This window comes from Hydra viridissima, unplaced genomic scaffold (assembly GCF_058129835.1).
Source record: "Hydra viridissima isolate aposymbiotic clone 2 unplaced genomic scaffold, HvirCarnegie_v1 scaffold_11, whole genome shotgun sequence".
Lineage (NCBI taxonomy): Eukaryota > Metazoa > Cnidaria > Hydrozoa > Anthoathecata > Hydridae > Hydra > Hydra viridissima.
In genome coordinates this window covers 521,970-587,500 of record NW_028324310.1, presented here as the reverse complement: position 1 = coordinate 587,500, position 65,531 = coordinate 521,970, and the positions used below count along the sequence as shown (strand labels likewise).

At 29.3% G+C, this 65,531-nt stretch overlaps 4 protein-coding genes, 3 long non-coding RNA genes and 1 pseudogene across 15 annotated transcripts; 3 read left to right on the top strand and 5 right to left on the bottom strand.

Moving 5' to 3' along the window:
• Positions 1–8,414: 8,414 nt before the first annotated feature.
• On the bottom strand, positions 8,415–10,122 carry LOC149881554 (uncharacterized). Its single transcript, XR_016444733.1, has 2 exons — positions 9,405–10,122; positions 8,415–9,102 (listed from the first exon to the last, which is right to left on the bottom strand). It is a non-coding gene; the product is annotated as an uncharacterized LOC149881554 (long non-coding RNA).
• Positions 10,123–11,798: 1,676 nt separating this feature from the next.
• Positions 11,799–21,075, bottom strand: LOC149881552 (uncharacterized). The gene is made up of 4 exons (XM_090066538.1): positions 20,967–21,075; positions 20,545–20,851; positions 12,842–12,947; positions 11,799–12,206 (listed from the first exon to the last, which is right to left on the bottom strand). The coding sequence occupies exons 1-4, from the start codon at positions 20,984–20,986 to the stop codon at positions 11,815–11,817; spliced, it is 825 nt and encodes a 274-aa protein (XP_089922664.1). The 5' UTR covers positions 20,987–21,075; the 3' UTR covers positions 11,799–11,814.
• LOC149881553 (uncharacterized) lies at positions 16,118–19,141 on the top strand. 2 transcript variants are annotated; one of them, XR_016444915.1, is made up of 2 exons: positions 16,118–17,585; positions 18,179–19,141. It is a non-coding gene; the product is annotated as an uncharacterized LOC149881553 (long non-coding RNA). The 2 variants fall into 2 exon arrangements; XR_016444916.1 differs by having other exon boundaries at positions 17,683–19,141.
• A 1,107-nt stretch (positions 21,076–22,182) lies between the features above and the next one.
• Positions 22,183–38,594, top strand: LOC145191108 (uncharacterized). Of its 7 annotated transcripts, none has more exons than XM_090066534.1 (14): positions 22,184–22,323; positions 22,433–22,494; positions 22,946–23,013; positions 23,228–23,273; positions 23,388–23,503; positions 25,928–25,950; positions 34,042–34,148; positions 34,284–34,370; positions 34,604–34,678; positions 34,765–34,833; positions 34,951–34,995; positions 35,342–35,424; positions 38,208–38,284; positions 38,359–38,594. In XM_090066534.1, exons 1-14 carry the CDS (start codon positions 22,317–22,319, stop codon positions 38,436–38,438), a joined length of 945 nt encoding a protein of 314 aa, XP_089922660.1. In that variant the 5' UTR covers positions 22,184–22,316; the 3' UTR covers positions 38,439–38,594. The 7 variants fall into 7 exon arrangements, 3 of the variants coding, with proteins under 3 accessions (XP_089922660.1, XP_089922661.1, XP_089922662.1); XM_090066536.1 differs by having other exon boundaries at positions 22,250–22,323; positions 23,236–23,273; XM_090066535.1 differs by having other exon boundaries at positions 22,248–22,494; positions 23,236–23,273.
• Positions 28,527–30,010, bottom strand: LOC145191612 (beta-1,3-galactosyltransferase 1-like). Its single transcript, XM_080068743.2, has 2 exons — positions 28,986–30,010; positions 28,527–28,850 (listed from the first exon to the last, which is right to left on the bottom strand). The coding sequence occupies exons 1-2, from the start codon at positions 29,890–29,892 to the stop codon at positions 28,645–28,647; spliced, it is 1,113 nt and encodes a 370-aa protein (XP_079924869.2). The 5' UTR covers positions 29,893–30,010; the 3' UTR covers positions 28,527–28,644.
• On the bottom strand, positions 32,789–36,998 carry LOC149881551 (uncharacterized). Its single transcript, XR_016444914.1, has 2 exons — positions 35,292–36,998; positions 32,789–33,473 (listed from the first exon to the last, which is right to left on the bottom strand). It is a non-coding gene; the product is annotated as an uncharacterized LOC149881551 (long non-coding RNA).
• Positions 38,595–39,345: 751 nt separating the features above from the next.
• LOC149881550 (uncharacterized) lies at positions 39,346–41,279 on the bottom strand (annotated as a pseudogene). The gene is made up of 2 exons (XR_016444913.1): positions 40,698–41,279; positions 39,346–39,453 (listed from the first exon to the last, which is right to left on the bottom strand). The product of XR_016444913.1 is annotated as an uncharacterized LOC149881550 (transcript).
• A 6,370-nt stretch (positions 41,280–47,649) lies between these two features.
• Positions 47,650–55,478, top strand: LOC149881549 (glypican-6-like). The gene is made up of 6 exons (XM_090067303.1): positions 47,650–48,020; positions 51,135–51,293; positions 52,979–53,670; positions 53,919–54,091; positions 54,463–54,597; positions 54,710–55,478. Exons 1-6 carry the CDS (start codon positions 47,864–47,866, stop codon positions 55,218–55,220), a joined length of 1,827 nt encoding a protein of 608 aa, XP_089923429.1. The 5' UTR covers positions 47,650–47,863; the 3' UTR covers positions 55,221–55,478.
• Positions 55,479–65,531: the final 10,053 nt, after the last annotated feature.

Below are 65,531 nucleotides of genomic sequence, written 5' to 3'. Positions count from 1 at the left end.
CAAGGGGTAATTATTGATATTGCAATAGCTTCCATGTCTTCTTTGGGATTGCCTATGCGCACCTAGTTTCAAATATTTTGAGAAGGTCTGGATAAAAATGCTATATAGGATAGTTTATTCTCTCAACTAGTGATTTTCTGGTTGATCTAAATTAGGAAATTCTGGTGTGATTTCGTAGTCCTATTAAACTTTCCAAGAATTCTGAAAATGTTTTCTTTCAGATGCAAAACGTGTTAAAAACTGTAATATTTTCACCCCCTGCATCATATGTGAACTTCCAGCTTGGCTTCCCTTTAGGCGTCAACACTTTGCAACGACTTGGATCAGTAGAATCCTGATTTATCACATTCTTATGTGGCAGACCAAATACTTAACAGGATTGAGGACTGGTTTCCATATAGTGGATCACGTGCTATTGAGTATAAAACGGGTCATTTCCTTGACCCAAGATTTAAGAAATGCACTTGTTAGCAATTATGATATAACAAAGTCTGTTACAAAATGCTGGGGTTTTATTTTATGAGTTTAGCAATATTGCAGCTGAGCTGTAAGCATAGTTTATGTTGATCTATAAAAGATTGATCTACAAAGATGTGTAATCTCTTAACTCAAACCATTAAAGGGCTTTCGAAAATTCTTTACAGTTTTTCTTTACAATTTTTTAAATCTTTGAAGAAGAAAAAGTTTTGTTTTCTTAAAGAGAAAAATATTTTGCACTCGATAGGTAAATTTTTATTATTTTAGCTTTCTTTTTTTTCATTTTGTTTCACGTCTTTAATTGAACATAAATTGACAATAAAAAAAACAACACAAAAAGAACAACAACAATAACAACAACAACACTAATAATATGTAAACGCCTAGCTTCAATTGCATTAGAGACGAATTAATGACTATATTTACCTCTTTTTACTAAAATAGCAAAAAACGAATCTTAGAACGCAATTAAGAATATTTAGGCAAATCGAAGGAATTTCGATTTCTATCGAGAATAATTAAGGATTGATAAGGATTAATGATAGTTATAGAATTATAGATAATAGTTAAGGATTTGAATAATTAGCGACTGTTAAAGCCCAATATTATAGCTATCGCGAAACAATACATCACATTTGTGGACCAAAAAATTGTTCTTAGGATTCTTTTGAACATTTTACATCATCGTCGTCATCATTATCATCATCATCACCATCATCATCATCATCATAATCATCAGACGATTCTTAAGAAATCTTACTAGATTTTTTAAGAATTGTCTCTCTGGGTACTCTGGTAAACAATGAGAGTTCTTTTCGAAAGGCTTCTTTTAGTTCAAAAAAAAAAGCATTTCAAAAAATTGTTCACGATTATCATATCGCGAAAGAGATAAACACATTTTTAAATGCCATGCACGAACACTCTCTTTTTTTTTAACAAACTTTTTCTTTTTTTTTTTTTTGATAAAAAATGAAATTTGAATAGAAATTTGATGGTTCTTAGTTCTTTGGCCTCTTCGAGACAAAATGGCGCATCATTTATAGGGAAAGTAAATTATTTAATTTTCCCTATATTTATTTAAAATTTATTTCCAAATGGTTGACTTATGTAATTACATAATTAAGATTCCTTTTTTTATTATCATTTCTCTCCTAGCCAACAAACAAAAGCACAAATCTTTAAAAAAAAAAAATTTTAGTGATTTTGACCCTGGAGGGAGAAAATAGAGCGATTAAAAATTAAAAGTTCTAATAAGTAAAAGAATAATAAGGCACTCACTGAACCTCCTGAAAACTCACTGAATCTTTAAAAAAAGAATATTTTTTTGACGAACCTGTTATCCACCTGGCTTGTTGTGTTTCATGTTGCGATCCACTGTGCTTTAAGGAGAATGGGGAGCGAGGGGAGCTGATGTTAGACAAAGGGAATTACTTGCACATTTAAAATTTTCAATGATAGAAAGGTTTGATTGAAATTATAAAGTTATAATATTAAAATTATATGACTGTGCGTTATTTCTTACTTTCAGACACTCAAGATGGCCACGGTACTTAACTTGCGAGTTTTAAATCCTCTTTTCTTGTAATTCTGGTAAAACTGGCACACATCACTTTGTTCGTCCTTCACTTTGTTTATTGTTAACTTCGGATACTATATCGTTGACGGCTCTCCACTTTTAAGCAAGGTCATAATTTTTTGTCAACGGACTGTATTGTGTCATTTAAACATTTTATGCGGCATCGTTTGACGTTCTGTAGAACGTCAAACAATTTACAATGTTCTTTTGGTACAAACCATAGGTACAATGCGGCAACTATATTACACAATTCAATCATGGAAAGTTTCCATAATTCTTTCGGCATCGTTTATTTTCTGGAGAATCGTGATGGTAGAAGAGCGTAAAGTGGAATGAGATCTGCCTTTTTTTTTTCTTTTTTTTTTTAACGATTTCGCAAACAAAATTTTATTATATTTACAGAATAAAGATAAAAATGAAAAGTTTATTTTAACTTACAGAATTATCATTAAAATAATTATAACAGTTATAAGAATTATAACAACTGTTGGTGAAATGATGCTAGCACGATGCTAGCTAGATATTTGTATCAAATGCACTTTTGCCGTGTCTTTTTATGAGAATACTCGAACAATTAACAAAGCTTACTTACTCTACATAATAAACTCAATCTTCCAAAAAAATATTTTTTTATTTACTCAATAAAGTTGTTATTAACAAAGCAAATGTTGTGGAAATGTCAATTTTATCTGAAAAATTATTTTAAATGTATAATATTCGGGTTTTTTTCAGTTTTTACACCTTGCACTTCCAGGGGGTCTTTCAACCCTCTAATTTGATAAAATTACTTAATTTATAACCTTTTTAAAAATTGTTCATAGTTTTGATATTTTATTCGTTGATGATGCATTTTTTATGCCCAGATAACAATATCTCTAAAACTTAAACCATTATTGATGGTTTGAATTATTCTGAAGTACCGTAAACTACCGCTCTATGAGAATGTCTCTTTGGAAATGCCTGTCAAGGATGCAAAAGTTTCGTAGTCTTTGTCATTGTAGCTTGCTTGTACTAAGCAGCCACAAACTCTATAGGTGTGGCTGTAATCCGATATGTCCATGTAAACGGAGACCTTTCGTATTTGAATGATCTGCAACAGATCGAGTTTTATCCAATCATTGGAAATTGTATTACCCGTCCATGTATCGCAAACAGTAGAATAATCGGAGTCAATGAGGTATTTTGGATACATGTCAGCCCACGTACCAGAATTGGATGGGATGGCCATCTGGGATATTTTTATTGTATCTAAAGCAATGTTTTGAATAAAATTTTATTGAGACCCGGGCCAACATAGTTTGTTAGACCTCTGGAGCCCACGGATTGTTGCTTGTCGTTGATCTGAAATTTTTTTGATGGTTAATTGAATCGAAAATAAAAAAATTCAAAATCAAAAAACTAATAGGTTAATACTATATATCATCGTTTCAAAATATTTTTTGTTGCTGTTGCTCATTTTAATCGGATTTGAGTTCTATGCAATTGAGACTCAATAAAGTTAAACTGTTGAAAGATTCTTAAGAGTCCTCACCTAAATAGAAAACTTTTCTATCCATGAAAGGTCTGGAAAAATGATCAAAAACCATTTTTGCGTCAAAAGTTTAAAAACCAATTTTTACGTATAATATAACTAAATAAGCAGTGTAAATTGGTATGTAACGTAAGCAACGTCAAGTTACGTTAATTAACTTATATCTTAATAACGCTATATCCGTTAAGTACCGTTAAACACCGTTAGTTAACGTTAATTAACTTATATCTTAATAACGCTATATCCGTTAAGTACCGTTAAGCAGTGTCAAATAACGTTACTTAACGTAAGTGCGTAAATTACGTTATTTAACAAAAGAATATATTAATCAAATTTTCCTGCAAATGCAAAAGGTGTAGGGAACACATGATAAATCAGAAGGTGAAAGGTTTATGACAAGTAACCGAGGATTACAGCACTAATTTTCTTGGGTTCGGAAAACGTTTTCGATGCATTTCCGCAGCCTGAAAGACAAGCTATATCTACTCCTCACTCTTCCTTATCGAGATTTCAGGTGTTATTTTAAGTGAAGTATTTCTCTTTGCATATGTAATAGTGCCCAGAGTGATGTAGCAACAGTCTTTGCTCATACATCAGATTCTAAATTTTTGTAAAAACTAATGTCTACATCAAGGAAGTTTGGGTAGGGCGGGGCTAGTTGAGCAATTTTCACTAAATCAAACAGATCTCTTGAACGGTGTGTCGAATTTACATAATTTTTTCACTATTTGAAAGAAAATTTTATCTGCTAAAAATTCTTTAAGAAAAAAAACCTTTTTTAGATTTGTTTGAGAAAATATTGCCTAAAGTTTACCGAGTTGTTCAACCTACCCTAGCGGGGCAGGTTGAGCAGCTGTGTGGGGTAAGTTGAGCAATAAACAAGTTAATGCATTTCTGTAGCTACTATGAACTCTGTTATAAAACCAAAATATAACTTTGTTTTAAATTGAATATATACTTTAGATCTCAACAAACTATTTAAGTTATTTAAGTTATGAATATTTAAGATATATTTTAGATTTAATTATTTAAAACATGAGTATAAAAATTAATAGTTCTGAGGTAAAAGAAAACTAAAAGAAAAACAAAAAATTATTTTTCAATCTTAAAACTAAGCACAACTTCAAAATAACCTTTTTAACATTTGTGTGGAAACACAAACATTGGGGGCACTGTTTTTCCTGAGGTAGATTCAGCGGTTATCACTGTGACATTAGTGCCTCTTTCTCCATAGATCATAGCACCAACATTTTGCTTGCCCTATGAAACCACAATTTTACTAGGTCTTACCACTGTAGATACACAAGTTTTGTCAATGTTCCATAGTTGTGAAGCACTGAATTTACATATATCCATAATTTCATCAAATTTATCATAAAATTCATTTACATTTTCAGCTTTAAATGATATTGCTCTACAAAGGTTAGTTGCTTCAGGTTTCCTAATAAACAATTTAATATTTCTTTTTAAAAAAAGATAGTTATCCATTTTTTACTAGCCATCTCTTTACTAACCAGATTCTGGAATTTTGATTTTTTATTGAACAGCACACTCGCAGACAAGAGAACGTACATCTTTAGAAGTATAGGGTAGGACGGGACTAGTTGAGCACAGGGGCAAGTTGGGCAACTAAAAAATCTCAAAAACTACGCATCAAATGACAAAACATCTAATGGATGAAAGATTGGTATATATAATGGTTATACAATGCGCATCAAATGGTTGTTGGACAGTGGTCAAGTGAAATACATGGGCACTTTTCCAATTTTGGATCAAAAAAGAAGAAAAAATTTTTTTTGCTGTTTTTCTCTTAAATTCTTAAAAAAAACATTTATCTGGTATCACTTAAGTGTTGATATTTTACCCATTTATTTGACTTTCGGTTATACTTAGCCATTTTTCCCTTGGTATTATAGGTCTTTTCATAACCTAACTTTTGTGTCACCTAGTCTAGTTGGGGTAAGTTGAGCAGGTTAGAAAAAAGTTAATTAATAAAGTTAGTTAATAAAATTAATTAATAAAACGGCATTATCGGATGCGGAGAAACAAATTTCGCTCGGTAAACATTTTAAGATCCATAAACACTTTTAAATTAATCATTATTAAAAACAGATATTGTTTTAAATTGTTTAGAGGATTTATTAAATACTCTTAATTTAAAACAATATTTGAAATCCTTTTTTTTTTAAAAAAATATGTAAATGTGATTTAAAACTATAAAATTTTTGCTTCTTTTAAAAATATTTTCACTTAAATATTACTTAGTCAATAAAATATATAAGTCAAAAGTTCAGAAATAAAAATTTTAACTTACTAACTTTATGTTTAACTTACCCCACACAGCCTCTCATTTTTACTTATGTAAATCCGACACACCGTTCAATAGATCTATTAGATTTTGTAAATATTGCTCAACTAGCCCCCCCCCCTACCCTATCCATAAAATATAGATGCCATTTGCAATAGATAATTTTTTAAGAAGCTTTCTTGCTCTTGGGAAAGAGTTAACCTCGGTTTTGAATAACCCATGGATGAGTAATCACCAGAGTTTAGTTTTAAAATGTATCTTGTTTATGTCATTTTCTTGATATTGAATTCCTTAGCTCTTACATATTTTTTTTTCTCCAAAACAGACCTTCCGTTGATTTTCAGGTCTATGTTTTTATATTTTTCTGAATCAGCATAAAATTCGCTATAGTAATCAATCATGAAATAAAAATAAATAGATAAAAAAAAGGAGGGGGGGGGAGGAAAAATTGCACTAGCTCAACAGTTATATTCCAATAGTAAATGAAATAATATATAACTCTATATATAAATTATTTATAAATAGTACATATAATCAAAATATATATAAAATATACAATACCATTATAATAAACATAGCAAACAAATAACACGTAATTCAAGATTAAAATAAATTTACGTTTATGAACATATTGACTTATTAAATATTACATTATAAAATATATTTTATTGACTAAGTAATATTTAAATAGAATTATTTTTCATAGAAACAAAAATTAAAAACTATTTTCAATCATGTTAACATATTTCAAAATAAAAAAGAATTCAAGATATTATCTTTAATGGTTAAAGAGTATTTTAAAATGATTTAAAAGTGTGTATGGGCCTTAAAATGTTTTCCCAACGAAATTTGTTTCCCCGTATCCGATAATGCCATTTTATCAATTTTTTTCAAACCTGCTCAACTTACCATGACTAGACAAGGTGATACAGATGTTAGGTTATAAAAAGAACATTAAGACTAAAATGGCTAAGAATAATCGAAAGTTAAATAAATGGGTAAAATATCAACACTTTAGTGATGCCAGATAAATGTTTTTTTAAGAATCAAAGTGAAAAATAGCAAAAATATTTTTTTTTACTTTTTTGGTCTGAAAGTGAAAAAGTCCCCGTGCATCTCACTTGACCAACAACTATTTGATGTGCATCCTATTACCATTATATATACCTATATTTCGTCCAGTAGATGTTTTTCATTTGCAGTGTAGTTTTTGAGATATTTTAGTTGTCCAACTTGCCCCTATGTTCAACTAGCCACGCCCTACCCTTGTATTCAGATTTAAAATTTTCAAGAACAGAGCAGAAGATCATCAAACGTATCTTACACTTTCTTGTTTGTCAAAACAAGAAACTACAAGTTGAACATACATATTATAACATAGAAGACTTATTTTGATAAAGAGTTAACTGATTGCTGAAGCACCAAATTACTAAGTGAAATCAACTGTTCAACAAACTCACTCGTGTGAATTGTTTCAAAGAACCTGTAGTCTATTTTTAGCCCTATGAATAATTTCTAGCCCGAACGTTTCGTGTTTAAATTATTATTGGATAGCAAATCTAGAGGTACCTCATAGCAAAAAATATAATTGTGGAGGAAGTTTTTAAACCTTCTTTTTCAAAAGTTTTTCAACTGTAGTAAGAGTTTATTATATTTTACCCATGCTCCAGTAATTTCTATCAAAGTTTCAGTGGCATTTTTCAATGAGCTGTGGTTTCATTTGATCAAAAGTTTAATTATGATTTTTGGTCAGTATTTTTGGTCTGTATTTTTAGTCTGTATTTTTTCAGTATTTCCATGGAAATGATCATCATATTACGAAGTTGAAATTGGCTTTTAAACTTTAAACACACAGACACACAAACAGACGCACACATATAAAAAATGAAAAAACTAATTGTAGCATATATTAAAATACCATAGCAAGAGTAGTTGTGAAAGAACTCCCCTTCGTTAGTTGAACATACATCTCTACAATAATCCATTGAGCAAGGTGTGTTAGTTTCACATATTGGTCCAATTTAAGAAGAACTTTTTATGTATTTACGTGATGAACGCATAAGCTAATAAACAAAATACGCACGAACATCTGTTAAGTTTTCGGCACACTCTAATTAACAAATGAGTGCCGCAAAAATTTTTCTATGTTGCTTTTGGTTATTTAGAATATTTAGGATAAATCTAAACTGCTGAAACGTTAAGATAATAATATCATGAGGAGCGTCCTTTGCATGTAAGGCGTCTATTTTAATACCTCACCCTTTTTCAAAGAATTTACTAAAGGATTTTTCCTCGCTCCCAATCCAATCTCAGCCGCGGGACCAATGAGGAGTTTTTCGGTATTTTCTTTATTGAAGTGGACTTCGCGAGTCTTAGTTATCAACGCAGTAAAGACATTCCTCAGCTGATTTGAACATAAAATGCATCCTTTTAACATTTCAGAAGCTTAGTTTAAAAGATTCGTTCGACTATCTTCACTTGCCATTTTGTTTAGTAGCTTGAATTTTGTTTTGAAAAAAGGAAACAGTTTTTTAAAAAAAATTAAAATACAATTTACAATTTATTGATTACAATTAAGTTCTTCGTTTTTTTTTAAAGTCACTTTATTTGAACGGGTCATAATAATGACATCTGAACTCAGGTAAAAGAAATATTTAGTTTGTGTTTTCCTTCTAACTTTTCTAAATTCATAAAGTTCATTAAGTGAATTTGGTACTTAGTTTGGCATTCTTATCCATTAAGAACGGCTGTACGCAGTATCTCCTGAAGCCAACTTCGAAAAAAATTTTATATAAAGTTTCCCCGTTTTTGTTTGCGTTTGTTTATGATTGTTATTTTGCTAGTAAATCCATCCTATTCGCGTCATTCTTTGACATGTGGAAGCATTACTTTAAAGAACACCTTTAATGCAATAAATCAAATTTAATATGGCCTAACTTAATAAGCTTTAAAATAAATTTAGTTCCTCCGCCGTGCTTAACTGTTCGAAGATAACTTTAATTGCTTTCTGTATATATCCATTTTGTGGCTAAACCGTAAACTCCTGTTTCTCTCGTTAGTTTCCTTTGTGAAGCTTATGAAATAAATTTTAAATTTCTTAAAGTTATATCTGATAAGAAAATATTTAATGATCAGATCATTATGACGCATATAATTTATGACGCATACAATTTATGACGCATACAACTTCCGTTGAATTAAAAAAAGCACCTGTAATAAGAAAAAAAATTCTTGTTAGCAACCACCAGACATGAAACTTCTCTTTTCAAATTTCGAAACTACGTATAGAAAAGTCGAGCAAAACAATTTTGATTGTTATTTCTTAACATATATCAGTTTATTTATACAAAAAAAGTAAAAAAATTACGAATAAATTTTTTATTTGTTTAGTTATGATTCATACAACTTCGGTTAAAAAAAGACCTCTGTTTAAGAAATAAATGCATATATGTTAATTGTTTAATATATATGAACTAATTTATACACACGAGGTAAAAGCATTATGAACTCACGTTTACGTCACTTGTAACATCGGTTGTTAATAATTACCATTGTTGATCCTCCTTACTGACTGAGAGACTGGCATTTGATGACATCAACTGACAAGTCTTTTCATTACTATTGAAGTTAGCAAACACACAGGCTGGGCTTCTAACGCAATAGGTGCCGCAATCATTGATATTGGCTGCAAAATATGTTAAGTTAATGTTTCCACTGAGGTATTTGTTTGGTGTTATATAAAAACTAGCATAGGATATGCACGGCAATCTAGTTATGAATGCACGAACGCATACTAAAAATGTCATGCAAACACACAGCAATCTAAGCGAAAGAAAAGTGTGTGTGCGCATTTGTATGTAAATCTTTGTATGCGTGACTATATGTGTGAATGTATGCGTATGTGGGTGAAATGAATGTCGATTGATGAAAAGGTTTTTGATTTGCTTGATTTGGTTGATCCGTAGCTCAAGATACTTCAAGAGAATATATTAATCTAAAAGACTTCATCACAAATTCTTCCCTTTGATGATTAAGCAAATCCAAAAATTCTTTTACAAAAACGAGCATGAAAATTAAAGGAGTAAAAAAGCCATCATTGAAAACTGCATTATTTATTTCCATTCATGAAGAATGATTGGTTATCTTGTCTAATATTTAGAGGTGTATTTGCGTCATTTAATGTCTATTACGTTATAAAACTTTTTCTCTTTCACAATATTTCTACAACATATATATATATATATATATATATATATATATATATATATATATATATATATATATATATATATATATATATATATATATATATATATATATATATATAGTAGAAATTTCGTGTAAGAGTGGTCAATACAGCGTATTGTAAGTAGAGAGGATATATCTTTATTATTATAATACAAGTTAAATAATACCGATCTTTGGATGTTGTTAACCGTAAAATGCATAACGACAAACATTATCCGAAAAAGTGTAATCGCGTGCTAGCATTAAAGTTTTTTATTAAAAGTTTATTTACATGGCGACACGTTGAGGTTAGCTCGCTTCGTTTATTCAGTAATTTTAGCTTCGACGTGATGTGAATTTTCCGTCAAGCAAAAATCGCAACATTTACTACTAGGTATAAACGGTTCCGCTTGATCGAGAATATTCCACTTAAGAATAGGCTTAAAACCATTATTCTTACACTCCTATTCGAATTTTGAAAGTTAGGCCAACTCCACTGAACTTTCTAAAGTTCAGTGGAGTTAGGGTTAGGGTTAGGGTTAGCTCCACTGAACTTTAGAAAGTTCAGTGGAGTTGGCCTAACTTTCATTCAGAAAAGAATTTTTATGTTTGTAACGAAACGGAGAAAAGATAGGTATATATAATGGTAATACGATGCACATCAAATAGTTGTTGGACTGCGGTCAAGTGAGATGTACGGGGACATTTTCGCTTTCAGACCAAAAAGTAAAAAAAAATATTTATGTTTTTAAAGGTTTTCTTATTGACGAGTTTTTACATTTTAAGTATAAATAAGGTTTTTTCTGATACATTTTCCATTTAGTGCCATGAAGTGGTTTGTTGGCAATTGCTTGATTGACTATTACAGCTATTAGTATTAGATAGTATGCTTTTATTATGAGCAGTAACAATTTTCTTAATACCTTTACGCTGTTCCGGTTTAAAAATTAGTGATATTTATAGCCTTAACTGAAGCATTTATCAATTTAATCCAAAATACCAAGTCTTTGAAAAATTAAACTTTTTATTTCGTGGCTGATGATTACCGCATGTAACTTTAAGTCCCATACATAGCATAGCTATGTATGTATGTATGTATGTATGTATGTATGTATGTATGTATGTATGTATGTATGTATGTATGTATGTATGTATGTATGTATGTATGTATGTATGTATGTATGTATGTATGTATGTATGTATGTATGTATGTATGTATGTATGTATGTATGTATGTATGTATGTATGTATGTATGTATGTATGTATGTATGTATGTATGTATGTATGTATGTATATATGTATGTATGAAGAAGAGGACTTGGAAAGGAAGGTGGATTGGGATAAACACATTAAATGAATATATTTTATATATATATATATATATATATATATATATATATATATATATATATATATATATATATATATATATATATATATATATATATATATATATATATATATATATATATATATATATATATATATATATATATATATATATATATATATATATATATATATATATATATATATATATATATATATATGTTATATGTAGCTTAGTTTTACATAACTATGACAGGTTTGATTAGAGGAAAAATCATTTTATTTTTCCTTATTTTTTATTTTTTCCTTAAAGTTTCTTTCATTCCTCGTTGATTGTCCAACGATAATTCATAGTATGTAAATTATCATACCCAGATGGCTATTTCCGCGAAACTTATTCCGACTTTTTCGCTTTGAATTATTCTGAAATAGCGCAACGATCCTTTCCAAATAAAATACTCTCTTGAAAGTCCTGACAAAATTTTGTATGTTTGGTAACTTTGATCATCATAACTTCCTTGAACATGACAACCTTTTACTCGAGTTATATGGCTTTGCTGAGAATTATCGCCATAAACGATAACAGATCTGACCTCGAACACCTGCAACAAATCTAACTTAATCCAGTCAGGATTATTGCTTTCGCTCCAGGCGTCGCAAAAGGTTAAATAATCGGAATCGATGAGATTTTTTGGAACAAGCCCATTATTTGTACCGGAACTTGTTGGGATAGAGAAAGCGGATGCTTTTTGTGTGTCTGAAAAATTTTAATAAAATTCAAATGAATATTAAAAAAAAGATATTAAAAATTCCTTTAAAGTATTTTAATTAAACATGCAGAAGTTTTTAAGTCTTTCATTGCACTGTCTTTACACGAATTGTGCACGAACCATACTCGAGCCATACACGTACTTTACACGAATCCATCTACGAAAACCATGAACATGAACAATAAATGAACCAATAACGAGGTATGACTATTAATACTCACTGAAATTATACACATCTGTGAAATAAAATACACCCACGCGCAGGGTGTATTCAAATACAAAAAAATGAAGCCTTAACAAGAAAATTTAACGGAGACAACAATCAATCTTTAAATGATATGTGGATGATATCCGGATGACATCCGGATGGTATTAAATAGAGGAATTATTTTATGTTAAAAAAGATTTATGCAAAACCTTTTAACTGACCATAAAGAAATGTTTCACAAAATGCTTTTTCAATAAACATTCTGGAAAGTGTGACAGAAAAAAATGAGGGAAACTGTAATCGTTTTGGTTCGACAGAAAGATAGTTTTCTTCCAGATGTGTGGTTAAACATAGATAATCAACCTTTTGAAAATTTTTTTTTTTGCTTTTAATGAAGTAGCATGTAATGTTCACCTGAGCAATGATAATCGTGGATTAACTCCTCGTTAACTGTTAAACACACATCTCTACAATATGGATATCCACTGCAGGGTGAATTATATTCGCATAGTGGTCCAACCTAAAGAAAAATTTGTTAAAATTGTTATTATTATTATTATTTTTATTGTTTTAAATTTAATGCCATATTAGGTTAAAATGACGTCAAACTCGTAAAAGTGACCTGTACGTAATAGCATCGTGCATTGTTGGTGCATTGTTGGTGTAAACTACAGAAGCAATAAACAAAGTTAAGAAGATTAATTATTATTGCTGAGCTTAGCAACTTTTGGTTATAGGTTTTTAAAATGCTTTAAAAAGTGATTCGAGCGAGAAGATTTTTTTAAATATTTAGCAAATGACATCTGAAGTTTTATATCTTTCTTTTTTATACATTTTATCATTCGAATGTTTGTTGAATGCTAAGCAATTAAGGAATCGTCTTTTTATTATTAAACAAATTGACCACCTGTCAAAAAAAATTGACCACCTGTCAAAAAAATGTTGAACGTTATCTTCTTAACAGTTTTATCTTCTTATCAAATTGAATATTCTACGCTTGAGTAAACTTTGTTATTGAAATTTATGATTGTTAGCGATAAATATCGTTAAGAATTTCAATGAAAGTTTTAACTGATCTCGTTATATTATACCGAAATAAATTTTTATATATTTATAAATTTTTATTTTTAGCGTTTTAAATTTTTTATTGATTTATATTACTAATTGTTTTTTTTACACGCATGGTTTTTGTATACCTTTTTTATTTGCTAACCTGGATGAAACGAGGCAAGTGAGGGCCAATCATTAACATCTTTTCATAAAAGACTGGACGTGACTCTTCAATTAAAATAATATTCTTTGCTGGGCAAGAAAAATACAAACATTGTTCTGTGTAGCTGATTACGAAATTCAGTTATCGTTCGCCGAGCAGAAACACTTTCACTATTCATGTAGTTTCCTTTTATTTAAAGAGTCTGTTTTGCTAACAAGTTTGGTAGTCTTAATTGTGTTTTGTTTCTGAAATTTAAATGATCTCACTATAATTTTTCTAACGACAGTGTAAAACGTATGCTAAAAAAAAGGATTATTCTCGACCTTCTTCAAAAGTGTTGCAGCACTTAGAATTAATGGTTTTAATAGTATGCAAGCAGTGCTTCAAGAGGAGCCATGAAAACAGTGACGCTAATGGTGAAGTTGTTAAGAAATTACAAGTCTTTTCTAAAATTCCTATTTTTCGTCGGCTGATTTAAGTAAACAAAAAAAATGCTTTTAGAAAACAATTTTTAAAATAATTGTTAAATATGTTGTTTATCATTCTAAACAAGATTTAACTTCCTGTAACGATGGAAACAGCCATTATTTAAGATGTTCTACGAGAACGCTGTGCAACTTTGCAAAGTTTTTTTTCGATATCCCACGGTCATTAGCGAATTATAAAATTAAGCGAAACAGCGCTGTTATTATGCGCATGCTCCAGAAATAGAAATCGAAAGTGATGTAAACATAAAAAAATTTATGATTTATCAACAGTGGCAATCCTAACGTTTTCTCAAATAATTTTACAAATAGAAATCTTCTTAAAAAATTATAAATTGATTCTATTATATGCAAAGTGTACATATGTCTTTAAAAACCATGAAATTTAATTGCGCACAAATTGAAAAAGCAGCTTGTCGATAAAAACTGAGAATTTTAAAGTCAAAATAAAATAAAATCTGATCGTTGGCTGATTTTTTACATAACCTTGATTTTGTTGGCTGATTTTTTACATAACCTTGGGGTTATGTAAAAAATCAGCCAACACGTATTCTCATACATCTTGATCCACTATAAAGGTCTAAAGTTACCTTAGCAAAAATATAAATCTATAGGAAAAAATTAGTTTAGCAAATACAGCATTTGTAAATTTACAAATGACACATATATAACTTTATAGTATATATATTTTATTTATACCGATTTTCAAAGATTTTTACAAAATGGAGGCCTCAAGAAAGATGCAAAAAGTTTCAATGATGTTAAAACTAAGCCAATTTTGAAGGTATCTCTAGATCAGGTAAAAATATTTTTCTCATTTTACTCAACTTTAACTAGTGATAATTGATTTGCTGTACAACGTCACTAAAAGTTAATTTTTTTTTAAATTATAGCTCATACACATACATTTATATCTAGATTTCTTTACCAACTCTGCACATTGCTATTGGGATTTATCTTAAATATTTCAACATGTTTGAAGAAGTAGCCCATGACATTGGATATTTTAATGGCGTCAGAAGGAGTATTAAAAAATAATAGCAGCATTTGTTCTGAAAAATATCACGAATTTATGTCAAAGCTAAAACACATGTCAGACCTTCAAAGTTCAAATTTTAATATTGAGACAGTGGTACTGGCCTATAAATACTAAAGCTGTCAATCCTTTGATTTTCAGTGTAATATTTGTTAAAAACTATGTGCATTGAAAAAAAATTCAGCGTAAGTAAATAAAAAACTATTAATGTCTTCATAAACATCAGCAATTAGTATACAATTTTAATTGCATTTTTAACAATTATCCCAGCAAGCACACAACGTTGAAACAACGTTGAAATAACGTTGATCAACGTCGATCAACGTTATTTCAACGTTGTTTCAACGTTGTGTGCTTGCTGGGATTTCTTTTTAACTAGTCAGTTTGAGCCTAAAATTTTGCAAAAAAGTTTAAAATGTTGATAAAGGAATTTGATCGGAATCACCGTCATAGCATTTACAGATACAAAATGGTAGCATTTTCAATAATGGTTCATAATTTTATTTAATTAGTATTTAATTTTAATTTGCATTTTTAATGGTTCATAATTTTATTGTAAAATTTGTGCTGTCAATATCAGTATTTCAAGAGCAGCAAACTGTAAAAACCTTATTTTGGTCAAACCCCTTTCACAGTAACTTGATAACCAGTGTGCAAATATTTTAGGTATAATCTCCAAGTTGTTAAAAAGATATCCTTGTTCAAAGTCGAAAAACTCATTTACTCAGAAAACAAGAAAACAAAATAATTTTTCTCTCAAAAAAACATTTTCTTATGACTGACATTTTAGCTCAATTTTTTACTAAGAAACATGTAAACGTTATATCTTTTTGAAATCTACAATAGTTATACTATTCAAATTTATAAAGTAAAAAAATTGGAAAATTTGGATATTTTATAGGCTAGTACCACCTTAAGCACTTTATATGATATGGATTATTCCTGACCAATGTTTCCATGTGGAAAGCACGACTACTGTTTAACTAATCTTAATTTGAAAGCAACTATAATACTTCTATAGAACAAACAATACAATACTCTGGAGCTTGAATCTACATTGAAGTAAGTTGATGAACCATGCTGATAACAGCTTGAAGCTACATTACAAAAGCTGAAAGTTCAGCAACAAGCATACCATGGAAAAAGTTTAATTGGAAATCATGTGTATAAAATGCTTAAGGTTCCATTTCTTTTATAAATGAATTTATTCCAAATCTAAAACATTATTATTAATAACAATAATAAAAAGTAATATAAAATCATGCAATATATCTTTTAAAGAGACATTTTTCTTTTTTAGAAAAACTCTATGCTAAAGTTATGTAACTCTATTCCAAAGCTTGTTTATGATAAAGGATTCTTTAAGACAAGCCTGTACAAGAAAGCAGTTGAAATCATTACAAAATATAAACTCCTTTTTCATAAATTTTCTGCATGCTGTAACATACTCTACTCAAAAAAAAAACCATGACAACTGTGAGGAGGGAAAACTAAAATAAAAACGACGATCGATAGAAAAACATACACAAGATGATTCACCAACTCTTCACATAAATAAGTGATAAAGCGTTAGAAGAAAAGTTAAATACAACTGTGGAAAAACGTAAACACGAAGACGCGTAAATGATAAAGCGATAATAAGAAAAGCTAAAAACATCGATCAGAAAAGACACATACAAGACTCGTCCACTATTCACATAAATAAATGATAAAGCAAAAAGAATTAAGTTAAAAACAGCAACTGAGAAAAGACGTAAACGTGGAGACTCGTAAACGATAAAGCGACAATTAGAAAAGTTAAAAACAACGATCAGAAAAGACTTATACACGATGATTCACCGATCTATCACGTAAGTAGACGATAAAACGGAAAGAAGAAAAGTTAAAAACAACGGAGAAAAGACGTAAACACGAAGACTCATAAACCTGCCATATAAATAAATGAAAAGATATCGCAACAGGAAAACAAGCAAAAACTATAAAAGCTCAAAAAAAGAAAGAATCTGACAGTTAAGTGGGGACAGTTAACTGGAGTTAAGTGGAGGAAGAGATAAGAAGAGAAAGAGATTTTGAAGAAGAGATTTAAAAGAGAATTTTAAGAGAAAGAGTTTTTGAAGAAGAGATTTAATTGAGAATTTTAAGAGAAAGAGTTTTAAAAAGATTTAAAAGAAGATTTTTATGAGAAAAGAGTTATAAGAGATTTAAAGAGGATTTTAAAGAAGAAAAAGAATTTTGTGGTAAGAAGAGTATTTTGAGGAATAAGAAGTTTAATAAGCAGTTAAATAAAAGAAGAAAAGAAGATTTTAATATTGATTGTTGGAGAATAACCAGAAGATTTAATTAAAGAAGAGATATTTGTAATAAAAGAAGATATAAAAGAAAGAGGAGTAATTGAAATAAAAAGTATTGAACACTGCAAGAAGCGTAAGAGAATATTATTTGTATTATATAAAAGTTATAAGAGTAAGAGTGCTACCATTACACATTAATAGAACATTTGTTGATTTTTATTATATTAAAGAATATACTGAGGACGGCGATTATAAGTTTAGCCCTTTTAGATTAAACCTTGCCCATTCCTAACCAAACTATTCCCAAACCTCGCCCTAACCTAACCAAGTACTTCTCAGACCACTAACCTCGTTCCCAACCTCCATGTACCTAATCCAAACTATAACCTTAACCCAAACCTTCCCCTTCCCCTTTACTGCAAAACACAATAAACATTAAAATAATAACAAGAAAATAGATAAAAATCCACCGCCCTCACAACAACAGAAATATTAAATGATCTTAATATGTTTTATTTGATTTTTTTTCTTTTTCTTTCTGCTTTTAATGAGGCTCTCAAAGTGTTTTGGAATTTTATTGTGTGTATAATGATCGAGGTTAAAGAGTATGCTGAAACTAAAACAATACCTAGCAAGATAATTTTGATGATTTATGATGATTTAACTTATAAATTATTTGGGATTATTAGTACAACATAATTCATGTTGCTATCATTTTTACTTTAGAAAAAAATATTGATAAAATGCATTTTTATCGTACAACTTGGCGTAAGTTACACATGTTGGAAGATCACGCTACTCCACTTTTGAAAAATTGGGGCGCTGACTTTGGATTGTATGGCGAAAAAGGTGGAGAATCAATTTATCTTAAGTTCAACAATTAAAAGCGTATTTACCAATCTAATCAAATCTAATCCTAAAAGTAGGGTATTAATTCCAAAATCACGAAAAAGAAAGAGAAAAAAAAAAATTCTAATAGTTAAAAGCACTTTTAGCAACAGCATTTTACATTTCTAAATAATATATACCCAGCAAACATTGAGTCTAAAAAAGATGTCTTTTAGAGGTATAAAAAACGTCTAATACGCCTAAAAGACATATTTAAGACATTTTTTTTAGACTAAATGTTTGCTTGGACAGCTCCTACTTTTTTTTGCTTTTACTAAAGGCAAATAAAATGTCTTTTTTGTCCATCAAAAAAATTGAATGCTAAGAACAGCAATAATAAATGAATAGAAGAAGGTCTCCTAAAACTTTTTCAAGAAATTTGGTTACGTTTCTATGATTAAAAACCTAGAACGTACGGTCCAAAAAATGTAAACAAGTCACGTGTAGTTAAGCAGCCATCTTTCTCAACGACAACTCTTAACGAAGGTATAGATGTCCCTTCTGTTGTTTTAAATGCTTTAGTACACAAATGGGTCATCGTTAAACTAATTCAAATTAGAACGGCAACAAAAAAGTTGATTTGTGTTGAAAAATATGTAATGACTTGGTTTCCAGAGAAAAATTACGTTTGTTGCTAAGGGCCGTAACCATTTAAAAACCACTGATCTCAAAATATAACTGGATAGCGAATTCAATTGTCTTTTTCAAAAAAATTTCAAACCAAAATTGGCCTCCCGAGATGGCGGCGATTGGAGCTCTGAGTGGTGACCGATGTACATTTTGTAAAGCTTTTTACAGAAATATGAATGAAAATAAATAGAGTTTTCAAAGAAAAACTAGACTATGAAATAAAGTTTTAAAAACTTTAATTCATGCATAATTTATGTACCTTTTAGTTCTTAGTTACCCAATGCAGTGTGCTAGAAGGTTGGTAACACAATTGCATGGTAAACGGCAGTGGTGTCTACTTACAATTTTGACAAATTTTATATTTTCAATTTTTGTAGCAAGATACCAGATATGTACATGCTGCATGAACTACTAGCTGAGTGCTGTGAGTACACACAACTCTGGGGTTCCTTCTAGGATTATTTAATAGATAAATGTATATAATTGAATAGTATTTAATAAGAATGTTAAATACAAAATATTATTTTTTAATGTATATTATTTTACTTATATATTATTCTTTGTAATATTCCAGCTCTCAATGATCAAGTCAATTGTTTTTGACTTGATCATTCAAAACGACTTATTAAGGGAATTTTTTTGATTACATATATTTTGTATTTTATCAAACATTATCAACAGTATGTATCTTATCAAAAAATGTTTTTTTTGAATTCAAAGACAGGAGGTTTAATTAAACCAACCAAAAGTGTTGTTATCATATGCAAAGAAACTGAAAGATGTTTCCGAAGGTTGCTTGCCTCAATAAATGGCAACCTTCCAAATAAAAAAGGAATTCAAAATACCATTTCTAGTGCTGTTTTGAGATCAGTTGATTACTCAAAGATATTTAATGAACAAACTTCTCATATGTTTGACTCAGCTATAACTGATAACCATTTATTTGCACTGATTAAACTTATTTCAGAAAACTTTACAAAAATACGTCTTTATCACCTAAGCATTCCAATGTCTTCGTATGGGGCATTCCGATTTAGCAAATAATTGACGATTATGGTAACGATATTCAGAACTTTGCCGCTTTTGGGCGATATAAGGGCGAGAAAGGGAAAATTTAAGGGGGGGGGGGGAGGGTGGTTACCCTATGTTATTACACCGGGTTACACCAACCTTGGTGACGCCTCTGATCTATATTAAACCTAAAGTGATAGTCCCTCATTCCAATAGGCTGTACTGTCTCAATCTGCAAGTAATAGCTGAAATGTCCTATATTCATGATAATATCTAATAATACATGATAAACTTGAAATAAAATCTGTTGATCTTGTTTTTTTTATCGTTCTCATTTTATGACGATTCTTAATTCTGAATGAGGGACCAACTTGGGGTTTATGTTTCTAAAAGCTTTTGGAAAATCTTTTATTCATAGTGTGACCAGTGCTTAAATTTCATGATGCTACAATATATTTCTTTTCTTGATAATGCACCATTAAAAAAAAAAAACATAAAAAAAAATATGCAATCGGACTGATAAAAGCAAACCGGCAGATGAAAAAAGTAAATAACAAACATACTAAATAGCTTGTGTTACTGTTGGACACTAATGCCTGCCACTTTTTTTGAATTGTTTTATCCGAAAGATTTAGTTTAGATGACATTAACTGGCAAATGCTTTGGTCCGCATTAAAGTTTGCATACTCGCAGCTTGAGCTTCGAACACAATAACTGCCGCAATCATTGATACTGCTCGCAAATTTGGTTTCATTAATGTCTCCATTATAGTATATGCTTGTCGTTATTTGAAATTTTGCATGGTATATGCAAGGCAGCCTCGTTATAAATGAGCTAACAACTGCTAAATATGTGATGTAAAAACCAAATCTAAAAAGTTTGATTGTAATTTTTACACATAATGTGGAGCATGTTTTTAAATATGTATCATTTAAGCAATACAAATATTAATAGCATTTAAAGATTATTTAGGTTTGAAAGTTACCTAAGAAATGAAAGATACATGACAAACTTGTCAAAATATGGATTAAATCAAAAGGTACGTTTGACACTTCCCAGGCCACTTTTAAATCAAGTTTATTGCAAAGTTCATCATATTTTTGAATAGACTGATAAAAGAAAAACCACAATTCGCCAAAGAACTGAATGCCATTTTAAACTCAATATGAATATAAATGAAAAAAATATAAATTATATTACCGTTTTGATACAAGTAGAAACTTTTCTACTCATAAAAAATTACTTTAATTTGCCAAAGTTCAATATTAAACAATCAAAAATCTTTGTTGACGCCTTTTAACTGATTTACGAAATCGAGTTTTATATACAAATCCTCAAAAAGTTATTTGTGTTTTTTTTTTTTGTTTTTTTTTTTTGAATTTTACTCGTGGATGATTTAAGGATGAGACCTCGAAATCAAATTCTTTGGATTTGAAGATCTACCACTACTCGAGATCAAGGTTTCATTACGACTCAAGCGATCTTAGCCAAAAAAAAAAAAAAGAGTCGGTTTATCTCAAGTGGCTCGGACCAACTTAATTTTACCTACTGAGAAAATTATTAAGGTCTGGGCACCTGAATTGGGTAGCCTTCTTGAGCCTAGGGATAGCTTTTAAGACTTAGGAGTCACCAACCCTCTTAGAAATTTCCTTTATTTTTTGGTTTTTGCGTGTGGCAAAGAAAAAGTTTATAATATTTCGTTTTTGTATTTTTTTATATGTACCAAAAAAGGTCGGTCGAAAGTTCCCTCGAACGACTTTTTTTGGTACAAAAAAAAAAACTCCCTTGAGCTCAATATGCCTCGCGATTGGCGTTTATTTTAGTAAGAAGGATACCCTATCTGTTTTAAGACACCAAGATTATAAACAAGCGAAATTAAATAACATTCGTGCTTTTTGTATACATCCTTGAGGTCAATGTTATAAAACATACGCCTTCGAATTTCATGAAAACGTAAAAATTGTTCTGCTACAAAAATATCTTCGCGATTTAATAAAAACCACAAAAATCTTCGCGGTTATAAAGGATAACCATAAATTCTTAATTACGCACATCTTGGATTGTTAAACAACGACAAAATTGCATGAATTACTGGAAAAATAATTAAAATTTTAGCATTAACTTTGACTTGTTTTACGTGAATACGAGAAAGTTCGTGTAAATACAAATTCGTATCGCAAAAAAAAAAAAAAAATTGATTCGCTAACCAAACTCATTTTTGTTTGTTTTTTTTTAGTGAAAACTAACCTTAAAAAAAATAATTAAAACAAAAAAACTGGAATTGGATTTAAAATTGAGATACCCATACCTCTCTTTATTTTGCAAGTTTTAAAAAATGCAATGTATGTTAAAACACTTTAAATAAGGGGTAGTTTTGATAGGGATATATTAATATCCTGCCATGCAAATTCTCACCACTCCAGATTTTTAACATTTTGATTTGTGTTGTAGCTCCTATTGTTTTTGATGGAGGCTTTTCTTCAGAGTTAATAAAAACGTTCCCAGAAATTAACGTGAGTAGACACAATTAACTATAAAATGTGGTCTAAATTTGTATGAAAAAGTGTTGCTCTTTAAATAATCTCTATTAAATTGTGTATTTTATGTGATAATAATGACAACTCTTAGTCAACCTATCACCTATTCTGACAATAAATCTGATCGCATCGCAATCCTATTTTTTTTTTTTTTTTTTGTTTTGTCTTGTTTTTTTACTTACACCCTATAGTGAGTCTTGTTAAGAAAGAAAAATCTTTCTATCTTGATAATGAAATAGTAAAGCAGTGAACCATAATATATTTTTTTATTATCTGCCCCATTTTTTACAAATACTTGATGTGTTTATACTTGAATGTTAGAAACTTTTAGAATTTATTCTTAAAACTCAATTTAATTTAATTAAAAACTGTTGAAATAAAATGATTGTTTTTTCTACTTATTAAAAAATGTATTTTCAATAATCAGGGTAATCCATTATGGAGTGCAAGTATGATCTTACAAAACCATGAAACAATTTTACAAGTTCATAAAAGGTAGATATCAACTCTTATTTTAAAATATTATATGCATGTAAAATTCAAAATTTATTGACAATTTCAAAATAAAATGTTCCCTATGATAATATTCATAATATTGTTTTAAATAAAAACTTTGTTTGGAAATATGTGATATCAAGCAATAGATAATGGTTGTTATAAAAAAACTGATAATAAATAATGTTATTTAATTTGCTTCATACAACAACAGTTTTTTAGAAGCTGGTGCTGATGCAGTTTTGTCATCAACTTACCAGGTATGCTTACAAATATTTTAAGCGTGTTTAATCAAATTTATCTACACTTTTTAAAAATGATTATTCAGTTGTAAAAAAAAATATATTTTAGACATTTTTATGTAAATTTTTCAGGCAAGTGTTACTGGTTTTCAGAAATACTTGGGTTGTTCTATTGCAGAATCAGAATCCTTAATTTTCAAGGGTGGGGAACTGGTTCTGCAAGCAGTTGAAGAATTTTGGGAAAACTGGTAAAAATAGCTTTGTCATTTATCTCTTATACAGTTTGCTAGCATGTATTTATATATATATATATATATATATATATATATATATATATATATATATATATATATATATATATATATATATATATATATATATATATATATATATATATATATATATATATATATATATATATATAGAGAGAGAGAGAGAGAGAGAGAGAGAGCATATGTAAAATCCTAAAATGTTTTGAAACCACATAAAAACTCAGTATAAAGAACAGGCTGCAGAAAGTGAATGTTTAGCAAAATATAATTTTAAAGTTTGAAAACTGGCTGTGAAACAGAGATGAACAAAGAACTGATATTATTTTCCAACATATTATTCAAATGACATTATCCAGCTGTATGTCTGTTACAGAGCTTTTACTTATGTTTTTTATTGATTGATATAAATGAATTTTTACTCATTACCTTAAGGCTATTTCCTTTTTTTTTACTAGAAAATTAGCATATTGTTTTTCAGATACACTAAAGTAAACAAGAATTACACAAACACATAACAGTGATAAATATACAAAGTCCGAGAATCAAAGTAAAAAAGGAATGGAGGAGGATTAAGTTCCTATTTCATTCTGTAAAATTTTTGGGTGAAAAGCAACCTTATGTCTGTTGAATGATAATATATGGTTATGAAAGTAATTTTTTATTTTAGAAGTTTATTTGGATTCCAGCTTTTTTACATAAAAATTTTAGAATTCTTTCATGGCATTCTTTTTACAGTGCTTACTCTTGTAAAATGGCAAAGTCATTAGCATTGGATTAAGGTGAATGATTTTTGAGAGAAGCATTTAATGCCGTTGTCTTGGCTTATATTTAAGTGGTCAATAAGCAAAATAACCACACCAAAATATATAATATAGGTGCTCTTTATAAATTTATAGTATTCTTTTGAAATACAGAAATACAGTCTGCATATGTTCTTGAAGAAAAAAAAAAAAACGTAAAAAGAATCAAATAATTGATTACATAGTTTGGTAGCTAATGGTTTTGTTAGCCAGCCTATTGTGTTTTTCTCTTTAGCCTATAGGAATGAGTTTTATTCAAAATAAAAGTTTTCAAATTGATTGCTTTCGCCGCCTAGATTTCTTCTATCATAGATAAGGGGAATCCTCTTGTAAAAATTCAAGACTATAAAATACTGTTTACAGGTGGCATAACATCAAGCATGTTCAAAAAAAGTTACTATAACAAATCAGCAATTTGCTGCGTATTAATATGTTTTAAAGAAAATAGCTTAGCTTATGATATGCAATATATTTAGTACCCTTCAAATATTACTAAAATAAGTCATTGCAGAGTTTTTCAAAAATGATTAAATTCATGGGAACAGGAAACTCCAGACAGTAATTTTCCACAAACTGAATTAGGTAATGTTTTAATGCATATTGGTTTATGATAACAAAATTAAAGTACTGTATCAGTGGCATCCCATGTTCAGCAGCATAATTGATAACCTTTAAATCCTATACTCTCCGACAATTGATGTTGTACTTTGCCTTGCTGGACAAGTTCCTCTGATCCTGTAAGTAATCTACTTATTGGTCCTTTTTGAAAAAGTTCTTAAAGTGCTAACTAGCATACCATATAGTAGTTACTGTTAAAACTTAATTTATACTAAATACTTAAAAGTATCTATATTTCAAATGGCTTGAACTAACAACATCACTAAAAACAAAGAATATATATTAAGTGATTAAATTCTAGTACATAAATAGGTAAATATTCCAGTCCAAACACTGCAGTTAGGTTGTTGCTATTAAATCATTTTTCATATATGCAAGTTTAAGATGACTTATGATGTGTTGGACATTATTTAACATAAAAAGTGTAAGTAAAGTGTCCATTATATTTAGTATGGATATCCTACCAATTTATGTTCAAATAAAGGCCTAAAAGACTTAAAAATTTTTTCTTAAATTTAATCGAAGATATTGGGCGGGTTATAGCGACCCATACTCGTATTTAGAATTTTTCCATTAGTTTAACTTACTAAATATTTACAGATTATTGATGCTAAAAAGTTTTATAAAACTTCTCCAGTGACCGGCTTCTCAACTGCTCAGTAGCAGATATCGAAGTTCTGTGGGCTGTCCTTTGTTGTGTGTGACTACAAACCTGTTTGTCGGTTCTTAAAAGTTATATTTATATAAAAAGAGGCGAACAGTTGTATATGTAAAGTTATGTTTAAATAATTTCAATTAAAGCATAGAAATTTTTTAATGGTTTTTCCTTTCATAATTGAAATGATGCCTCGTTTTTATACGGTTTGAATGATGGTGATGATTACAATTTAAATAACACTGTGGGAGCAATAGCATCTAGTTAAAACTTTTTTTTTTTCTTTTTTTTTAAATTTTTTTCGATTCTCTTTCTTTAAATCTTTAGGAAAAAAAAAGATCAAGAATTTGGTAAAAACTTTTTCTTTTTTAATTTATTTATTATTTCATCTACTTAAATTGAGTTTTTAAAATAAAAACTCTTGAGGAATCAAATTTAGTGAGCAACCCATTACATAGATTTTCCATTTCGCTTTTACTTAAACAGAATCTAGATGACTGGACAGTATTCGCTTTTATTTTGCTAATTTTCAAATCATTGTAAATAGAATTAAGGTGTTTCTACATTGTGGCAGGATTTTGTTTTTGTATTATGTTTTTAAGTGCTGTACTGTCTTTTAAATGAATTGGTTTAAGGATAGTTTGGTTGGGTTTTGCTAAAGATGTTAGAATGTAAATTAAGGTGTGTCAAAAAAAAGGTCTTTGTTTTATTTTATTTTGAAGGAAGCCTGTTTTTGTTTCACTTGCTGTGATGTTGGTTTAGATGTTTTCGACCACACTATCAATTTCGGCTTTTAAATTAGCCGAAGTTATGCCGAAGCCAAACGATCTATTTATCAAAATATTTTTCTTTTCTCTTTGTTGAGTAAAAATAAAACAGAAAATCGCAAAATTATGTCCATTCGTTAACTTGCGATTCATGAAATTTTTAATAATAAGCTCAAAGATCTGTCTCATGTCTTTGATCGTGTTTCGTGTTTTTGATCGTGTTTCGTGTTTTTGAAGATAATGTGTTCTACGGAATAATTGTTATCCACGAATTTTTCACAAATGTTTTACGTATTTTTGTTTCAATGGTTTAATATGATTTTAAAAAAAGACGTTGGTTTATAAAAAATCTCTTTTGCCGATGTTTTGAACAAACAATTAGCACCAGATTTACTGCGGATAGGGTCAATCGCCACTCCAAAAAGGCTGATGAAAAAAAAAAAGAAAAGAAAAGAAAGGGGGGGATAATAAGGAGAAAGAAACAAACCATTATAAATATCAAATTATATTTTTTTTTTTTTTAAATATATATAATTAAAATAGATGATTTACTCTGAACATGTTTAAGAACTCTTATATATGGATATGAAGAAGAGTTTTCTCATCAAATCCTACACAAAAACAATCCCCCCCCCCCCTTCCCTTTCCCACATTGATCCTTAATTTATTGTGTTAAATGATGGCTGTATTTAATATGATTAAAGCAATAGCAAAACAAAACAAAAAAAATAAATAATCTTTAAGACGTTGACCAACCTCACATCAATCTCACACCAACCACAATTTGGTGATCGATCACCAGGAGAATCTACTGACCTTAATCATTTTCAATCCTGATTAATTAGGAAAAAGCAAGTTGTTATTTTAATTACACCATTTTTAGATAATTTTAAATCTTTTCTGAAGACAAAACATTCTAAGAGTGAATGAAGCCTACATAGGTACAATTCAAACATGAGATAATATGCAATGTGCAAAAGCTACTAAAGATATAAGGAATATCAACAAGTAGCTTTCACAAATAGTGGGCCTCTATAATGGTGTTGGAACATGCATTAGAGACTGCAGAAGAGCCTGGTTAACCAGCATAACATGTTAAGCTACCTGCTATTGCAATTGGGTCTCCAACTTCAATCAAAAGCTAACTTGTACTTCAAAGTATTAAAAATACAGGAGAGAAATTCAAGTTGACTTTTGATGAATGAACATCCAATTAAAAAATTATTTACCTGAATTTTAATTCCCAACATTGTATACAATTCTAAAATTTCAGACTAGCCAGACTTCATGAATTTCCTATAGGGAACTGTTTCAAACTTCATAAAGAGAGGCTTTGACTGTTTGATTTAAATCTACTTGAAGATTAGTTAAATTTTCTAACTTGAAAACAGCAACATTGTTTTGCCGATCCAATAAATCTCGCCTCTCAGGCGTTTGCACAACAAACCTCGATTTAGACAATTAAAATTACTGCAACTCAGATGATGGATCTACTGGACATGAAATTGTCAATTGGAATCTAACCGAGAAACTGAATACATAAGCACAAGAGTTTTTTTCTAAAAGTCGATACAAAAATTGCACCAAAGACAAACACTATGAAATGCTTTGTTGTAAAAAATATCTAATTTTGAAATGGAGGTACCATTTTGAAAGTTGTCAACGTGATTTAAATTCAAGACCTTTTTTAGTAGTATAAAAATCAAGACCTTTTTTAGTAGTATAAAAATCTACCACAAAAATCAGGTCATCTCTAAATGACGAAAGTTTAGAGATCTTTGTTCTTTTCCAAGATGACATTTTAAAGGGAAAAAAAATTAACCTTTTCAAGTATTTTATTTTTTACTCATGCGTTTTAAACCTCGTTTCACGTTTTTTTTTTTTTTTTTTTTTGAAGTTCGAATGTTTGTACTTCATAGTTTATATTTTTTGTTTTTGGTCTTTTTTGTTATTTTTTTGTTTTGTTTTGTTAAGTTTGTGAAAAGAACTCAGACGAATTAGATCCTGAATTTTTAAAATCTTAAGATAAAGTTCCTGTGGTGTTCTTAAGTGGATAGTAGATAGGGGCTATTTCTTCATATGGTCAGGCCGTATTGGTTTCTGGCACTGGTATACCGCTACTGGATTATGTTGCTGCAAATGGAAGCACTACAATACAATGAATTTTTGTAATTCTATTTGCTTAATGGTAAAAACTTAAAAAAGACTCCAAACGTTTTTAAAGTGTTAAACAAGTTGAATATAAAATAAAAATGAAATCTTTTTTATCATCCTTCTTTATGATAATAATGAAATATTTTTGTAGTATCTTTCACTCTCCAGTTCAGGATCTCGAGGTAGTTTTCCGTTGTCAATCATTGATCTTTTTAGCAGAAATTTTATGCAGTCAGGATCTTTAGATGGATGTGAAACTTTGACATCTTTTTTATACTCACACCATCTGTTCCACATATAAAATCCATCTGTCATTTTTGCAACTATTCCTAAAAAAGCAAACACACATGTATATACACATGCATATATATACATATACATTTATAATACATTTATATATATATAGACATATGCGTGTATATGTTAATATTATAATATTAATATAAAGTTATTATGTAAAATACCTGCTTTGAATGCCACTTCACCGATATGCGCATCATCGATTTTTAAAACCTTTTCTAAATCGAATATTGGAATAACTTTGTAAACACTTGAATTTGTAAAAATAAATCCTCCACCAGAGCAGTAAGGATCGTAGTGGTCTTTTTCATGTTCTTCTTTTGTTAATTTGTATCGACCATTTCGCTCCACCGGTTGTCCGGCCATGCTTTGTCCGAAATAGCCATCGGCTAATGTGTTTTTGTTTATAAAATCGATCACATTATCTATATTTACAAAGGTATCATCGTCACCTTTCAAAACCGCTTTAAATTTCATGTTATGCTTTGCCCAAATTAGTCCAATGATGACTTTTTTAGCGAGTAAATAGAAATCCTCTGGTATATCCAGAGAAATAATATCCTTTGATACTTTTGCCTCTTCCGCTATTTGGATCATGGATTTCGCTACTTTGACCTTCCCTGTCACAAAAACGATTTTGTATTTATCTGCTGTATTCCACATGCTAGAATTTCCCCATGACTCTCTTATTCTTTTCCTTCGGTCTCCATGATCTACAAATGATGAAATTAAGATAAGCACTGTGTATAATGCATTAGCGTCTTTCTCGATTGTGTCAAACGTTATATGAGAAAGAGCTTCGCTTTCCTTCATAGGATTTTCATGTGATGCCACATCTGTAAATTTATCGGAAGATTCTGTATTAAATGAAAATTCAGTCATCGACTGGGTCGTATTAGTTGCAAGACTTTTTATAGGCAGTAACTGCTCTGTGCTATAAATAATATAGTTCCCCTTTAAATGCTTTTCGTTCAATTCAATGGTAAGATATAGTACTCCGAATATTGCTAAAAGTGCGGTGATGCAGCTTATCTTTTTTGAGTAGAATCTTTTGCTCAGTATTCTCTTCATCGTGAATACTTTTTCCTCGAAACAAAATTGCTACATAAAAAAATATTGCTTGGAACTAATTGAACTCTTTCTAATTTTTTGTGATACTATACCTGTAAAATATGTGTTGATAAAGTTTATATTTATATATATATATATATATATATATATATATATATATATATATATATATATATATATATATATATATATATATATATATATATATATATATATATATATATATATATATATATATATATATATATATATATATATATATATATATATATATAGTTTACATGAAGATGTAAGTTTATATACACTTCATATTTTAAATTTTTATTTTATCTACAAGTTTCAAAAAGCTACATTCGCAAATAAACCTGTAAATATACAATCCCAAATATTATATGAAACATTTTTAAAACAACGTTAAACGTGTAAAATTTTCGCTTATCAGTTGTTTCAGAAAATTGTTTTTTTTTTTTTTGACGCGAGGAGATTATTTCTATTGTTTGTAATAAATTCATGAGTAACCCGCCTCATAATTAGTTTTTAACTATTATGGGGTTTACCCACAGCGAATGCTGAATGAGTAATTTTATTGATCGATTGTCAATAAATAAGGTATTAGGTAAAATGGTATTACGTTTAGATTATTTTCAAAATAACATTCAGTCTGGCCTTTTAGATTCCGCCATTATTGAAGATTGCTTTTTTATTGCAAGTGAACAATTTTATCCACATTAATCCAGATTCATTTTTAAAATGCGTTTAAAAGAAAATATAAACAGATGTGAACTCGAAATATATTGGCGCGCGGCCATTAATTTGCGGTTTTTAAGTATTTAAAAGACTTTTTTTTTTATTTGCTTCGAAAACGTCGAGAATAGAAAGCACGATCGAATTTAATTAAACATCGCTTTAATTAAATAATTCAATTGGTATTTTGTTCGAATTTTAATTCGAGCTATAGAATTGTTTTATTTATTGTCCAATCAAATCATAAATGCTGCTCATAGAATTGTTTGGCATTAAAGCAAAGTGTTTATTGGCTAAAAAAAAGTTCTTGGTTAAAGATTTATTTCTATAGTTTTAGGAAAGCTAGGTACTATTCAACATTCGCACCCGTATTTTATTGCAAATTATGAGAGATTGTCTTTCATAACGAAGAAAAAATATTAAAAAAATGTAAAAAAAAAAAAAAAAAAAAAAACATTTTGACTCTTACCGAAACGCTGATATTAGCGAATTTTTTCAAAAGGCTAAGAAATTTAAAAAAAGCAACATGACTATTTGAGTTAAAGGACTGGGTTTTTATGGCTTCGCTGTAAGCATGGAATTCTCGAAACTATTTTTGTTTCGATACGTTACGAAACGAGACTCGTAACGGAACTCTTCTCGAAATGTGTTTGAGTTACGAGAGTAAAGTATTTAAACTTTCGGGAAATTTATTTCGATCGGGTCCCGGTTGTTACGAGAATCATTACGAGAATGGTTTCGAGTTTCCCGAAACTCATTTTTCCCAAATTTTCATTGTCTCATTACGAGAATTATTTGTGTTTCGGGATATTTCGAGTTATTTCGAGTTCCAGAAATGATTTGCAAAAAATTTGATTAACCAGTAAATCAGTTGAAGTACACATTTTTAGGACATTTGACGAGCGCTACAGTTGATTTTTGTTTTCTTTTTTTAAAAAACACAATTAAAGGTTGAAAATATCAATTTAAAGTCTTTTATTATATTACTTATCAAGACTAAGGTTAGGACTATTGTAATTGTAATTGTAAAAATTAAATACAATTACACATTACAAAACAATAATTTTGTATTGTAATATTACAGAAACAATAACAAAATTTTACTTTGGTATTGTATTGTTGTGATGAAAAACAATTACAATAAGTATTGTATTGTTTTTCTTCTAACAATGCAATAAAATTCGAGAACTATTGCATTGTTTTAATGAAATAAAATTACAATAAAAATTGTATTGTTTTGATGAAAACAATTACAATAACTATTGTAGTGTATTAAATTACATTAAAGTAGAAAAGCTAACCTATTTTAACGTATTTATATTCATCTCTTAACGTATTTATATTCATCAGTTTTTTGTTAATTTTTTAAAAAGTAAATGTACTATGTATAATTTAAATAATGTAATTTTTTAAAATTTTATTACACTGTTTCAATGGTCGAGCGGTCTGAGGTATGTGCCCCGTTATTAGAAAGTCGTGAGTTCGATCCCGAACAATCTATGACGTTTCGCGATTTGACTATTTCTTTAACTTCATCGCTTCTTCAAACTACGTCACATTGCAAAAGCAAACCATCCTCAAAGCAAATTATGACCATTGAAACATTTTTTATTATTATTTTTTTTATTTTCTCGATATGTATCGAAATTCAGCTGTCGCGCTCGTCAAATGTCCTAAAAATGCGTACTTCACCTGATTAACTGGTTAATCAAATTTTTTGCAAATCATTTCTGGAACTCAAAATAACTCGAAATAACCCGAAATATCCCGAAACACAAATAATTCTCGTAATGAGACAATGAAAATTTGGGGAAAATAAGTTTCGGGAAACTCGAAACCATTCTCGTAATGATTCTCGTAACAACCGGGAATTTCCCGTAACGTAATGAAATGTTACGAGAAATTAGTTGATTTTTCGAAATCGCTCTCGTAACTGATCGAAACCTCTCGTATCGTAACGTAACAATTTTCTCGATTGATTTTTCCCGAAACGTTTCGAGAATCCCTAGCTTACTTCGCTGTTATATAATTTCGCATCAATTAACGAGTATTCAAAACTGGGAATCGTCATTATGTTATACATCACGTGCTGAGGTGAGGAAGAGGTTTCATGTTTTTGGGATGATTTGTAATGGGAAGAACACAAATTAAATTTATTAACGCAACAGTTTTTTTAATTATTTCATAAAACTATGGAGGCAAAAAAACGGTACAACAATTGTTGTAAAAATTGAAAATATTTATAAATAGTTGAAGAAAAACTAGAAATCATCTCCTATTCGTTAAAACCAACGATTCTAGCATCATGTGCATTATGTGAAAATAAAATTTTTTCTAATCTTCAAGAGAAAAATCCGGAGATGCTCATTGCGGTCGAGAGAATCCTACTTCATCGTCATACCTGATTGTATTCTGCCACCACCGATCCTTCTCTCGTTGCGTTTAGGAAGAATTTAGATTCCAACGCATCGGACCATAAAAATTACAAGTTCTCATTCTTTTTTTGCTGAACGAGTTAGATGATTATACCTCACATCTGACAGTGATGCATACGGTCCTACCTTTAGATCTCTTTTGTCTTTTTGTGCAGTTTCAGAATCACTGCTGCAAGAGTTGCTGCATTCCCTTTACATCTAAAGTGCTGCTGAATAAGTATTTGGTTCTTTGTCTGCAATCGATGTCATCTTGTAATTTAAATCTGGAGCAGCACCCGATCAGGCATAGGCCAGTTCGTTTAGCAGCACGTTGTTAGTTTGAGCTTACAGAAACCAGTTTAATAGATGAAGATCAATTAGATTTGTCTGATGTTCACACGCTGAATGAACTCTTATACCCACCTTGAATAGACACCGAATAAAAGAGATAGCTTAACATTATATAATGAAATTACAAAAGTAATTAAAATGTTAATGAAATTTGTAAAAATCTCTTTCCTTAAAATCTAAAAAATGACAATTTTTTAACATGAAAACACGTTTAAGTCCATATTTGTAAGGCAAATTGTATTAGCTGATTTAAATAAGATAGAAGCGTGACATTGCTATAAATTTACCGAATGCTTTTACATTAATCTTCCCATGAATACTATAATGAATTAAATTTAAACTTAGTATTAAAATATTTTGAGACTTTGACTTCTTAGTAGAGGCTTTTTTTTTTTTTTTTTTTTTCTCATCTTTTTTTAACGTTATCTGGACCAGCGTGCCTTGTACTCTTGTGGTCGTTTTTCATAAAAATTTGGGAAGATACTCGTTTTAGGTGATAAAATTGTTATAGTAGATCTAGAATGGACTCTGTTTGGAATGGAAAATGTCTAAAATGACTCTGTTTAGAGTGAAATCTGAATCTTTTTCTTTTAATTTTTTGTAAAAGTTTTTCATTTTGAACTGTTTTGATGTTTTTCAGTTTTTCGAAGAAAACCACTAGCTTGTGCATCACTAGGTCCATACGGTGCTTGTTTGGGAGATGGATCTGAGTATTCTGGACACTATGTTGAAACTGTCTCCAAAGAGGCAAGTTGTTTGCCTTAATGATTTTCCAAAAGAAAATTGATATTAATCAAGCATTTACATAATATGAAATAATTGTTTGTTTTTTTTAATAAGCAAATGTTAACATAAGTTGATGTATTTTAAACTTTTCTTAAGGAATTGATAATTTGGCACAAACAAAGGCTAAGAGTTTTAGCAGAGCAAGATCTTAGTTACTTCATCTTCGAAACTATACCTGCTTTGGTACATCTTTATTTTAAAATTACTCTGAAAAGAAAATTGTTTGATGAAGAAAATCATAAATTAGTTTTTCTATTTTATTAAATGACAATATAAAAGTCAATCAATCAAACTAACTAAGCAGTAGTTAAAAAACGTTTGGTTTTCTTAACAATAATGTGAGACAATTTTAGTAACTGCACTTCTGTATCTACTGCGACATCCATCGGAATTATTGAATGTTTGCTTAAATTCAGAGCGAAGCAAAAGCAATTATTGAGTTAATTAGAGAATATCCAAACTTACAGTTTGCTCTCACTTTTTCATGTAAGGTATAAATTCTGTTATTAATTTGTTTTCTTCTTAGTTTTTCTCTATGTAGAGTTTCATTTTTAGTTTGGTTTGTGTTTAACAACAGGATGGCGTGCATTTAAATCATGGTGAAGATTTATCGACTGCTATTAAGTTAGTAAACAGAAGTGACCAGGTAAATTACTTATAAAAGTGTTTTTGGTAGGTTATTGCAGTGTTGGCGCCACTTCTCCATTCTAGATTGAAGCAAGATAATTTAGAAATGAGAAATACAACGCTTTTTTTTTTGTAGGTCGTTGCAGTGGGCGTTAACTGCACTTCTCCGCTTTATATTGAAGTAAGAGATATTAAAATTATGAGGTGCAATACTGATCAGTCAATGATTTTAAAATAGACATAAAGTTCTTTGCAAATGCATTAGAAGGACTACGTTTTAGTAACTCTTCTTATTATTTATTGCATTTTTCAGAAAGTGAACTTTAATGTGCTTTATTCAAGCGGCTTTTTAAAAAAGTTTTTTTTTTTAATTTAGCATATTTAGTTCTTTAATGCATATAAATAGAATGTATTTATTTATACAATTTTAAGTCATGTGTTCATCTTTTTATGCTACAATACATTTGAGAAACTGACCTTCTAAATATCCTGTTTCTTTGAAATTGATTTCTATTTTTTTGTTATAGTCCCTTCTTCATAGCATCAAAGGAATCACCACGAAGAGTATTTTTGTGAAGCCCAACAGCGGTGAAGTGTGGAAAAAGAGAGAGTAAGGAAAGTTCTAATAAAAAACGAAAAAAACTCATCTTAATTTGAATTGCAAGTGAAATGTAGTAAATCAACCACGCTGTATTTGAGTTAATCAACCACACTGTACAGCTATTCACGAAAGTTTAAACGGTTGCAGAATTTTCAAATCTAGTCTTCGGTTTTTCTTGAATAAAAATCTAACGGAAATAGATATCAAAATAATTATTTTTCCAATTTGGTAAATAGGTTATTTGTTAATAGAATAAAAAAAAGTAGGTTTTGACTCATTACCGTTTACTCAGAAATTTCATTAAAAGGTAGGTGATACAAATTAAGAGGTTTCACAAAAGTTTAAACGATTTTATTTAGGATCAATTATTTGCTAATTAATTGATAAATCCGCTGCGAAATTTTTTTTCGCAGCGAATTTATCAATTAATTAGCAAATAATTGAGTAGTTTTTCAATCAAAAAATTCATCACAACATCGTCAGGCAGCTTTTAATTCATTAAAAATCAGCTTAAAATATTGTGAATTTCAAATTAATTTCAATTGCGTGCAAATGGGTCGAAAATCAGTTTCTAGTGACATCAAATGGCAAGTTATTGGTATGGCGTGGACAAAAAATCACACAAACGTTCAAATAGGCAAAATACTTAACATTTCTGAATATTGCGTTAGAAAAACCATCAAAACCTGGGAACTTACCAAGGACGTCTCCGACATGCCGCGTACTGGGAGACCATCCAAACTCAGCAACCGTGACAAAAATGGTATATTCAGAATGAGCAGAGAAAACCCCAGACTCAGCTACAAAAAGTTAGCAAAAATCTTCAATGAGTCAAAAAATAATCCAAAAGTTAGCAGAGAGCTCGTGAGACGAACATTGTCGGACAAAGGTGATGAAGAGTGATGAAGCTAACTTTCAAGTTGTAAACCGCAAGGGAAGAATCTATGTCAAAAGATTTGCAACTGAGAAATATTCAGACAGGTTTTTGCAACATCGTTGACAAGGCGGTGGAGGTTCGGTTGGCATCTGGGGATGTTTTTCTCACAAAGGTATAGGCTTCTGTGAGCTGTATGAAGGCCGAATTAATCAATACACCTAGAAGAACACATTGGAAACGTGTTTAGTTCCATCAATCAGACACTTGTATGGCAGAAGCAAGCAATTCATCTTTCAACAAGACGGGGCTTCAGCTCATACAGCACACTCAATCAAAAAATATTTTTTGAAAAAAAAGTTCAATGTGATGCCCTGGTGCCCTAGATCACCAGATCTCAACCCAATCGAAAATATTTGGTCTTGGATCGACAATCAACTGACATACCATGAAATTCAATCAACTCAGCATTTAAAGCAACTTTTGAATGAGTACTGGCTGAAGGTACCTCGCGTGATGTGCATGAAATTAGTTGAATCAATGCATAAACGAGTTTATCTTTGCTATAAAAACAAAGGAGGACACTTCAAATATTAATTTGGCTTTTTTTTTCATTTTTTGTTCGAATGTTGCAATTCGTTTAAACTTTTGTGCTTCTTATTTTTCCTATAAGTTTTTTTGTGATAGCTTTTTTCTAACTAAATATTAAAATTTTTATAACATGTTCATATTCATTTTAAAGCTAATTACTTTTTCTTTAATAAATAAAAAAAATTAAGTCGATATCATTTTACAGTTTTTCTTTATTAAACAAAAACCAAACATACTTGATAAAAATTCTGTAATCGTTTAAACTTTCGTGAATAGCTGTATTTTAGTAAATCAAACACGCTGTGTTTTAGTAAATCAACCACGCTGTATTTGAGTTAATCAACCACGCTGTATTTTAGTAAATCAACCACGCTGTATTTTAGTAAATTCTAAATTGTTTAAAACATCTTCCTGTGTATTAAAGAAGCTATGGTTCCAAACCATGTCAACAAGACGTTAACAAACCATGGTTCCAAGCCATCTTAACAAGTCATCTTAACAAGCCATGGTAACAAACAGGGCTGTAGAGTCGGTAAGCTGCTGTTCCGACTCCGACTCCTTGATTTTATCATGGACCGACTCCCGACTCCGACTCCTTCATAAGTAACCAATATTTAACAACGAATTTACTGTAGTAAAATGTTAACATTGGCTATTTCATCATCATGATACAAATAATCCAACCACTTAGTGCTCTAAACAGTATTTATTAGAAAATAATTTCTGAACAAACAACTTTTCTGAATTCTTGTTATGCAATAAACTCTAATGTAGTCACTAATAAAATTATGAATTTCTCAAAATCATGTTTGAAACATTGTCAGTTGGACAGAAAGAATTTGTTCTTCTCTAAGTTCATATTCTTGAAGAATCTTTTCCACCAAGACCTGGAGAAATTCGCTGGTGCCCTCCAGTTGTTGCAAACTACAATTCCCATTATGTCTGGATATCCTACAGCTATCAGAGCATCATGGGACTTGTAGTTTTGTAACAACTGAAGGGCTAGAGTTTGATACTTGTTTTTTAGACTGACAGAACATAAAATATTTTAATAAGTAACATCTATAAAATCCATATGAAAATTATAAAACTTTGATAGACTTTTTTTAAGCTGGAGTCGGAGTCGGTACGATTTTTCCGACTCCGACTCCAGCCAAAATGAGCTCCAACTATGACTTCGACTCCGACTCCACAGCCCTGGTAACAAACCATAGTAACAACTCATGTTTGATATTTGTACAATCAGCTTTTTGTTATTTCAATTTCTGCCATTATTTAGAATTATTAAAGTTGCTTAAGTACAATTAATACAATTATTTTTTTGCAGTTGGGTAAAAGATGCACCTGTCCAGAAATTATTACATTACCTCCCTACTTGGATACAACTCGGAGCAAATTGGATAGGTGACGTTCAACTTTAAAATTATTTTCACTGGTCTCATCAATTTTAATGCTTTTAACTTTACATTTTTTTTTAGGAGGTTGTTGCAGAGTAACACCAAGCGATATTTCGGAGATGAAGATTACATTGAGAAACATGAGTTTAAATCCATTTTAAGCTTCTCTATTTTTTTTTTTTTTTTTTTTTTTTTTTTTTTTTTTTTTTTTTTCAACATCAATATTTTGGAAAGTTGAAGATTTGAAGCTGAGAAATTTGTGTTGAAATGTAATTTAATTTTATTATTTTTATACGTTTCTAAACACTTTCTGCTGGAATTGATCATAAAAATTTCCTTTTGGTTTTTCACTTTTGATTTTTCACTATTTCTAGGACTGCCAATATCCTCTGATACTTTCCAGACTTAAACCATCGATTCTTTTAGTTTTGTTTCTCGATTGCATATAAGTCAACACCCCTTAGGATCCAGACCTTCCGAGATTACTCGTTCTAAAAGCAGCCTCGCCCCAGATTGTTTCGCTTAGATAAATAAAACTTTACTTTTAGTTTTCTTTTTATGAATTTTTACTTCGTTTACAGAATTTACAGATCAAAGCGATATTGCTTTATTCAAAACAATGAATTTTATGAACGTGGCACTAACAAGAATTCTCTGGCGTTAAAAAAATGAATGATTGTTAATCTTTTAATAACATCTCGTTTTATTTTGTTTAGACCTGTAAAATATAGTATAACAAAAAAAAAGACAGAAAACTTACATATAAACCACGACCAAGTAATCATAGGCTAAGTGGCGGAAGTGGCAGCGACTGACCATTTCTCAATTCCTCTTTGCATACAATGACATCTTGCAGCTCTCAGTTGCCATAAAACCCGTAACTTATACTAAAATTTTTAGTATAGAAGCTTTGTCATGATTCATCATCATCATCCAAGACTCTTTCCTATTAAAAACATTTTGAATATTTCCCTTTCCGCTTTTTAAGAGAGAAAAATGGATGACGTGAATTATGTTTTGTTTTCTCAATTTAACAAATCAAACCGTCGTTTATCGATTTTCTGGTGACGAGTCCAGTCTCGAAAGTTATACAATTTGGGAAGAAATGGATGTTTTTGTTCTTCGCGTTTTACTTAAAGCGGATCCGCTCACATAATCTTGTTGGTAAAGGTATTGCTAAAACCAAGTCAATATTTTATGGTAGTTTTAATTTTTTTCCAATAAAAAAAAAAAAAAAAAGAAATATTACTGTTAAACGAAATACATTTTTGAATAACTCGATTGGCTCATGGACGTATTAATAGATGGATGTTCAACGCATTGTTTCAAAAAAAAAAAAGACGAGTGTTACGGAATTGTTTAGATAACAATAGCGAAACAATAGGTGATAATTGCAAAACATGGGAGGATTTTTATTTGATTCGACGTCAGGAAAAGGTGGTTTCGATTATTCAATAAAAATATTTTAATATATTTTTCTGAGCAGCAATACAGAAAATGAGTATGGCAGAAAACTTCAAAATTAACCAAAAAGATAATTCTTTTTTGCTAGAAAATATTGATAACGAAATTGAAATAACTGTGGAGGATTTTATTGAGCTAGATCTTGAAGTGTTAGCGGACTTGTTATCAGAGGATTTCGAATAAGAGCTCATACCATCAGCAATTTCTACTGAGAAGTCAATTGCAGAAGAGGAAACAAAAAAGTTGAAAAAAAATCAGAAGAACGGTTAATAACTAAATTTACCTGTCCGAAATGTCACAATAATGAGTATGGCAGAAAACTTTAATATTATCAAAAAGATTATTATTTTTTTTGCTTTATCTTAGAAAATCGAATTTTAAAGAGCATGAAAAGAAATGTTGCAGTGGTACTAAAGGTGTGTTTATACTCGCATGTTATGGAACTTAGTGTCTAAACTGGTGCTATTTTATATTTGCAAATACTCCCAGATTATGAAAATATTTTAATAATTCTTAATTTTGATTTTAGAAATTATTCAAAACTTGCATTCTTCTATATGGATGTTCAATAGTACATTACATTGTTGTAATGTATTATTGAACATCCATATAGAAGAATGCAAGTTGTCTATACTACATTTATCATATATACCGGTGTAAGAAAATATGCACAGTTAAAAAATGGCTAGTTAAAGGTAACAGATGATTGACTTTCGTTACTCTTTAGCCTGGATTCCATTACACGCAAGTTAGTTCGGTATATGGTACTAAAATCACAACAGACTTCTGAACATATTAATGAACAATCTTTATGTCTAAAAACTTAAAAGTTTTCAACTGTATTACCTTCTCTCGTTTCAATTATTCCAACATCCTCATTTGATGTGCTTCGGAAATTTTTAAAATCAGAAAATTTATTTCTGATTAGAAAAAAAGATAGTAGAAGTCATTATTACCTTTACAGATGTTTATGCATGAAATGTTGGAGAATATAATATTAGTAGATTGAAGATTTAGATGGTCTGGAAGAGATTTGTTAACATTATTGGCTAATGGCACTTCACGATTTAAAATAGTCTCCACATGTCATTTGATTGGCGATAACTGTTGATTTGAACTATTACAAAATAGTCTTTGTTCTTTTCATTGTAACAGTCAAAACCATGTTTTGATGCAAATGCTTTTAACTGTTGATGAATACTTATCGCGTGTACTTTTTTATTTCTTCCAACTCTTGTGAGTGTATTACATACATAAGACGTTTCTGTGTGTTCAGGAGAAGTGAAGAATTTATCACTCCTCTCAACTTCAAAGACTTTTCTTGATTTTAAATCTAACCTTTATAAGATCATATGACATCATTTGCATAAACATTCAGGATGAACTTTTTGATTGTCTGAGGTTATATCCAGCTTGTAAAAACTAAGAGTTGCTTGTTTAAAGATAACAACAGGTTTTAATTGATAGTGACTATCCTGTTTTATTATGCAGCCACAATTTCTACATAAATGTTTTAAATATTTCTCATGAAGATTCATTATTTATCCAGTAATGAGATAATAGATAGGAATATAAGATTACTTCTTTTAATATATCTAAAAAAGGTTAAAAATAAGGTTGTATATCACTCGTAGAAGACTCAAGAATAAGCAACTAAAGGTATGGTCGTATTATATTTATTATCTTGTTGTTACTATTAGTAACAACAATAATAATAAAAATCATAAGATCATTATAAGTTAAAGTAGCTTTACATGACTGACTGTTTAAAAATGTTTTATCAAAAATGTTCATTAAAAATACATACTTAATATTTCTTTCCAACTTCTGAAATCAATTGTTTTTATTAACTTTAAGATGCTTTTGGTTATAACACCTTTAGACAAAATGCGATTTAGGTATCGAAAATAAGAATGTTTATAGTTTGGTCATTCGCGAAAAAAAAAATCACAAATTCAAAAAAAGTGAGGCAACTAAGTTCGACATTTCCGACAAAAATAAGTTCGACATTTCCGACAAAAATAAGAAATACTCATTGACTTGAGTCTTAAAGTGGGAAGCATAATCTGAAAGTGGGATGAAAAGAACACTGAAAATCTCTTACTCGACTTTTAAACTAATCATAGCAATTTCAACTTAACAAAGAAAATTTGTTTCACTTTACTCTATCCATTCTAGTAAACCATACATAGCCTTTTTGCAAAAACCTAGTTTTAGACGTCAAATTTTAAACACAGTTAAATTTTTACTGAGCAAAGTTCATAGCTCAAATTAACCTTTTTCAGATTTGTGAGCTACTCTTGATTAATTTTTTTGTCTTTTATAACCATAAGCTTCAGTAAACGCATATTTATAATGGGTTTACTGAGGGAAGTTTAGTGAAACAAATTTGACGGGTAGAAGTCGGAATATCTGTATCAGGAATTTAGAAAATTGATAGTAACACGCATAGTTTTTGGCAAATAGGTGGCATCTTTGATCTATAGTAATGTGTTAAACGTCCATCTATTAATACGTCCTTGATTGGCTTGAAAAAATTTTGCTGTGTTCCCACCAAAGTTAGCTTTATAACCTCCTCTTTATGTGTAAATATATAACTAGACCTAGTTTTGATCTCAGTTGGTTGTGAACCTTTTTTTTTTTTTCTTTTTTTTTTTCTATCATCTCTTTATGGCACGGTCTTCTTACTTGCCATTTCTCGATTTGTTAACTGATGTGAAGTAGGTATCCCATACAACTTTTCCAATTCATTCTAGATAAACCATATTTGAAACTTTTTTATCATTTATTTCCTTTAACTATTTTATGATAGCAAGATTGAAGAGTCAAATAGCAGAACTGAGTAGAATTTGTTGCTTGATTTAGGATTGTAGCCTCCTTGCCATCAATTGTTGTTGTTTCTAGTAGACAGGACAGATTATTCCGAGAAACTCAACGTTTTGTGGTTTTTCCGAACAACCTCTCCTGTCTCTTCTACATTCTTCTCAAACAGAACAATGCAGGTCAGAAACAGGCCTTCTATTCATGTCTTTAGGTTGCTTATTCACCAAACCTTCGTAACTCTTGCACAGCTCAACTAAGGTTACGGAAATCGTACGTTCATGTAACTATTTGGAATTCACCAATATTTCGCAGTATTAGCGTAAAGTTAGGGTTGCGCAGGAGTTGCGCTGAGCTTACGCAAAAAAACAACCGAGTTGATTTTTTTTTTAATAAACCAAGTTTTCGTAAAACAACGATATGAACTATGATCGTAATACTTAATAAGACACGTGCCTTTTTACAAAAAAGTTGTGAAGAAGAATATATCGAATAATCTTTAAAAGATGTTATATCAATTTGATGTAGCTATTTTTTGTTAATATTTATGATTATTGTTAACCCTTATTATAATATATGTAATTTATATATGTTAAAATCCTTAATAATATATCAATCTGACAATAGAACTACATATACATCATAATAATATAACGCCATTCTTGTTATTTAGTGATTTTAAAGTTACACCAAAGTTAAGGCAGCTCATAGCAAACGTAACTTTTCTTGCTTAAATTGAGTTGAGCAAGTTTCTAAAAAGTTTGATGAACCCATTTCAGTTTTTTGAATACCGATAGTTTAGAGATTAACTTTTACGCCAAAACTTACGAAAGTTTTTTTGAAACGCAACTGCGCAAGTTTTGTGAATACGGTTTTCACAGTTTGGACCTTACGCCAAACTTACGCAAAAAAAAAAAAAAATTTGGTGAATAAGCTTCCAGGTTCCTTTTGAGTTTATTTGCGAACTGTTCAATTGAACCATCAAAACCGCGCTCAATTGTAAGAACAAGATGTTGGGCACCAGCACCTTCTCTGTAATCTGACCAAGTTCAAATAAGAATTCTCTCTGAATTTAAATAAATTTCTCTTTAAATATAATTATATTTTTGTTTTTAAGTTTACAATAGACTTAGATAAATTTTTTTATTTTTTTATTTTGATTTTTTAGTTCTCATTTCATTCTTTTTTGCTTTACAAAAACAGTTTACAGTAAAAATAATATTATGGACTGAGGCGCTGCCACGTTTTGTTATACAATTTATTTCACATATTTTAGGCCTTGTAACGTGATTGATTATAACGCGCTCAGACGCGCTGAAAATTTTATTTCTGCAATTTTAAATTTCAAAAATGAAAACACACCATAAAAATACGAAATATTTTGCAATGAAATTTACATTGACTTTAAGAAAACTTTCTTTAGTTTGACTTAAAATTAAAAAAAAAAAAAACATCAAGTTGAAATATTGATAAGTTCACAATGGCAGAAGGTAAATTTTGGATTTAGCGGCAATTTTTAAATATATGCTTTTTTTGTATATATTTTTTTTAATAATTGTAAATTCACCGCTGTTAATTCAGTTTTTTACATAGCACTTTAAACAATAATCAAGAGCCAAAACTTTTTTATATCCTTGGTCACTTGCGTTTCTATAGTTATATAATGTATGCTAAACAGTTAAATATGATCTTCAATTTTGACCCTTTCGCTAAGTCCTGTCCCACTGTGTGTAGCTAGGATGAAACCAAATAAACAATAATAAGAATGATGAACCTCAAATAGATTTAAATAATAATGCTGAAAATTATTTAACAAACAAACTGTTTACTTTTGTTTTTGATTGTTTCGGCACGTTGTTTTGACACTGTTCTTATCAAATTTCGAACAGTCTCGATTAGAATCACTTGCCAATCAATTTCGATCGATTTCTATGATTGATCTTTTTTTTTTTTTTTTACATATATCTTTCACAGAATCTTCCACAATTTTCACTGAGTATTTTTCCAAAAAGATTGATCTTTTGTATGCAATGTGCAACATTAAGCCTATGTACAGAAACTTCATATGAATCTTCGATTTCAAATACAGTAATGTCCTAATATTTATTGCAGTGGAATTAAGCGACTGTAAAATTGTGCGAAACTTCGCGCATCACTATTTTAACTCTTTGCGCATCATTATTTTAACTCTTAGTTTGACGACGCATACTAAAGTGACAACGTGTAAATTTTTGCCTAAATCCAGTGACCCTTGATAATTTAAATACTTTTTGGTGCATCTTGTGCTTTGCTTGTTGCATTAAACGATTCCTCGTCTTAAACATTTAATATTATAAGGACATCATGTACTTATTCTTTACACGACGTTGCGAGAGCTTTTAAGTCTGTCTACAGCCACAAATTGTAGTTGTATGATTATGTTATCATCTTAAGGAATGGCGTATTATTTTTATTTTTTTTTTTTATTTTTTTTTTTTTTTTGTTTTAAATTTCACTTTAAGGTTGCGTTTCATTATCGGTTAGGAGATGAAATACTTTGCAAAAACCTTTAAATGTTTATTTTAAACACGAATGCAGAACTTGAATAGAAAAAGTGAGTTCTGGAATAAATTCAGGCTTTCAAAATACAAGTAGCATTTATCTCATTTATATATAGATAAAAAGTTGAACGCTTTAAAATCAACATGAGAAGTTTAATATTTTAAAACTTAGGCTATTTTTTAAATATTCATCAAACTTGTATTAAATTATGTAACTTATGAACATAGGTATACCGCAAAAGTTAAAAATGGGTTGTACAATCAGAAATATACGATTGTAATATTTATATTACGTATGCGACTTTATATATTTGTAGAGAAGCTAAAAAAGAAATATAACATTGCTTTTCATTCATTTCGATTATTTATTTTTTTTTGGATTGAATTTGGATGAAGAGCGTAATCTTTTTATTTTTTCGTGTCAAATATTTGAATTATAAACAAAAATGTAGGTTCCTGAAAGGAAATATTTCAATAAAGCATTAATAATTATGAAAACGAAATAAATAAAAAATGATTTTCGTTTAAAATAATTTAATGCGAGCTTTAAATATTTGATAAGTTTTGATAATAAATCATAGTTGTCGTTATTATCATCACCATTATCATCGTCGTCATCATTATAACATCATCGTTGTCATCACTTATAGTTTACACCGGAAACTTTTTAGGTGACAATGTTAAAAGATTAAATTAGCTAAGGTTTGAAATGTGGAAGAAAGTTGCAAGATTAATTTCCGATTAATTGAAACCTTTGAAATATTTTAAAGTTTTGTAAAACCTTTCTTAAACCTCACCACTTGTTTCTTGAGATAAATTTTTCTCGTTTTCTCTTTTTTTTTTTTTTTTTTCTTATTTTTCTTACTTACCAATTAGTAAGTTCAAGTAAATCGTGGTTGATTGATATTTTGGCACACGACAATTATTAGCATGCATAACCTTGCAAATAGACACACGCTGTTAATGAGGTCATAGTTGATGTTTTAAAAGGTGGTAATTATAAGCACGTATTAATTCTATTGTCATTAATCATACCAGAACAAGCCTTACTTCCACTCTAATTTTCATAAAGAAACCGATTTCCTATTGAAAATAATGAAAAGGCTTACGCGATTATCGTAATCTTTGTTAATTAAGCGATAACAGGGATGAAACGAACAATATCAGTGTTTGAGCAAAGTCTATACCAGATCAATTTAATTTATTTTACAGTATTCCATTAAAATTTTTGCTATGCTCTTCAGATGAAATTATTCCCCTTTCAAAATTTTAACCCATGCTTTTCTTTTTTCTTTTTTTTTTTTCGGTTTTATTCGTTAATTATTTTGTATTTTAAACTTTCGTCTGCTAAAGTTATGTTTTAAAAAAGGTTACTTAAAAACAATTTTAAACAATTAAAAAACTTGCTTTCAACTTTCTTCATTACAATTTAAAAGTAAATTTTAAAACAAACTAACACTTCAGCTTTGAAATCGAAGCTTCTTTTTTTTTCTTCTAAAAACATTTATCTGTCAATTTTTCATGAAACACGTATTTGCTTAGTTTGAAATAATTTTTGCGCGTCATAGAGATATATCGACGATTAATAAATGATAACGCCTCACTGTAAATTATGAGGAGCTTAACAGTTTCTTCATTATTCGTGACAATCAATTATTTGCGAAGACGTATTTTGAAAATAAAAAGCCAATTCATTTTTAAGGCAATTCTATATTCAATTTCTCATATTTCTTCAGAAACACTTACTGATATATGCATTAGACTAGAACAAGAATTTCTTTGCTTCGCGACGGGAAAAGAAAAGTTCGTTTGAAGTCCTACAAAGATAACGGATTTCTTGCTTATAATCCGCTATGCCACGTTTCCGTATTTTAAACACATTGCTAGTTATAGCATAAGAAACTGAGACTTAAAATCGAACCAAGAATTTCAACTAATCACCAATGTCAATATCAGGTCTATAACACAAAAACTAAAACTAATCACTAAAACTAATTTATTTCAAGCAAAACCAAACACAACTAAAGTTAAAGTAACACTAACTACAGTAACATCTCAAAAAAAATGATTTTTTTTTTTTTCTTTCTTTCTTAAAGAAACTGATAAAAGAAAGGAAAAAAATATTAATGAAACAAAAAAAGACGTCTTAAAATGCTCTTTAGCTAAATAAGTTCAGTTATCAATACAATTTTCCCATCTTTCCTTACAATAAAATGATCGTAGGTTAATAATACGCGGGAATAAGGAGCTTAAGTAAAAACGGCTTAGCAAAAAAAAAAAATTAACAAGAAGTTTATAAAGTGCAACACTTGCGTGAATACCGAATGGGAAACGGCTTTACATTAATGACAGAATCCGTCTCTTTTGTTTAGGAATTTCAAAAAAAGGGGGTTATATTATTTTAATAATTCTAAATTATGATATTTTATGCAGTATATTTTTTTTAGTGAAATTCTTAGTTTTTAAAAATTTAAATAATATACTTTTATAGTTAAAATAAATAATTAAATTATTTTCTATTATTATTAAACGTTTTTAAAGTAGATTTACTTCACCCTATCATAAGAGAAGTGACTGTCGAATGTGGTTTTCAGAATATTTTGACCGGAATATTGTATACTGATTTTTTGAACTGATAGTGGTTAAAGAAGTATGACTTGTTTACATTGATATGTAAAACATAAGAAAAGTTGCGTTTCTAACCTCGGTTATAATATTAGATAAATTTTAGATTTGCATTAAAAGACGCAGAAATCAAAGAAATGTACAACTTTGGAATTTTATTATTTGTGTCAATGTGTAGCTATGTTGCTAGCATTGGTGTTTTGAATGTATTTACCTCATGTAACAACTCGAAGATAAACTATCAACTTGCAGGATTTCACACAGATGATGATATTTATAATAAAAAAAAAAATGGTAATCTTAAAATTCTTTTATTGCTTCATTTCTTTACTTTACATTATTTGTTTAGGCTATAAAACTGTTTTATACAAAAAGAATATATATATATATATTCTTTTTGTACACGCGCACAGACACACACAGTCACACACACACATATATATTGTGTGTGTGTGACTGTGTGTGTCTGTGCGCGTGTGAAAATAATGAGTATAGAATTGCAAGTAGAAACTATTATAAATATAGAACTATGACATTCTATGCAATACACATGAAGAAACTAGCATCTGTAAAATATCACTTTAATTCTTCTGTATACGTATGTACATATATACATACATACATACATATATACATACATACATACATACATACATACATACATACATACATACATACATACATACATACATACATACATACATACATACATACATGCATGCATTTATACATATCAGTATATATATATATACATATTATCTTTGTTATTTATAAACATTTTCTTTAATTATGATGTTTTCTATAACTAATGACTTCCATAAAAACACAAAATTGTAAACAATATCATCTTTTGTTACTAACAGTACCACTCTGTTAAACTAATCTACATATACAATTGTACACAAACAAAGTGCAATTTTTTTTTTTTACAAAAAAAAAATTCCTGTTTTAACATAAAACAGACTGTAAGTTGAGGATTTCATACTTTTTGTAATGAGTTTGTTTCAGATGGGCATAGCTGTATAATATTGACATTGAGTAGTTCCGAGCATATATTTTGATGTAAGAATTTTTTAATACCTTCGATGCAAAACCACAAAAGTGCTGGAAGTTTTAGTTAGACCTCAACTATGTTTTAAGACCTCAAATTCAGTATTTTGAATTAAAATTACTTTGAAAAGAAGGTAGTTGTATGTAGTTTTGAATTTTCAGAGCTTTTTGTAAGCTAAAATGTCATAATTTTGAAAAATAAGGACTTGAATAATCTGATGCTGCCCTTGCTAAATAAATTTGATTAAGTGCCTTTGTCTAAGAAATAGATAGTAAAAGTTGTATTTGGTAGCTTTGCCTTGAATAATGTGTTAACTTAGGAAATAATCATGTAGAATTTGTTTTGCACTGCTGTCTTTATTACCTAATATATTACCTAATATAGTATGATTGAATAACCTAATAAATTAAATTATTTTAGACTTATCGTTTTTAAAAACTTATTTAATAATATTTCATCTGTTCAATTTGTAGCTATTTATTTTGTTTTTTTAACTGACATAAGTTAAATTAAAACTAGCTTCTATCAAAAGCCTAATTAAAGTTGTGTCAAAAGATTAGTTCTCTTAGTCCTAATAAATATTTAGCTATTGTGATCTCAATCATGGTTTAATAATTGATTGTAAATTACTCGCTACTTTTTCTACTTTTTCTAAACACACGTTGCACATTGAAAAGTATGACCAGATAAGAAAGTTGTTACTTCATTCCTGTTATAATCTCATATTCTTATCTTATGTTATAATCTCATATTATAATCTTTTAAGCGACAATTTTCAAGTTCACTCTAAAACTTTTATTTTTATTTATTTTTTTCTTTCTTCATTTGTAGATCTGGGTCTCAAATTTTTTTATTTTTTTATAAATAAACCATTTTTAAATTATCACATTAGGAATTTTGTTAAGTATTAAATCATGCAATACTTGTTTTGTTAAGTAAAGAGTCTAGGTTTTAATTGTTTCATTCTTTGATCACTATTTGTTTTTTTTTCTTTTTCATGTTAAACTCTTTTGTTTTGCTCAGTAGGAGTTGCGATGTCGGTTAATTTTTTGTGCAACTGCAAAGAGATAATAATTGTTTTTTTGTTTTTTTTTTAAAGTAACTTGGATATTTATAATCTGCGGGTTTTTTTTTTTTTTTTTTTTTTTTGGTTTTTTTTTTTTTTTTTTGCAGAATAAAAATGAATGAAACTTTATTTTAGCAAAATATAAAATAGTGTAATTTAGTGTGTTATTTTAGCAAAGTATAAAAAAGTGTACTTAACATGTTTAAACAAGAAATCAAATAATTCATATTGAGTTGTTGTAGGTTATCATTAAATAATTTGCTTTGAATCATTAGGCTTCTGTCAAGTTATTACTTTTACAGAAAGTTACAAACAGTAAACATAACTGTTCAAAAGCAACCTCAATGTAAACTTATAAAAATATTTGCGTTAAATATTTGATTGTGGTCTTTAAAACTATGGATAAGTTGAACCTAGAATCATTGAACGTTGAATCATTGAAACAAATAAATAAACTTTTTATCTGACGTATACTTAACTGACTTTCCTTATTTTTCTTTGAAGTTTTGATTTATATAATTAAAATAGATTAAAAGAAATAGATTAAATAAGTTATTTCTAATTTAAAAGTAATTAATTGGCTGATATATTTATGAATGAAAAAGTTTTGTCATAGAAAGAAAAAATTTTAAGCATTCTTTGAGGTTTCAAGTTTCATCCTATTTGCTTTTTGTTAAGTTTAAAAAATTGCTTAATTGAAATTTTATACTGTTCTTAAAATTTAAGGAAATTTATTTTAAAAAAAGGCTAAAAATACTTTTACTTATCTTAAGCAATACAGTTATGTTTTTTTTTTTTTTTTTTAATTTAAAAAAAAAAAATTTTTTTTAAACAAAAAAAGATTTTCTTTTTTTATTGGAATGTTACTCATTACCTTGAGCATAAAATGTTTCACTCTCATCAAAGTTTGATACAAAGCCTGATATAAAATAAAATGTTTCCCCCTCATAAAATGTTTCCCCACTCATCAAAGTTTGATACAAAACCTGATATAAAGAAGTAAAAAAGAATAAATGTTCATCAATAAAAAATGTGCTCATTGATTGTTTGAAAGATAAGGAGAAAATTAACTTAAGTTCAAAACTATAAAGTTATATAAAATGTTTTTACTTGACATTCTTTCTACTATTTACGACATTTATCTTGCAAAGATTTTATACTAATAAAGCTATGTTATCAATTTACGCATTTCTGTATATTGCAGGTTCCAAATGCAGGTTAAAATGTTGTTTTCCTTATAAATGATTATATGTGATATTATTGTTATTGTAAGTTTATTTTTATTATGAAGGAAGTGATTTAAAGGTTTGCACACCACAGATGACCTGTTGTAAAGTTGGGGCAGAGCGTAATCTTGTGAATTCAAGTGAACGTCTACAGAGAAATCTACGAGCACCTATTTACCAAAACTTAAGTGACACCCTTCAACAAACCTCAACAAATTTTATTGGTATGCAAAAGTTTAATTCCAATTATGTTTTATTTGTTTTTTTAAAATTGTAGCATATTTTATTTGTTTTTTAAAGATTTATATATTGAATACAAATATATGATAAAAAGTAATTCGTTTTAATGATTTGTTTATTACTATACAGTGAAAAATATGAGGCAAATTATTTGTTGCAAAATAGATTAATTTGTAGCTTTTCAATAATATTTAAAAACATATATATACATATATATATATATACATATACTATATATATATATATATATATATATATATATATATATATATATATATATATATATATATATATATATATATATATACATAGTCCTCTAAGGCAATTGTTCTATTTTTTACCATGACTTTTTGTTTAATTACTGTAGTATTAAAATAACAGTGACAATCATGTTTTTTTTTTTAAGAAAAATTTTTTTAATAAATTTTCTATAAAAAAATACATTGAGATAAATATTTAGGTTTCCCTTTTTTTTTTTTTTTTTTTTTTTTTTTTTTTTTTTTTTTTTTTTTTTTTATAAAAGCTTATATTATTGAAGAATTCATTCACATATTTATCAAAATGATTATGCTGACATAATTTGTTTTATTTGAATGTTATGGGAAAGTTTTTTACTGCTAATCACATTAAGGCTCTTAAATTTCATATGGAGCCTGTTTTTATGTCTATAAAATTTTCAAAGATAAAATGGGAATTTTTAATTACATGGATGTCTGCTGCAGAACAACAAAGTAAAAATAAAGATCAATAAGTTTAATCTAATAAATAAGTCATGACCTAAAAAAAGAAAAAGTGGTGTGAAAATTTCAGCAAACTAATATCTTTGTAGAAAAATCATTTTTTGTTTTAGACATAAAAAATGTGAATAATTTTCCTTCACAATATAATCTTGGTAATAACAGTAAATAACTGAAATGATGTAAAATGGAAAAAAATGGTTGACAGTTTAGGGTATAAGTTAAAACAAATAAGTTAAAAAAAAAGGATGAGTTTCTGCAATAAATATTAACAAAACTAAAATGCTTATAGAATTTTTAATTTAAGTTTTTAAAATTTTTTTTTTTTTTTTTTTTATCATAAAATTGTTTTTGTTTTAAGGAATGTTGTGTAAAGCCCCATGTTTTTTTGTTTTTTTGGCTCACAAATAATCTAAGGACAAGTAAATTCGAGTTTTTATTTCAAGTTATGTAAACAAAAGATTCAGATAAAAGTAAAACAAGAAAAGTTATAAGTATCCTAGATTGAAAGATCGTTTGTTGGTAAACGTTTTTTCCAAAAATTAAGAAGTAGTTGTTTTGCCTTTAATAAGTGGTCAGGATCTGCTAATAATAAAAAGAAAGTTAAGTCACTATCAACTCTCTCCCAAGGCCATTGGTGATATTAAGTGATGTTAAGTTATACTATCTTAGTGGTATTAGGTACAATCTTGAAAATCAGATGTTTGAAACATCTGTTTCATCTTAGAAGTGAATAGTATTGACAGCAAAATGTTAGCAGACCCCATAAGCCAAATTTTAACATTTTTAAATGTAACCTTTTTTCTATAAATATGTTTTTAAAATTTTTAAACTCCATTTATAAACAAATAATTTTCATGATTATTTACTGGATTATACTACTGCGTATGATTCAAACAAGAATTAAATGTTTTTTTGTTGTTTTATTTCAGAAATATTTCAAAGGTTTATGAATAAATCACAAAAAAGTTTGGATACAATGTTTGAGGAGACATATGGATCTCGATACGAAAGTAATAACTATGTATTTAAATCACTTTACCTTGCTTTGCATCAATACATTAATGGAAGTGAGCTTGATCTTGAGTCTACAGTGGATTTATTCTTTGCAAAGCTGCATGAAAAAATTTATGTGATGTCTCATCCATTTTCAAAGTTTGATAAAAAATATGAAAATTGTATAAATGAAAATACAAACTTTGTTCGCCCTTTTGGTGATATTCAACAGAAGATTGGTCAACAGACTTCTCGTTCTTTTATGGCTGCAAGAATGTTTTTGCACAGCTTAAAAGAAGCAAATAATATTGTGTCAGAACTTGCGCAAATGACTTTCCATGATGAATGTTCAGTGGCATTTATGAAAATGACACAGTGCTCAATATGCAGTGATGTGTCATCTAGTGTAAAGCCTTGTCAAAATTATTGTCAAAATGTAATGAAGGGCTGTTATTCTTACATTATAATGATCCAACCGAAATGGAATGAGTTTTTAAATAATCTAATCACTCTAGCTCAGAAACTTGAAGGTCCTTTCAGTGTTGAAGCTGTGGTTGAACCCTTAGGAGTTAAAATTTCAGAAGCTATTATGATTTTTCAAGAAAACCAAGGAAATATAACTGCAAAGGTAAACAAATATTTGAGTATGTAAAGTGTAAAAATAGTTTTAATTATTTAGATATGTAAAAAATAATTATGCAGGTAAAATGCATAAAAAGTTTTAACTTAAAAATAAGTTTTAGTTTAAATTATTTGAAATGTATTTACTGTGTAGAGTGTAAAACAAGAAAACAAACATGAATAATAAAAGAAAATATTAGTAAAATTTGTGTATGTTATTTTGGTTTGTAAATCAATTTTTTTAAAAAATTAAAGGTGGAAGAGAAATGTGGAAAGCCTACCCCCAATAACAACATTGGGCAAAACAAACATAGAAAACGTCGTTCTGTTCGTTCTCAAGTGGATTTGTTGAAGCTAACAAACTCTAATCTGCCATTGATATTCAATGTTGATTCTGATAAAAAAAAAACTGTTTCCGAGCTAGAAAGGTAATAACACATATCAGTAAAATCATGATGAACGTTTTCATGTGCCGTATTTTAAATTTTTTAAATTTTTGATCATCATAAGTTTATAACTGGATTAATTTTAAAGTAATTATAATAATTATAGTAATTATATATATACTTATAGTAATTATATTACTCTTTGCTGAAAATAACTCTTTAATTTGAATATCCTAAATGACTTGGAAATCTTGTAATAAAAAATAAGTGATAAAAATTGAAAAGACTGATGTTATAGGTGTTAGTACCATCTCATTTTATTTAGTCTTTCCATATAACTGACTCAATGTAATCATAAGTTCAAACATTAGCTGCTATAAGATGTTTATATTAGTTTTTAAAACTTCATTTAGTCTTTTGATTGAAAGTCAAAAAATATTCCGCCGTCTTGTATACCATTGGTTAGAACTACCTGAAAAGATATGCAATAATGGGTTAGCCAGTGGTTTAAATGTAACTCCATGCTGGAATGGAATGAATTCCTCAGGGTGTGTAGCTTTATTATCATAGTTTAAAAAGAATCAGTTTATAGCATAATGTTTAAAAATAAATGATTAAAAAATATTGCTGTTTCAAATAGTTTTTCTATTATTCTTTTAGCTATGAATTTTCGGTTGTTACCGATTCAATTGAAGATTTGTTTAAAAACAATCCGGAGGTGAAGAGCAATCACTTGAAAGCAAATATGGGTATCCTTAATCTTGATTATAAATTAGGACTTCTGATTAAAGGTTTGCAAAAAGCTTTAATGGGTAAAATAGATCCTGATTGTCCTGACTGTGAAGTAGGCGAAGGAAGCGGCAGTGGTGAATCCAACGGCAGTGGCAGTGGAGATGGAGATAATGAATCTGGCAGTGGAGAGGACATATTCCCTTCCAAAAAAACCCAACAAACTTTATCTAATCGTTGTGATAACAGTGTTAATGAAGATTGTATTGATGATGCTCCTACAACGAAAGGTACTCAAGAAGCTGACAACAACATTCACATCTACGAACCAATTTTTGATTCGGAGCCCAGAGCAGGTTCGTCGATTCGAAGTAGTGCAACAGATATCTTAATAAACTTGGTATTAATTTTACTGGGGTTAACGGCTACTGGTATTTTATGAGTGTTGCTGTAATTCGAAAACATTAATCGTCGTGATTTGCATCGCATTCTACCGACACTGACGTTATTCGCAGACGCTCTTACGTCATCAGCATAATGGCTAATTTGAGATTACGCATTCGCTTAGAAAGTCGTTTTTTAATTTTTAATTACTATATTAATCATTATAATTTATATTGTATACAACTGAGGCAGAAGTAATAATTCGTAAGGAATTCGTGCGCCTCCACATAAATATTATTTAAGTTGTCAATGAAAATATTGTTTTTTGAACTTTTTCCATAAAACTTCCACTTTTTTTTTTTTTTTTTTTTTTTTTTTTTTATCTTTTTTTCATTTCAAAATTTTTACGTGTTTTTTTTTGCTTTTTTTTTTTTGTTTTTTTCTGTTTTTAGATTTTGTTAATTTTTTATTTAATTTTTCTATTTTGTTTGTTTTATTCTCCTTTTTCTATTGGATAATCTATTATTTTTGGTACTGTAAATTATAATTTATGATCTTGAAGGTCGATGTATTCCAACCGCTTTTATATGGTTTTAAAAAAGCTCATGGGTCATCGAGGTGTTTTAGTCCTGAGCTCTTTCTACCGATTACTTTTTCCATCAGAAACAAGAAGCCCCAAAAGTGATCATAGTGTGTTAAACACTTTTTTTTTTACATGCAGTTCTCTTTATTGATGTTTTAGACATGTTCCAATCAAGTTTATAAATTTATAGAAGCAAAAAAAAGATTAAAAGGAATAAAGTTATTAAAACAACAATTTTAGATTTAAATTACGGTTAAAAAATTACGGTACAACGTAATCAAATCATTTTCCTTAACTACAATATGTTTTCATATGGAGACAATTCTCAAAGGTCGCCGTGAAGACAGAGATTAGAGATCTTCGCTTTCCGTCTAACAATATCCTTAAAGATTTCTCTTCACGGCGACCTTTAAGAATAATACATTAAATACGAATATTGAGATTTGTATGGGATATCGAGTAAATATATTTATTATCTTTCAAAGTTTATAGTGGCTAAAACCGTAAACAAAACTGTGTCTATTCAATATGATGAGAACTTCCAATATTGTTGCTCATCCCGCCCGGAAGAATATCCTATGAGATTATCGAGTTTCTCAGGCTACAAAAAGAGCTGAGTTTACTGAGTAAAAAAGGATTAAAATATAGTGGAGATTCAGGAGACGTTGAGTCTCTCATGTAAAAATATACCCGCTGTTGTGGCATAAAAAGAAATGAGACTTGTCACCGCACAGATTGACCAGAATCCAATTAAGTTTTTACGCGCCATGGCAAAGAAATGAACACACACAACAAAGCCATCTCTCAAGCCATCACAGAAGGCCTGGTAAGAAACTATGCCATGAGAATTTGTCAGCTCCTGACAAACACCATGAGGAAACGCGCAAGCTAAAAGTTGCTGCACTGTTACATAAGAACGAAAATAACAGCTCGATAAGGTTCTTCTCTTACAAGAAGAATTTCAACCTGGACCAAAAGTTGAATAGAAGAAACTGTGACCTGCATAACAACTGCGTGTGGGACTTAGCTGAGGCAGAGGTTGACAAACATACATACATACATACATACATACATACATACATACATACATACATACATACATACATACATACATACATACATACATACATACATACATACATACATACATACATACATACATACATACATACATACATACATACATACATACATACATACATACATACATACATACATACATACATACATACATACATACATACATACATACATACATACATACATACATACATACATACATACATACATACATACATACATATTAGCATTTCTGCGCAATGCTTTGAAACAAAATGACGTAAGGTATGCGAGGTATCGCTTTTTTTCTTCTGTAATCTTCTTTGTATATCTAAATATATAAATTGTTTTGGATTTATCTTAAATGCAGAAGTTTTTAAAATCGAGCCAACTTTCTCTAGTGTTATAAGTTAAATTTTTATTCAATTAGACTTGACATTTAATTATTTCAATGCTAGGCGCAAGAGTGTTAAAGGCGGAAGAAAAACCAAAAATTATTGCTTACAATAATACGGGTTTGTTCAACCAAATAAAATCAAAAGATCTTGTTGTGTGGCGAATAAATTTAAGTTAAAACTACAACAAAAATCACCGTAAGGGCGGAACTTAAAAAAATAGCTAGAAGGTTTTATGAAGCCAGTAGTACCAAGCATTTGTATGAAGCCAGAAGTATTTTGGTACTAACCTATTTATCTTGGTGGGAATTGGAAAAATTCAAATGCTATTAACTCAATTTGAAAAATAAAAAAAAAGATTTAGGTGATCAATAAACAAACCAACAAAGTATTATTTTGATATAAAATTACAAAACTTGATTTTGTTTTTATTTTTTTCCAATTAGACAATAAGACGTTTTTGTGCTGGTCATGTTGTGATTTCACGCTGCTGTATAAACTAGCTTCAATAAAATTGGGTGGTATCTGCTCATGAAAAATTTAAAATGGTGTTAAAGATTTAAAAACTTATAATTAAAGCCTTAAAGCATTTAGAGCTTTAGCTTTTTTATTTTTTAAATGTCTACAGGAGCTTAATCGGAATAATTTCTTCTAAATGAGAAAATGGTTTACTTCTTTTGTCACGACGTGATAAAACATACAAAGGATTATTTTTAAATCCCCTTCAAATTTCATATTGGGTGCTTTAAAATCTAACCACGTTGGTGTCAAAAAAGACAAATGTAACTGTATGACAACGTTGACTGATTTTTAAGCACAAATATAATCTAAACATAACGCATTTATGTTAATTTTAGATGCAGCAACAAATCCAAACGAGATAAGTTTTGGTGTTGCATTAATACTCAAGCCCATAATTCTTCTTGACTTATTTAGAAACACTTTTCCAGATTTAAATTTAGTTTAATTGAAGATTTGTACTTAATTGCTTAACTGCTAATGCCGCATTAAAGTCGGACAAAACGGATTAAAAAACCTTTAACGCGGCATTTAAGTCAAACATCTTAAGTATTCAAATCGGGAGTGAAAGCAACAGCGTCCATTGCTTTGACAAATTTTCAAAATAATTCTAGAAATAAAAACTAAAGGGCTAGAATATGATGTGTTTTGCATCACGGCTTTTGAATTTGAATAAAAGCAGAAAACTATCCATTAATGATAGAAAAGAATTTTAAACTGAAGCTTGCGTTAATTGAAAACTCGTGAAACCTCCCGGCGGCGACTATCAAAATATATTTTTACTAATGGAATCAAAATTAATTTATCAATAATTCAATTCATTATGAGTCGACGGAATAGTTTTTTAATAAAGTTAGTGAGGAAATATTTATTAAAGTTTACATCATCCTAAGAATTTTTTGATTCTAGAATGTGTTGAAGAATAACGTTACATTCAAACAAGAAATTATTTATTTTGACTAAGTGCTTTTCAACTTTATAAAGGCTATTAAATTCTCTTTTAAATCTTGTTTTCAATCCAACGTTAGATTACTTTTAAAAATAAGTAACACAATGTGGACAACGTTTTACCTCCTCGAGAAATTTTTTTGAGAATAACGAAAGATGACTTTCTTAAAATGTCAACTTCTCACCCTTTGTAACTTTAATAAGTAGTGACGTGACATCTTTAACTTTAATTTAAATGACCATGACATCTTTAACTTTAATTTAAATGTTAAAATCAAGTATCATATCAGGTAGAGTAATTAGATTAAGTCGATTTATACTTAATAAAAGCCAAACTGCCAATGTACAAAATCTGAATTAACGGTCTAGTACTCCAAAATCACATGCCAGACTAAACTACAACTTCATTTTAGCATGTTTGCCACACGTATATATAGCAACTGTGTTCACAGGATTTACACAAACTCCAGTCATCATCAAACAATCAAACTTCAGGGTTTTCATAGATGTATCCACAGTGTCAACTAGGAGAATTGTCAGTTTCACCAACCTCAAAAGTTTTTTCAAAAGTTGAACCTTTTTACTTCTTGCACTCACTTTCTTTGCTTTTGTATTTCTGGTCTGATTGAGCCATATCAATTTTATCTTGAGTTTCAGTTGCTTACTTCTTTGGCCTTTGGAAGAAAATTTAAAATTCAATTAATTAATTTAACCATTTAAAAATATTTGTTTATGACTTCATGAAAATGGCTTTTAAAATCTGTTCCTGGACTTGTACATTATTTGTTTGTAAAGTTTTTAAAAGATCGTTGAATATAATAAACAAAGATTGTCTGCATTATGGCTTTGCATTATTATTTGCCCTTATTTGTTTAAATGGTGTATTTTTAGCTGTTTTTGGGCTAAATTTTTCTTCTTTTAATCTATGCCGTCAATTGAACTTCAGCTTTAAAATGAGAACTGTTTGCCGCCACTTCCCGTAGGATTCCGTTGGATGAAATACATCCACGTTTCATGTAAATTACTGGTAATTACAATATTAAAATACTACAAAGATAAACCACTAGTTGATGCTAATGCTAGCTCAAGCTGCGAACTGTTGCTAATGTTCAAAAGTATCATCTCTTCCAATGGAACAAAGTATTTAGAAGATCGTCGATAATCATTTAAATTTCACTTGGCTTTTGTGCCATAAAACTTCACAAACATTTAATTGTTTCGCATTGGTGGCCAAGAATTAGATAAAACTTACCGGGTAAGATGACGAGCGTGTCATTATGATACAGCCTGACATAAACTACAAAGTGATAAAAAATAATCTATAAGTGATTATATCTGTTACGGATACGATTAAAAAAGTGAAAATAGGTGCAATATTTATCAAACCATTACATCCCATCCAGATTGATATGTTAAAAACCAAAGTGGATAAAGTTAGTGTCGTAATATCAACAATTTTAGTCAAGTTGTTTACTATTGTTCATTTTTTTGAATAAAGCCATGATGGGACAATGAGGAAGATCCCTCTCAAAAACGCTTATTTTGATGTTTTGTTTGCGATGTTTTGACTTTTTCCAGGAAAAAGTTACTTGAAAATTTTACCCTCTCAAGAAAAACTGCTATCGACCGTAAGTGCAACTTTATAAAAGAACTTTTTGCGAGCAATAATTTGAAGGGTTTATTCAGTATCTCATAGGTTTGATGCAAAGAATGAAACACAACAACAGGCTTTAATGAGAATTATGACATTCGACTATGGTTAATCTGACTCATCATCGCGATCAATCGTAACAAAATTGGACTCATCATCGCGATCAATCGTAACAAAATCATTACATATTTGGTGCTATAGAGCAACCTTTAAGACGCTGCAGTTTTGCAGAGGTGTTTAACCAACTCAGAGAAACACTTCCCATAATAGAGCAATAACTTTTATGTGGTTGTTGAATAATCACTGCCCAGCTAGCACACATACATTGGGCTAACGTTGGCACAACGTCGGAAGCGTTGGTTTTTTTTAAAATGAACCACCCAACAGGCACACAACGTTGAAATAACGTTGAAATAACGTCGAAACCCTAAAATCTACCTTACATCAACGTTGAAATAACGTTGTGTGCCTGCTGGGGAACGCTTCCGACGTTGTGCTGACGTTGGCCCAATGTATGTGTGCTAGCTAAGTGATGATTAGGATTTCTCAAACGGGATCCCGGGATCCCGGAGGTAAAAAACCATCCCGTTATCCCGGGATTTCAATGAAATTTCCCGGGAATCCCGGTAATTTTTTAAAACATTTTGAACATTTAAAAAGATATTAAAAATATTATTACTCAAAATTTGAGTGCAAATTACTTCCTTTTTCTTTTCTATAAAAATTTGGAAGATATATTATAGAGGGCAATTAAATCGCCAATATTTTGCATTTTGGTTTGTGTCTAAGATAGATAAATTTTGGTTTGTGTCTAAGATAGAATTTGATTTATAAATAGATTTGATTTACTTATTTAAATTTTATATGTTATAATTTACAGCATATAAAGCTTAGATAAACAAACCAAATCAATTTATAAATCAAATTCAATAATAATATTTTATCTATCTTAGGCACAAACCAAAACTGCAAAAAATTGGTGACTAATCTAATAAATAATCACAGTTGCAAGAAATTACAATGAATAAAGGGGAGTCCCAGATATGTTAAATATAAAATAACTACGGACAAGTTACAAATACTTGTACGTGCAAAAAAAGTAATTAGTCACGCATAAAAGTTGTTAGTTAGAAAGTAAAGTAGTTAGTTACGTTAAGAAAGTAGTTTGTATGTAAAAAGTGAAATAAGTGAAAAACCAAGTAGGTGAAGTTTAAAATAAATGTTTAATAATTACAACTAATTTAAAATAATTTATCTACAATCAGCTCACTATTTCGGGATTTTTATTGTAGGTAATATAGTTTTATATTTTAGTATATTTTTATCTATTTAATTAATAGGATAATAAATATACAGCATCATGTCAAGTGGATCTAAGGCATGGGAAAATTTTACCTAAGAAAAAAACACAGAATCTGCTGACGAAGAAGACCACTTGTCGAAAATCCTTTACAACAATAATGTGTAAAGGATTTTCGACAAGTGGTCTTCTTCGTCATTTAAAAAATCTTCACAAGGAAGTCGAAATTGAAGTGAAGAAAAAAAGGCCAAACGAAGAAACAAATTTTGAAGTTAGAAATGCTCAACCTAAAATTACGTCATTTATAAAAAAGGAATCTATAGAAGAAGTTGTTTCAAAATTGGCGGCTGTAGATGGCTTTTCTATTAATGCTATTGCAAAATCTGAATTTATAAGAAAATCTTTATCTGATAAAGGAATGATATTGCCAAAAAACCCTTCACATGTGATGAATTTGGTAAAAAGTCAATACCATCTAGCAAAGCAAGGAGTGCTTAAGGAAATCACTATGCAAATTCAAGGTGGCTCTAGATTCTCTATTTCGATGGACGAATACACATCCTTAAAAAATCGTCGCTATTTGAATTTAAATGTGCATTCATTAACTAGGCTTTGGAACTTCGGCATGATTCGAATAGTTGGGTCGCTTCCAGCTGAAAAAACTATTGATATGGTTGAAAATAAGTTATCCGAATTTAATTTATCTACAAAGAAGCATATAATTTCTAGTGTAACTGACGGTGCATCAGTTATGAAAAAATATGGAAGATTAAGCGGGATGGAACATCAACTTTGTTATGCACATAGGCTACATTTAGCAGTTTGTGATGTTCTATACAAAAAATTAGTGATTTCAAATTCATCGGGCAGTGAGTGTAATGCATCAGACAGTCAAAATTCTGATAAAAATAATAGTGAAGATGACGAGTCTGAAGAAATCGATTTTACAACTTCAGTGGATTTACAGTCAAGCCAAAACAACAATTTATTAAATTTGCAAGACGTTAAGATCACTGACGAATTATTAGGCCACATAAATATTGCACAAACAGTTCAAAAGGTCCGGAGAATTGTACGAATGTTTCGTAAATCACCACTTAAAAATGAAATTTTACAAAAATACTTAAAATTACATACAATAAAGAACTCAAGTTAATACTGGATGTAAAAACAAGGTGGAATAGCCTTCTTGCAGTGTTGGAGCGATTTATAGCATTAAAAACATGTATATTAAAAGCATTGATAGATTTTAAACACAACGATGTTAACAATATATCGGAAGATGAGTATTTAGTCGTGCAGACTCTAGTAACAGCGTTACAACCAATTAAATTGGGAATTGAAAGACTTGGCCGACACAAAGCATCCCTACTTGATGCAGAGGGTGTATTAGTGTTTATATTAGATGTTTTGCGCAAAAATAAAGATTGTTTTTCGGCTAAAATGCTGCATCATGTGCAACAGAGAATTGTTGAAAGACGGAATAAAAATTTAGTTGGCTTGCTGAAATATTTAAATAATCCATCAAATTATAAACACTAATCGGACATAGATTCTGTATTATTATTACCTTCCAAATCAGTCCTTCACGCTACGGCTAAAAAATTATTTTCGAAGCTATTTGTTGAGAGTATTGATGGTGGTGGAAATTCCGTTGAAATTGAGGAATTAGAATGCAGTAACGATGGGACTGAAATGTCGTTTATGGCAGAACTTGAAGACAACATCTGAATTAACACTTCATCAAAAATTGGATGCTGCCATTACGAACGTTAGTCGAATTGAGAATCCAGAAGATGTATTATGTGACGTTAAAAATATTACAAAAGAAATGGATATTTTTGATGCAACGAAAAAGCGTACAAATAATTTAGAAAAATTATATAATGCTCTATTAACTATCCCACCGACATCAATCGATTCAGAAAGAGCATTTTCGGCGGCAGGTCTCTTTGTTACGAAATTTGGTCATCTTTAAGTGATAGCGCTATTGACAATTTATGTTTTTTAAAAATTTATTTTAAAAATCAATCTATATAAAAAATATAATGTTATTGAAGTTGATATTTATTTTGTTTTAAGAGTCTTAGTTTCTAAGAATTATTTTGTATTTATTTTCTTGTTAAAAGTAATAGTATTAAAAAGGCGTTTTTTTTTGTATTTGTTTTAATTTACACATTTCCCCCACCTAATTGGATAAATTCTTGCTTTTTACCTAATCCCGGGATTTCCCGGGATCCCGGGAAATTAATCATTTTTGTCCCGGAATCCCGGGAATTAGATTTTTACGGGAAATGAGAAGCCCTAGTGATGATTTGTTATCTTAAACATATAACAATAGTTTTGAGTGCTACTTACATTCATATTCTTATCTTTATATACTTATATTCTTGATAATATTGTTCACCAAAAGAGTTTTGTAGATCCAAATGATCGACTGTGCGCAATCAGCTTAAAGATGCGGGCGAAAAAGAAGTCGAGTTGTCAATATGTGGCTGCATTTTCATTGGCCCGGCATTCTCATTGCCCCGGAATTTTCAAGCATTTAAAAGATTAAGATCCAGGCTAAAAAACTTTTTACTGCAATGAAAAATCGAAATGAAGTATTTTCATCCATAGACCATTTATGCTATAAGTTATAATACATATTATAACAATATATAAATATTAAAATACATATGTTAAGAACTTTTGAAAAGCAATCACCTTAAACGTACAGTTAGAGATACGTAGCTAACAGCAATTAGATTGTGTGAATCACCATTTGAAAACAAACAGCGGAAGTTTTTGTAAACAAATATATTTTTATCTTTTTGAGTAGCAAAATCACTTCTTTAAATTTTTGAGGTAGAAATAATAGCCGGACCATCTCTAGAGCTCTTGCCGCCCTAGGTAAGAATTAAAAACCGGCAACACTTTCAGAAAAATACACCCCACCCCCATTCCCCACCCCAGTTGCCGAGTTTTGTGTATAGCATTAGTTTATTATTCTTTACAAATGATCAATTATCACAAAGCGTGTTTCTTTTTCTTGTCCCCTCCGTCACGTGGAACAGTTCAACAAAGCTGCGAGTGATGTGCATAAGACATGCGAAACCAAGTCGGTAAATGACAGTAATTAATAGAAATCAATAGGAATATGGTAGTTAAAAGATAGTCAAATATGGTTGTTAAAAGGGACTATCGGACAGTAAGGCACTAATTAAAAAATTAAGCTTTTTTTTTTTTTTTTTTCGAGTAATTAAAAAGAAAAAAAAAGAAAAAAAGTAAAAAAAAGCGAAATTGAGACTCAAAATCAAAAACTTTTATAATTAGAAAATGTTTTAGTTAAGTTTATCATCATAAAGCATTTTAGCGCCCCTCGTTTTTTTTTTTAAGTCTCCTCTTTCTTTTCCTTTTTCTTTCATTTTTAGATCCAGACTCTTGGTTTTCTGGTTACCAAAATAGATACTTAATAAAATTAGATTTATAATTACCAATATTAATTAAAAATTACTAATTTGTAAACACTTTAAAAAGAGGTTATAAAGCATTTTTATTTCTTCAAACGTAGCATTAGAAAAACGGATAATATTTTTTAATGAAATCATGTTACAAAAGAGTTAAATTGAGATGAAAAATATCAAAACTTGAGTTTATAAATTTTGCAATTCAAAACACACAAAAAATGTTGTTCGAAAAAATGCTTTTAAAGCAGTTAAGTGAAAAGCATGCAAATTTATGTTCAAATAATTCTTTCAGAACAGAATACAAAAAAATTTTTTTAAACATTAGAACGTTCGATTTTATCTGAAATTCGATTTTTAATAGTTTGTAAATTGTTGAGATTACTAAGTTAAATTTTAATTGAAGTATATCTCAGAAGGGAAATAAAATCTGCTTATAATAATCTGTTTTAAATGGCTAAGAACGCT

Excerpts from the sequence above, each read along its gene's own strand:
- LOC149881552 (XM_090066538.1), bottom strand. The coding sequence starts at position 20,986 with ATGTATCTTTCATTTCTTAG. Across the intron at positions 12,948-20,544 it reads ACAGTAACACAAGCTATTTA|GTTGGACCACTATGCGAATA; the intron begins GTATGTTTGTTA and ends ATTTTTCTTTAG. Across the intron at positions 12,207-12,841 it reads CCACGATTATCATTGCTCAG|ACACACAAAAAGCATCCGCT; the intron begins GTGAACATTACA and ends AAAATTTTTCAG.
- LOC145191108 (XM_090066534.1), top strand. Across the intron at positions 23,274-23,387 it reads TTTTGTCATCAACTTACCAG|GCAAGTGTTACTGGTTTTCA; the intron begins GTATGCTTACAA and ends TAAATTTTTCAG. Across the intron at positions 25,951-34,041 it reads AAAAAAAGATCAAGAATTTG|TTTTTCGAAGAAAACCACTA; the intron begins GTAAAAACTTTT and ends GATGTTTTTCAG.
- LOC145191612 (XM_080068743.2), bottom strand. The coding sequence starts at position 29,892 with ATGAAGAGAATACTGAGCAAAAGATTCTACTCAAAAAAGATAAGCTGC. Across the intron at positions 28,851-28,985 it reads TGAAGTGGCATTCAAAGCAG|GAATAGTTGCAAAAATGACA; the intron begins GTATTTTACATA and ends TTGCTTTTTTAG.
- LOC149881549 (XM_090067303.1), top strand. The coding sequence starts at position 47,864 with ATGTACAACTTTGGAATTTTATTATTTGTGTCAATGTGTAGCTATGTT. Across the intron at positions 48,021-51,134 it reads TTATAATAAAAAAAAAAATG|GAAGTGATTTAAAGGTTTGC; the intron begins GTAATCTTAAAA and ends TTTATTATGAAG. Across the intron at positions 51,294-52,978 it reads AACCTCAACAAATTTTATTG|AAATATTTCAAAGGTTTATG; the intron begins GTATGCAAAAGT and ends GTTTTATTTCAG.